At 42.7% G+C, this 60,948-nt stretch overlaps 1 protein-coding gene and 2 long non-coding RNA genes across 5 annotated transcripts; 1 reads left to right on the top strand and 2 right to left on the bottom strand.

Moving 5' to 3' along the window:
• Positions 1-10,891: 10,891 nt before the first annotated feature.
• Positions 10,892-38,799, bottom strand: YWHAZ (tyrosine 3-monooxygenase/tryptophan 5-monooxygenase activation protein zeta). 2 transcript variants are annotated; one of them, XM_037380305.1, is made up of 6 exons: positions 38,656-38,789; positions 35,822-36,125; positions 19,375-19,498; positions 15,497-15,671; positions 15,306-15,405; positions 10,892-11,951 (listed from the first exon to the last, which is right to left on the bottom strand). In XM_037380305.1, the coding sequence occupies exons 2-4, from the start codon at positions 36,113-36,115 to the stop codon at positions 15,628-15,630; spliced, it is 462 nt and encodes a 153-aa protein (XP_037236202.1). In that variant the 5' UTR covers positions 36,116-36,125; positions 38,656-38,789; the 3' UTR covers positions 10,892-11,951; positions 15,306-15,405; positions 15,497-15,627. The 2 variants fall into 2 exon arrangements, with proteins under 2 accessions (XP_037236202.1, XP_037236200.1); XM_037380303.1 differs by lacking the exons at positions 10,892-11,951; positions 15,306-15,405; positions 15,497-15,671; positions 19,375-19,498 and adding an exon at positions 32,571-32,984 and having other exon boundaries at positions 38,656-38,799.
• A 1,456-nt stretch (positions 38,800-40,255) lies between these two features.
• Positions 40,256-42,176, bottom strand: LOC119145460. The gene is made up of 2 exons (XR_005103416.1): positions 41,925-42,176; positions 40,256-40,595 (listed from the first exon to the last, which is right to left on the bottom strand). It is a non-coding gene; the product is annotated as an uncharacterized LOC119145460 (long non-coding RNA).
• Positions 40,455-50,095, top strand: LOC119145461. 2 transcript variants are annotated; one of them, XR_005103418.1, is made up of 4 exons: positions 40,455-40,534; positions 40,932-41,084; positions 44,735-48,177; positions 48,307-50,095. It is a non-coding gene; the product is annotated as an uncharacterized LOC119145461 (long non-coding RNA). The 2 variants fall into 2 exon arrangements; XR_005103417.1 differs by having other exon boundaries at positions 44,735-50,095.
• The last annotated feature ends 10,853 nt before the right edge of the window (positions 50,096-60,948 follow it).

The raw sequence follows: 60,948 nt of genomic DNA, 5'->3' as shown, positions 1-60,948 counted from the left end.
GGTGCAGCTGCCCCTCTCCGGCTACATAAGCACAGAAGTGAGAGAAACCTGGAGGGTTCTGCAGCAGCTCCCTGCTGCTTTCCCTGCCGCTTGGCAGCGAGGGAACCGGTTATAAAAACACTGGGGTTTGCAATCTCCCTGCTCCTCAAGCCATCGTCTCCAGCCATGCAGAGGGTGCCCTTTCTGGGAGCTGCTCGCACGTGTCAGCTCGGCAGCGCTGCTGCAGCTGCCCGCTCCCCGGGACACAGGTTTTTAAGCATATGCAGCCTGGTGTTGGTGTTGGGGAAAAGGACAGTGGGCAAGGCCATGTACGAGCACAAAGGGCTCGTACACAAAGGGGCAGCTCCTCCGCTTCCAGCCATCAAAACCAGGGACTCACTTGCCCACCAGGGAGGGGCATCTCCAGGGGATCCAATTCACCCTGCATCTGTTACAGCGGCCAGTCAGTCACCTGAGTAAAGGGTCCCTTTCTTTTCTGTTGGCTTTAGAGGGGGGGCACAGGGATTACTACCTGTATCTGCACCCTGCACATTGACGCCTGCTCCTGGAGGCAGGTGGAGGCAGCACTGCCACTCTGCCACCTCCATCTACAGTACCTAGTCCAAAGGTGAGACACTCTGGAGTTCAACACTTTGGCCCGTTTTATGGCTTGGTGCTGAGGAATACCATCCAGGGGCCTTTCTGATCAAAATGCTCCATTAGGCTGGATGCAGCGTTGAAACTGGGGAGCCTGACATCTTTCTTCTGCTACGTGACCTGGCACACCAGATGCTTGCTGTCATGAGACAGACAACGATGCTGTCCTACAAGCTAGGCAAAAAGAACAATTACAGGTACCTCTGGGCAGAAAACACATGTGTTGCCACTCTACTAAGAGAGCTCGAGTTCATTACTTACTACAGAAAATGGAGTTTCAGCATGGATTGCCCATAGCACTTACGTGCAGGCACCACGGCTTTAGTATTTAGGTCTCCGGACAGTTCTCCACTGAGTTACCTAGCAGATGGAGCTGCCAGGCAGTCACAGGCAGAGATGTGAACTCCAGCATCGCGTCCAGCCTCTGGAGGAATCCTGCAGATGCACCAGACAATGGCTGAGAGCATAAGCTCCCCCAGGGCATGTGTTCTGTTTGCCTCTGTAGAGCCCAGCCCAGCATTTGCTGCCATTATCAACAGCACAAACATCTCCTAAGAGATTTCCCTCTTCTCTCAGATAATTCTGCATTTTCTGGCAATTCTGAGAAGCAACAGACCCTTCTCTTGTTGCACCTTCCTCAGCTACAGAAGAGCCCAACGTCTACATAGCATCCTCAGGCTCTCCATCAGAGATGCAGCTAAAGGTGGGTGTCAGATAATTCCAAGCAGTAGCTCTTAAGTAACTACAAATGGTTTTCCATCAACGGCACAAACATTTATCATTTTTTGCAAGGTAGATTTTACTTCTTGCTGTAATATGCTAATAACATTGCATTAGGGTATCTGATAGCTTCTCCATCTGGGTTTTTTTTCTTTCTCTTTTTTTTCTTTTTTTTTTTTTTTTTTTCCAGTTTTATCTTCAGCTGCATATGGTCTTAGCATAAGGAGTTTAAGTCTATGACACAACTGGAAGCCTTAGCACATGCCACATGAAAGACAAGACATAATTAAAGAGGATCCAATATCACAAAAAATAAAATTACACTCCATTCTGTAGGGCTAACAACTAAAAGAAAAATGTATCATCAGAATGTAACAGACATTTCTTGAATCAAGAAAGGGTCATCTGACTCACCCCTCTTGGACATCTTATTTCCTCATAAAAGATACTTAATTGATTCTTTAATTTGTCCCAGGAACCTTGTTAGGGAGAATGTGACATAGCTTTTGCTCAGTATGTGGCATTAAGTCTGCTCCAAATTCAGCTTACATTTCCTCAAAAATATCTGTGATTTTCTGTAAGGTTTAAATAACGTCTTGAAGTTTCTCGCTTGCATAATAAATACTTTAATCAAACATTTCAATTAACAGATCTCTTATATGAATTTAAGTCAAACCTGGCAGCCCTGCAGACTGAAGTCCATGCTTTAGCCAGGGAGCAGGAGCAGGAGCAAGGCAAGCAGCCACTTTGAATGTCTCTGCCAATGTCTCAGCTGTGACCCTTAGGGACAGCTTTTAAGGACCGAGAAGAGTTTAGGCTTCCTCATTATCCTTCCAAGAAAATGTAATTTCCTGTTGTCACACCACAAAACCGAGAGAGCACCAGTGACAGATGGTGTGACTGCAGATGAGAAAGAGCTGGGCTGTTTGGTCAGCCTTTGACAGATGAACTTTGTCATCACCAGTCTGCACCGGACCCCTGTGGGGAATCCATCCAGCTCCCTGGGGGTTCATCACTTGCGCAATGCCTTCTCAAGCAGAGGAGGAGCTGACAGGAGGCAGGTGAAGCAGGTTGGTCACATCACCTTCCCAAGTTCAAAAGAACTTCTCAGGGAACCATTTTGGAATATTGCATCAGCGATGATGGGGATGGCCATAAATAGATGCTCTCCTGATGGCTCAGAACCAGCTCTCCATTTCACTGATTGACTTGTCATTCATATCATCAGCCTTGGATGGGATTTTCGTGTTCCAAAGCTTTAATGACCATAATGCGTTAACTGACTAATCTGAAAAAATTACTCGGGTGTCCACCGTATCAGCCTGCGGGGAGGAGATCTGCGTGGCTTTGTCTTTCAAGTTATTTTGTTCGGTGTTTCAGAGAAGCAAGTCACAGGTGGGCATTCAGCCCTCAGCGCGCTCCTATGTTCAGCAACAGCTGCTAAACACACAGAGCCCGGTCAGGATGCTCACGGGGCCAGGAGAGCAGCACGGCCTGAAAGGCAGGTGCAGCACAGGACAGAGACACCAAGCTCTTGAACTTCTTTGGGGAGGAAGAAAATTCCCTTTCATTTTGCAACACAACACCGTGTATGCAGTATTACCAGAAGAAAGTGAACAAACAACTCAGTAATTGGCTACCTTGTTTCATCCGTTTGATAGGGTAAAGGAAATAAAGAAGTATCTTGAAATTCAGAGACAGAAAATCCATGGTTTTTTTCGTCTGAGTAAAGTTTCTTAAGAAACCTTACTGGCTGGAACCAGCACGGCAACTTCTTCTTTACTTCCCTTTGTTGTCAGTCCTAAGGTATTCCTTGGATAAAGGAGAAGGCGACTCATGAATCACCGTGGCTCTTTGGAGGTACGAGGCCCATCCTGGTGAGGCTGCAAACTCATCACAAACTGCATGACGGTGATCACTGATAGCCACCCTCCCCCGCTGCACATACATTTTCTGCCACCACCAAACGTCCATCGAGGCATCAGTTTTAGCCTTTGACTTGACTTTCAGGTGGTATCCCTAATTAAATCCATTTTGACTGAAAGGCACCTTGGATCCATCCTTTACATTTCCATGAGTCTGGCACATGAGGTAATGCCGAAATATTTAACATGGGATTTCTTCAGAGATTTCTTCCCCATTATAACATCACTTATCCCACCATAGACTCCCCACCGCATCCCAACCATCAGAGCTACTTCTTTCCCCTCCCTGAAAACCCACCAGTCCTTTCACTTTCTGCTTGCCTCATTCCATACCTCTTTCCCCAGCTGCTTAACAGCCCTGGGAAGCCCCAGGGCCTCCTTAGGCAGTTTGTCTGTCCCGGCTGACGGGAGCAGTGGTGGAAGGCAACGCATTGCCTCTGCTCTGCCGCCGGGTGGGTGGCAGGCAGGCACGGCTGGGGATTGTCCTTGGCTCATACACACGGCAACTGGGAATGTCAGGTCTGGTTCTGATTTTGCTTTGCAAGCATATTCAAAACCTTGGGCCGGGTATATACGGCAGATTCAAAAGCAAGTAAGGTTTAGTTCTGGTGCATATTATATCACTGTTCGAGTCACTGAGGCAAGAACTCCCTTCGCTGACCAACCCCTCGGGATAATCATTCTGAGCTCCTGCAGTAATGGAAAAGGAAAGACTGTTGAGTCTGTGATGATGTGCCCCAGGGCTCATCAGGCACTGGCAGGTTTTTTAGTGAAGAAAAAGCAAAATTAATTAGGCACTTCCTTAGAACCCCTATGTGTGCAGCATTTGATTATTTGATATCTTTAATGGTGATGATGATGATGTCATTTTACAGGTTCCCCTATGACCTTAATTGCGACCTGAATTTCTACTGGGGATAACAGTACAACCAAACTCAAATGTTAATCAAAATCTCATCACAGTTTTGTAAGTAACACAGGCCTGACATACGCTTAACATACAAATTCTTGATTTAGAAAAAGGCAGGGAAAGAAGAAAAAAGATACAAGTCAACTCTGCTTTCTCTGAAGGTCACATTTATGCAATGATCCCATTTTGCAAAAGTCCAAACCATTTTTCTAGGTCACGTTCTGTCTAAAAATCCTCATTTATCAAGTCCACGTGTGAACAGCTTGCAAAACACCTCTCAGTCCTACAAAATGGCAGGGTCCCACAAACGCGCTACTCTCATCATCCTCACCGAAACGCTGAGGGCTGGCTCGGAAGCTGGGTCGTGTAATCTCCTATGTGCTTTGAGGTTAGAGTCTTGCTGCCTCACTTCCCTATCTCTCTCAACATGTCTTCTCACTTCCTTTTGCTGTAGTCTTGTTGTTAGCCTTTCCTTTGCTCACCTCCCCAAAGTATCTGTTTGCATTCTTTGTAAAATAATTATCTTCCAGAACACATAATGCCACAGACTTATTTGTCTTCCAGAATATGTAATGCCACAGACTTACCTTCCCTAATGTTTAAAAGTAAGCTATTTCTACATCCTTAGCTGTGCAACCTTGTTTTGTTGGGAGTTCAGCTCACAAGGCGTTTCAAACCTGGTAACATAGACTGGGAAAAGATGGACAGCACACAACATTTGCTGTGCAAAAGTTAGACTTCTTTAATACTACGGATGGGTAGCAGGAAGTAAAACCCATCCTTGTGCCTTGGCAGGTCAGGAGTAAAGTTCAAGCTATGCTAGAACTGCAGACTGGCCATCAACCTGCTTCATCCTGGAGGATATCCAAGCAACTGCATCCCATTCACATTGCAGATGTTCGCTGCTTTAGGTAATAGACTTACATGTCTGTTTTCCTGCTATTAAAAGGGAAGCACTTCAGTAACTGAGTAATGTTTGGTCTAGTCTAAGAGCCTGTCACCCCATCATGGCCATTGCTCGTGGATACACGGAATGATGAGAACACAGGAATCCATGAATGGTCTGGATTCACACTGAAATGCCTTACGTCATCCAGCTTGGGTGAAACCTCAGCTATAAGTGTTAAAGAGAAAATCTTTCTCTACTTTGAACAAAACTGTGAAACCAAGTACAGAAATTCTGTCAGGTCTCAAAACATGCATACAGATGTTTTGGTGAAGTTTAGTGTTTTCTCTACAAAGCCTACAGCCCGTCACCTTTGGTCATCCCAGGACACATTAACCAACCGAGGCCACGGTACATCCTTACCTTTAGTCATAAAAATTCTCCTTCATGAAATGCCACTTGCTGGAAAACCAGAGACAACCTCACTGACCTGGAAGGTTCTCCAGTTCCTTTTGGCAGTAGGTGCTCAAATTCGATATGCTGATGCTAAATGGCCTAGCATTAGCAGCAAAATAACTTAACTGCCTGCCCCAGAAGGTTAAACTATAAGAAGCCTCTTAAAAAACGCTCAGTGCAATGGATGAGCACTAGGTTCTGTGGCACAAGGTTGGGGATCAGCCTTCCTCTGTACTCGGCGTGTGGCTGTACAGCAGCAGGGAGCATCAGTGCAGGTGAGAACGTTTGTAAGTATTACCTTTGAAATGTAAAGAAATAAAATTATCAGGTTTAGATGGAAAGAAATAACCTGATGGAATTACATTTGACATTCATCTACGAATAAAGATATTCTACCACGATAAGGATTTATACTTAAGCAATTCTTTCCCCTTTAAGGAACTTAAAAAATTCAGCAGCTTGGGAATTGGTGTTGCAGATTCACACGTGTTGACAAGCTGTTATGCCCGCCTTACAAGTCACCTGGGGTCCATGGATGCTTGCCAGCCTGCCCGGGATGGTCTGCTGTGATGGCAGCTCAGGTGTATGGTATTTAGGTTTTATGTAGCTGGCACTAACGTACAGCAATAATGGCATTGTGAATGAATGCTTCCAATATGCAGATACCACTTTGCTCACCACAAATACATAGATTCCTGACTAAACGCTCCAGCTTTAAAGCGCTGCAGCACAGTTTATACAACGGACTAGGATTAAAAGCAAGTAGAAGAAAGAACATGGAGCAAAAGAGAAACAGTGAGGAGTAACTCCTCCCACCAAAATCAATGTTTCTTGTCAGGCAAAAAATGGCTGGTCAACAGAAATAAATTGCTAAGTTGCTTCAGGGAAGCACATTTCTAGTTAGAAAAAAAAAACCACAAAAAACAACCACCACCCCCACCCCCCAAAAAAAGAAAGAAAAAAAGCAAAAGAAAGAAAGGTAGCCTGTGGTTAAAAAGACTTATTTTCTCCAACTGTTTTCCAAGCCCTTTTAAAGACAAGCCCCAGACGTAATCCAGGGCATGACTTAAAGTTCTGTCCTTGAAATATTTTCTTTTTGTCCTCTCCCAGTCAGGAGTTACATGAAGTCATGCATCTGCAACAAATTACAGCATTCCAGATCTGCATCTAGCAGTTGAGTCTGGGGGCCCCGTACGTTTCAGCGTCCTTCAAGGCTCCTTTCAGCCACTACGATCTGACAATGTCTGGATGTCTTGCCAGGGCTAAGCATCCATCTAAGGAGCTGTGTTAGAAGTAGTTTCCTTAAAAAAAAAAATAAAAAAAAAATCTGCAGAACAGCTCTACCAGAAAGTTCTCCAAACATGTCTAAAACTGCCCTGCTCACTGCAGGAACCTTAGATGTTCCAAAAATGTGGGTTCCTGAGGGGCCAAGCAAAACTGCACGGCTTGCACAGTGAACCTCCAAAGCCGTTAGAAACTCCTACTTCCAAGCCATAATTGTTGCTGTATTTTGCCTAGGAACAGAATCTGAAATTGCTGTTTTAGAACTAGAGAGAAAATGGCCATTTGGTATGTAGCATGACTGACCTGGCTCTACCCCGCACGCGTTTCACTGCTGGTAACTGTTATCCCACTGGAAAACCAGCAGATGCATCCCTCATCTAAACCGTGGAGATAAGGGATGTGTAGCTGCAGCCACACCCCATGGTCCAGTTCTCCCGCACCACCCAGTGCTAAGGAGTGACTGATACACCTGATGCCCCCGCTCATCCGCAAAGCACTTCTACAGCTCTAGAACAGTTTATTCTGCTTCAAGCACCCATTTAGAGACTGCTGTGCCTTGCACCTGCTGAAGCTCCCCGTCAGCCTTGCTGAGGAGAGGGTAGAAAGTAATCTGACCCACAACTCAAGAAATTAGTAATAATGTGAAGTGCTGACTCCCATAAAGCCACACCAGCCCAAGGCGGATCTCCCATCCCGAGACCAGACCAGGGCAGCAGCCTCAGCTTTTTTGTGTTTTCAGCTGGAAAGTGAGTTACACAGGACAAAGTCTTTGGAGCGCTTTCCTGTCACTCATCTGCCAAAAGCAGAGCCTGAGGTGAGAGGGCCACAATGCAAAGGACACTGAATTGAGCTTCATTTTCTGGATTCACGTTGTGTCTCATCATTCATGTTCCTGAATTTTTTAAAAAGCAGGTAGTTGTTATGGCAATTAGCGCTCGGTGGGTTTAACTTTTTTGTTGTTGTTTCAGACTAGGCCACAAGAAGATAGAAACAAAAAAAAAAAAAGGAGAAGAATCCTGAAGGCAAATGATTTTGTTACATAAAACAGCAGAATAAATGAGTCAAGCATCCTTTAAGCTAACCTCAAGAGTGGAAATGCATGCCTGGGACTCGTATCAACTAGCAGCCCCTACTACTACAGCTAGTGGGCAATACTCTTTTTTTCTGAGGGTGGGGTAGGCAAAAGAATTATTTGCTATTATAGCTGCAACATTAATGCAAAGCCTTTGAATACACCTCAAAGGCTACAGTGGTTGTTTAGAATAGTTCTCGCTTTCCATGGGTTCCTTACATGAGTATCGAGGCACCTTAATGCCAAATCCGTAGCAAGCAACTTCCCCGCTTCGAAACGGTACTTTGAGCAGCCCTTTTCAGAAAGGCTGGGGGTCCCTATCTTCCAACAACTTTTAAGTGCACCTTGGAAGAAAATAAAGCTACTTACCATAAAGAAAAAAACCGAGAGAGAGTTGGGAATAGAAGCCAAATCTTGACTTCCAATACATTTTCTTATCGATAGGGCTGTCCTTCCTTCCCTCCTCCGCTCAGAACCTGGAAATATCAGCCTGCCCGCACCGTGCTGGGATGCGAGTTACTGGAAATAAGGCAGCAGACCCAGTCACAAAGGTGGCTTACCAACAGAAGGCGCAGCAAATTTAGCTACCTGCCTTCCAACAGGACCCGAAGCAAAAGGCAGGACAACAGGCAGGTGGTAACTGGGCTGTCAGAGGCCGCTTCTGCAGCATTTTGAACTCACATCTCTGAAGTTTCTGCACTGTTCCGGAAACCTTCCCCGTCAGGAGCACACGGCTGGAGGGGGATGCTAGGCTGCCCTCAGCAACAGGTGCTTCGATTTAAACACCCCCAACCTCTTGTGTTGTTTTGCCTGTTCAACCTGTGCTGTCTACTCGACAGTTTGCAAGCATGATGCAGTTCCCACAAAAACATTCTGTATCACAGACGTGTGCCGTGCTCATGCTGCACTGAAAGCTCCAAGAATTCCAGGCCCCTGAAAGTCTTTTCTGCTCAATGAAGCAGGAGGCTACCTTGCCACACTGGGTATGCACCGCATGGAAAGCAACGCTGCCACGTTTTAGCAGGGTTACTGATGTCAGAACAGAGACCAAAAATACACAAAAATATCCTTGTAATAAAAGGAGGCTGATCATTCCGTACAGGAAATTTTTTTCATGATCAAGTAGTGCAGATGAGGAGTGGAAGACTGAAGGAAATGAAGGAAGACTCAGAGGGTGAACCTTCTGTGATATTTAACAGATCAGCTTAGGTACTGAAATAAAAAGGTGGCTTCCTTAAGAAAACCAACCACCACCACACACACAAAAAATTCAAGGACCTCCTATGCAAAGATACCTTCATATTTTGTGTTTAAAGGCACAAGAGTAAAATATTTCTTCTACTGTTCCACTGGTCCTCATTTGATTATGTGCTTTTTAATTTTCAGTGATTACCTTGATTTCTCCAGGTACATGGAATAAATTTACATGACCCTATTAACTCAAATCTTAAACAGTTGGATTTAAAAAAAAAACCAAACCACAAGCATTTCCAGGTCACGTTATTTCACATAGCTTACATTTCAATGTTTAGAGCAAAGTAGTTTACCATGCAAAAGTTGAAAGTCAAATCCTTTCAGTACAGGAAGTAGGCAACATCTTCATTAAAGCTTTTCTAAGTGTCACAGCTCACATTTGCTATGGAATAAGCTATGGTCTTCCCTTTCTGAAAGTGGATCCAACATCCCCAAAGGAATTTTTTAGTCATGGTCTGCCAATTTGCAACACTTCCAGACTGGAATGCAGCCCTTTGTTTTGTACATGTATTTGATTACTGCTTTTTCCTTTTGAAAAGTCCTTCTCGTATTAAAGAAGTCACTGTTACTTTTTTTCAGTGGTAATTGAGGGATATACTAAGGTCTCCCTTAGGAAGCCTCATTAACCTTTGCCCTCCATATTCTTCCCGTTCTTAATCAGATTCTAATTTTTATTACCTATTATAATGTATTATTACCTTTCCATTCTAGGAATAACTACTGTCCCTAAACGCTTTTTTTTTTTTAGGATTAAGATCATCCTACCCACCTTTTCTATCAATCCCAATCCTTAAATTCTGGGACAAAGGGCTCAGATGCTTCTAGAAACGTAACATAATTTCACTCGGAATGTGATGTATTTTAACCTTTTAATACTGAATTTCTGAAAATTCAGACCTGTAACTTAAGTCCACTGCACACGCAAAAAGGTAAGGCAATGGAGTTCATGTTCAGTGACTCGATCCATCTTACTGTTCCAGGTATCAGATTAACCTGGTGACACCCAGGATAACTTTTATGCCCAAATAAACAGTATCTAAACCCAGAAAATACTTGCACTGTGCTTAAAGGTGCAGCTCAATCAGGAAAAAGGCCACTCAAGCTTCCCTCATGTTAACTACATAAATATAAGAATATTTCAATACAGTTCAATTATTTTCCGAGAGTCTCTGTTCTTGACAGAGATGCGATACTGTTTGGAAGCAAGTCTCAGTTTCCCTGTGATCATTTCAGTTTCAAACCACATACCTACAAGTGCCAGAGTCGTTCTGTGGATACCACCAGTGCAGACCTCACTAGGCATGAGGAAAGGAAGAGCATCGTTACTCTGGGGAGCCTTTCCACAAACCCAGATGCGGTCTGTGAACCCCCTGAACTCTAAAACGCCTGCTCAGTTCTCTTTTACAGAGCCAAAAGCAGCAAGCCTGGGGTTTCCATGTAAGTCTGCTCTTCGAGAACTTCATATGCCTTTTGCCATAAGTGTGGGGACCGTATGTTTGTTAAGGTATCTCCACTGGTCCAGCCGGACATTCAGAAAGCTGCAGGCATCTAAAAGTTGTAAACTAATTAATTAGAGCAATCTTAACAGATACGAAGTATTAAATCTTGACTTCCCTGAAATTAACTAAATGCCTAAATGTGTAATAATATTTTCCGTAATAAAAATACTTCCCTGTTGAATTTGAGTATAACACTGCTATTCCTCTAAAAGATGTGGGAAGACAGATGACATGAAATCTACACCAAAGGTAGTTGAAAACTCCATTCATAAAACTTTTATTCCACTTACATCAACTTAATACACATGTTCTGAACAGTTATGCTTGGATTGTTCATGAAAATTTCATAAGACATTAAACAAAGCTAGCCATCATCTCAAGTTATTTCCCTGTTAACTATTTTTACAGCACATGCATGTTAGGCAAGTATCAAAAAAAAATAATCACAAAAGCAAAAAACCTAAAAAAGTTAAATACATGGGTTTTTGTTTTACTGCTGTGCTCGATATACAGTGTCATTATGGATATCAAGCGATTCGTTTTTTACTGCATCTTTACTTGTACATTGTTCTTAGGTTGCTTAAACCATTTAAATACAAATAAAATGTGTAGCAAAAATAATGAAAGCAACAGCAGGTAACTTTACAAATAATGGAATGTGAACCGTTTCTCTGTCCTTCTCTAGAGAAAATTGCCTGGGTTATCAAACTGTCTTAAGGAACACTTCAGCTGCAATCAAAGATGTACACTTGATCGGTATATTCCACAGATTTCACATGTTGACTTGACATGCAATATCTATAGGACATCAGTTTATTCACAGCCATGCGTGCTCCAGCTTGAATACTCATGCTAACTACACCTGTGGCTGCAACTGATTATCCCTTTTTTCCATCATGACAGACCAATATGCAAGCAGTCATCTTTGCTTGACATAGAAAGCTGTTTTAACACTGGCCTTGTGGGAAGCCACAATGTACCAAAAGTACTATGCCAAACATGTAAAACTTGTATAAAAATTTCACAACCCTATATTGGCCACCTCAGATGAAAACAGGTAAATTCCCCAAATGTTAACTGGCTCTATTCCCCTAATATTAAACAAAACCACATGGGAAATATAGAAATCCAAATAGAAGTAACATAAACCTGTCAAATCGTAAACAAAAACTATTTGTGGGACAGCATGGATGACAAATGGTCTACTGTGTAAATTTCAGAATGAGGCAGACGGAAGTTGGAAGGCTGGTTAATTCTCCCCTCCTTCTCCTGCTTCGGCTTCATCTCCTTGGGTATCCGATGTCCACAACTGTTTGGGAAAGAAAAACAGAATAAAGTGTGTAAGACACTAACATTTATGACTACTAATTAGTAAAGTGATTATTAGAAAGAGAGCCGCCTACTAAAATAATTTTGTAAGAGGTCCCACCATGGAGGGAGGGGAGAAAAAAAAACCAAAAGGGGGGTGGGGGAAAGAGGCACATTAACTAATATATTTCTTGGCTACTACAAAATGGAAATCTAGTTCTAGGTGACCCAACTCTGCATGGCATTTAATGAGGAAGTTCATCAACAGTCAAAACCAAAGTCTCATATCCACAAGGCTCACTAAAATATGATCACAAGCAGGCAAGAACCAGACCCACAGGACAGATACATGAGAATTGGGAACTAACAGTACTTGGTTTCCTGTGGATTTCTACCATCTCCTCAAGTGAACTTTCTTCACCCTTCTGAAGGAACATCTTCAGCAAAGGTCTCTTTCCACATCCAGCATTATAGTGAATGCTCCCTTCAGAACAGGCATCTGAGTATTTTTGCGTTTTCTTTTTAAAACAGAAAACATGTCGCTGAAATCTCCATCCCTTGGCTCTGTTCAGTCGGTTGTGCCCTCATTTAGCAACTGTTGGAACGCAGAGCTTCCTTCCTTGCCCTGCCCTCTAAGTTTGGAAGAAAATCAGGCTAAACATGCAGTATGCACAAAATCTTATTTTCAGCTCCATAAAATAATACTAAGGAGCCATATCTCAAGATTAAGTACCACCTAAGGAAACTAAGCATCAGTTCCAGAGCAAGACCCAGGGCAAAGAAATTATTTTGTGAACCGAGTATTTTGCCACGCTGACTGCTTCCAAACTATTACCAGCCCAGTATGATTTGTAATCTCTCACTTTATGAAGTTATAGCAGTATTAACTGAAATCCTTCACGCTCTATAGCGTAAGGTGATAAAACCTAAGAACAACTAATTCTCTACCTACCCACAGCATTACACCATGAAGGTTTCACGAGATGCTTTGAAAAAAAATTTAAAAAAAATATAATCCAACAGAAACATTTATCCATCCCAGGAGTACAAGACAATAGAGAAACCTCTGCAAGACCAGTAGCCTCGTTCTTGCTCTGAACAGGATGCACAGGATCTGCGCTAAGCGTTCTTTGCTGAAGGCATTAAGCAACAAGTTATTTTACTAGAGACAACAGCATACTAACTAGTCTGTTTCTAACCCCTGCACTAGATTTCATGCTGCATTATTATAGTACTACATTACTCTCAATTTCAGTGCTATTCTTATTAAGCAACAGTTAGTAAGAACAGTTTTATCAGAATTTTATCAGAGGCTTCTACCCTAAATCCTCACCTCTGGAATATCTACAGATAGGTACATATACATATATTTATTCATTAAATATCATGGGGCTGACTGCTATGAAAGGAAGATTATCAGTTGAGAGCACAGTTTAACAAATCTGCTGGGAAAAAAACCCCAACCCTTAGGCGGAAGGGATGCCTTTTGTTTTTAATTAAACAAAACAATTTTACAACAGAGCAAAAGAAGGAATTACCTAGCAATCCCAGTAAAACAGATTTTGACTTGATACATTAAAGAACCCTCTAAATACTTCTCTGCCTTCAGTCCCCGCTGCGAACAAACACAGACTCTTCTTCAGCCATACAAGCCTCAATGCAAAAAGAATCGACAACTGAGGAAACTGCTCCTGCACATAACCGATCAATGTGCTGAATCACTGTCAAAAACCTACCTCACAGACTGTAACAGACTTGCATAACTAGCAAACCAGACCTTTTTTACATTTATGAAATTCATTGCAGTCTTTGTCAGTCACACATACATCGTAAGTTATTTTTGCCTCAACAAGTTGTGGAAAAACATGGAATCAATGCACTCGTACAGGTCACACTAAACATTTAAGGCAAGACACAATTCATTCAAGAATATGGAACCCCACAGCTGCCTACAGCTTCTCCCTTGTAACTGAAAGCTCGCAATTATCAGGCCTGCTACTGTAACCCTCACGCTATGGCAGCTGAATCCAACTTTTGCTCTTGTATGAAACTATTTGCTTTCCAATTGCCATGACAAGCTTTACATTATTTTTGCTGGGAAGCTAGCAATTAAAAGCTTCTATTCTCTATTTCAATACCACTCATTCAGAGGACGGCTCTTGAGCAATCTCACTCAAGGGGACAGTACACAGACATTGAGAGCGATGGCAACCCTTCATCTGTCTCTATTACAGAGATTGAGAAATCTCTTCCATTTGTTTTGTAACCAACAGCTGGAACAATCACAAGTAGTTTTTTCAGTAGTATAAAGTTGTGATTCTAGTAGAAAAGGTTCCAAGGAACTGGGAAATAAAGTGTTAGAAACCAAAAGCAGAAAAATATGGCAAGTCCAATTTTATGCAACTACACACTTTACTTCTAGTTCTGTTAAAAGAAGCCCGGCTATTTTGTAAAGGTCTCCAATATCAGATGCAGAGAGCATGAGCAAGGGGCTACATCTGGCAATAAAATGGTCTTATTTTTTCAGTTCTTGCTTGCCAAACTTCCCCACATGAAGACTGGGAAGCGAACTATGCCATTAATTACACTACTGCATATTTGCTTACATTTTACTGTATCGTTTGCTTTAGATGTTTATCTTTGCCAGTTTTAAAGTTCAAAGTAGATAAAAAACCCCAAACAAAACAACCACCCACACGAAGATTTTGATTACTGTGACAGAGCAACACAGTCTTCATCCATAACTTACACCACAGACAGCCGTGAGTCCCCAGGAAAAAAAAAACAAAACCAAGGACAGTTGTTTTACAACTGCCGTGGAAATAGCCTGGCTAACACCAGCTTCAATTTCAGCTTTACCAAAATAAACACCAAACAAAAAGATCCCCCATCAACAGGTCCTTAAATGGACTGGCTAGCTTTGTTTGCAGGTTTTCACACAGGATCTAGTTCTGTGGCATTGTGTGTGCAAGGAAAAGCTATATGAAACCTGACATAAGTTTTGAACGAGGCAAACTACGACTGTATTCTCAAATGCTGTTATTAACAAAAGGTAATAGCTTTGCTAGTCAGTCCAAATTACATCGCTTAAACATGTTAAAGCCCTTGAATAAAAAAAAAAAAAATAATGAAAAATTTGGTCAATTTGTCATCTGTCAGCTGTGTTAATTAACATGCAGACAAAAAAAGCCTAGGCAGGAGAAAAAGAATTAGCTCAGAAACATGATGTACTGCAAACTCCTCTAAGTAAATGACAGACACAGCTCCACAGCCAAGAATGACAGGGGAACCTCCGTGGTGCCACAAAGACCAAAGATCGCCTCATCAACAATATGCAACCTTTAATGATACTCACGGTCAAGTTGTCTCTCAGTATACTGGCATTATTAGCGGGCTGTCTTGTATGACGTCTTCACCTTAATGTATCAAGTTCAGCAATTGCTTCTATCAAAAGCCTAGGGTTATAAAAAACAAACACCCATTGGCCATGTGACAAAGGTTATGCAATAATTTAAAATGGAATTTTCCCCCACTTTTAGATCTTACCGTTTTTGCAAGGGAACAGGCTTTCTCCGGGGAATTGAGAATCTCAGTAATAAACACCAGAGCAGAAAAGTATAGAGCACAGACCTAATCTGATCAGGATGTGTTGGTCGCGTGCATCTCCTTGTACTGATTCACAAGCTTCTTGATATGCTGGTGATGATTGCTTCCACTATCCCCTGTTGAGGAATAAAATACACACAAAACCACACGTAATTCACATATTGTATTCAGACTACTATCAGGACTGTGTTCACACCTGCATGAACAAAGTAAGTTAAGAGTGAATGCCTGTGAATGAGCACTTTACCCAACAAGTCACTACTTTATGAAGATTTTATATATCACATTTTTAAATTAATTTTTAAAAAAAGAAGTTGTCATTGACCAAATCACAGGTTTGAGTCTCTCCTGTCCACTCGGTTGACTACTTGTATTACAAATGTTTGCAGCAGTTCTGTAGCACTTAAGGAATATAAAACCCACCACCCACATGAAAAGGCACAAAAATGAAATTTTAATTACACACAGGTTGATACAGTACCACAATTTCACGTCTTTAACAGTGCAAAGCACACAGATCCACATTTTAGTCCCAGAAAACACTGACGATCTTTGCCTATCATGCTGAATCCTTTCAGGAACAGTTACCTACGTATTTCCATTCAAATTGCTTGGTAAAGATAGTTGCGGCATACCTCAACCAGAATTCATTATGTATTTTTAAACACTTCCAACATAGTTCCATTCCCAATGCAGCAGGGGAAAGCACTTGTTACGTACTTAAAAAAGTTCTAGTACTTACGAACTTCGAAGTAAGGGAGAAAAATAATTGTACAAGTATATATTTGTACAAGTTATAAATGCTTGGCAGAAAAAAGAACCAACTATAATGTGTATACTAAGACTGAAGAGCTCAAGAGCTTCCATTCTCACTGAATGCACTTGAACTTATGAGGAGACCATGCCTGCACAGGTCAGAGATCATGGCCCAACGCAGCCCACAAGCTGGACTACATCCTTGATGACTGCAGAAGGCAACTGAGGCACTAGACCCTGAGCACAAAGGGACCACTGTTCCTGTGCTCTCCAAGAACACTAACAGCATCTGAAAAAAAGGTGGGCAGGAAGTCATTGAAATTCAGATGCAAAAGGACTCCAGTCTTAAACATTTCTGGATCAAACCAGAAATGCATCCAGCATGATCTCTGCTAGAGCACCAGTCCATGTATAAAAAATAAAGAAAGGAATTTTAGGCTAAGGACTCAAAAATACATCTAGTATTTAAGTCAGAAGTACTCAAAGACTGAATCTGAATACCAGTATTCAGATGTCTATGCAATCTCTGTTTGTTCCCCTTTATGTATTCACAAAAATTAAAGCATCATATTGTCCTCTTCAGCGTGGAAAAGGGAGAACACTCACTGCACAATTATTCAACATTCTGTCCTCTCTATACTAATCACTAATAATGGCATGCTTTAGAAAAACCAGGCAACTGCCATAATACCTTGAAAGTGACCAGAAGTTGGTATGTTACAGTTGAAAAGAGCCAGGTTTACTGTAAATTAAATTCAGAAGTAGTGAGAAGTGTTTTACTCTTCTCATAATGGAAAAGCCTTAGAACTGTTTATGAAAGGCAAAACATGCAGCATGAAAAAAACACGTAACTTCAGGGCATGAGACTAAGCGTTTTATTTTGTAATAATGTTATTTATGTTAAAGAAAAATTAACAAAAGCATATTTTTTCTCCTTATTTGAGAAAACACAGTTACCTTTTGAACAGTGATTTGGGAAACTCAGTGCAACATTTGATGTATTCCATTGCTTTTTGTATCAGTCACCCAGTACAAAAAAAGTTGTAAGATTTTTAACCTTGAATTCTTTACAAAGTGTTGTACACTTCCAAAGTTCAAGGCTAAAATAGTAGGGTGAGGTACATGCTTGACATTCCTGTCCATTAGACTGCTGTAAGAAAACGCCAGTCGATAAAATAATGACCCTGGTTTATGAAGATAAAAATATCTTCATAATAAAACTCCCTAGAGTTGGGAGCTTTATACTGTTGCTCTATTTACTGCAAAAAGCTGAAAGAATACACTCCAACTAAGCAGATGTTACTTCCTAAGCAATAATTATCAACTGTTCTTCTTCAAAGTCACAGGCAGCATACAGGAAAAACCCGCGATATTAAACACTTCGGGGGGGACACACGAGATAAATAAATCTTCAGTTTAGGAGCCATAGCAACTCAAGCTAGATAGGCTTTCAAACATTTTTCTTCAGCTGTAAACCCAACAAAAACTGCTCAGCCAGGAGACTGGGTTAAACAAAAATGAACTTTAAAACCACTTGAAACAAAGATTTTCACAGTCTTGATTTTAGAGCCTGCAACTTAATCCTCAACAGGAAAAGAAGCTTTGGGACTCAAAATATTTTAACTTCTATGCATGTGAACAGAGATTACAAAAAGGAAGACACAATTACTCTCTGTACAGTACCAGATCTAAAGTGCTGGTTACATATGTAGTTCTGTAGTCACCAAGACTGGGTTGGTTTGCATGCAGTAAGCATCAGAAGTCAAATCAAGCCCTATTACACTAAGTCTTAGTAGCTTTGTGCAACTCCCCATTACCCAGCATAGTGGGGAAACCGAGCTACCCTATGTAGTGTTGATACAACACACGCCACAAAGCTAAAGCAGACACATCTCTGCCCTTGAAACTATTCCAAGTCTATTTCACTTCCATACCAAACTCAATCTAGTTTGAAGTCACGCAGACACCTTTCTGTATCATACTGGGAAAGCTTATTAGCTTGAGAGCAGCACATGGCTACAGGGGTGTCACATGTTCAACAGCACCGCAAGGAACCTAGCAAGTCCTACAGAAGGGCAGAATGCTACCAAGCATCAGCTGCACAGCCCAGATAACCCCCAAGGGTCCTAAGTCCACGCACTGAGATTGTCTGCACAGTCCCAAGCATCCCGTATTTCTGCAGACTGAGTGCAGACTAAGCTGAGTCTGCAAGAAAACAGCTCAGGACTAGCAGAAGTTACCAGACTGGGCTCTGTGCTGAAGTGCATTGCTCTTCAGGGCACCCTGCCACCAGTCCTAAACTGGCTCCAGGAAGCAGGTTCGCACTGTTTGCACTGAGCTGTATCTAAACATAATGTATCGTTCTGAATTGAAGGTGACTCTGCACCGAGTCAGCATGTTCTTAGGGTGTCTCTTCAACTACAGCAGTTAAGCAACCTTAAATATATTAAACGCCTCATATTAACTTTTCTAACTAAATCTAGGTGAAAGCAACTCACCTGCAATTATGACAATCTGCTTACACGAAGGTATTGAGAAACTTGAGGAAATAAACATTTGGATATTAAACTACCATGGTTACGGAAGAAATTTTCCCAACAGTAAGATTACTTTTATTAATCCTTTTCTTCTCTAGGTTGTTTCTAGTCTCTTTGCTCACTGAACCTATGCAGGCTTCTGTGTTCTGCAGAAATGGCACAAATAAAACTTCAAAAAGCTACAAGACTTTGTCCCCCTACAAAGAGGTAAAAACCCAATACTCGGCCAGACAGAAGATGCACAAACCTGCACTTCAGTGATAAACCAGATGCATGCATGCCTAAAGCTGGGGCCGATTTCAAGATTTCGTGACTGAACATCTGTTCCCTGCTTCAAACAGCAGGTACACCGAAAAGTCCATAACTCATTTGAAAGCCAATGAACTAGATTTTTCTTCAGAAAACAGGCAATATATTACTAAAGAAACTTCCGTCCAAATCAGAATTATTCTAAAACTAAGAGTCACATCACCACCCCACCAAAAGCAATCTAATTTGGCAATATTTAGCCACAAGATGACATACCTTTCTTGTCATCTCCAGCAGCAACCTCAGCCAAGTAACGGTAGTAGTCTCCTTTCATCTTCAAATAGAAAACTTTACTTTCTGCTTGCGAAGCATTAGGGATCAAGAACTTTTCCAACAGAGACTAAAAAAGAAACAAAGAACACAGTGTTTTGTACATACTTACTTTTACAGTGTGCTGAACCAACAATTCAATTATATTACAATTTATTTCAAAGTCAAGACAGCTTTAGCTTTATTCTTTGCCTATTGTCTTCACATCCTACACAGCATGTTCAGTTAAGGACAACGTGTTCTGGATCACAATTCTAGGTACAAAAAGGAACGCTGCATGCTGTAACTGGATGGAGAGATGGTGGCTGTGTTAATTTAGCAGATGAGTCTCGTATGACCAAAGGAAGAGTTTCGCTAAGCCACTATATACTACCCTGACAAAAATAAGGTAATGCCTAGAGTCTGGGCAAAGGGTAAACAATGGAAGAAAGCCTGCATCCACAGAAGATAAAAGGATCCAAAGTATCAGCTGACAAATCAAAGACCCAAGTATCTTACATACACAGGCAATAAATAAGCCTCATTAACCTAGTTCCCATTAACTACAATGCTGTACTGGCACTGCCACCAAGAAAGTGTAAGGTGAACCTGGATTCTTGCATTTCCAGACAGCTGACAATTTGATAGTCAGCTAGTTCTGTATCATTGAAAAGGATCCTCTATCCGAGTTCATGTGCTGCTCTAACAGGTGTTTCCTGTATCTTCCAAACCAAAAGGTAGCTCTCCAGAGTCTCTCTACCAAATCTTCCCTGTGGGCTGCCAGTTAAGACCAGGTTTTTCTAGATGATGCCGACTGATTATTAGATTAACATAGCAAGTTCCCAGCTGAGGCAATCATGTCATTTAGCAAGAGTTCTATTATGATGAAAAGAAAAAAGAAAAAAAAAAAAAATCACTAGCTCCAACACATTTAGTCAAATTAAGGTACAAGCTTGTCAAATTTCTTGGTATTGAGCGCTTAAAGTCAGACTTTGAAAGAAAAGCCAGTTATCTGAAAGCCTGAAAAAGTACAGAAATGCTTCTGAATACTCAAAACTGAATCAGCTTTCACATATATACTTTGCAAAGGCCATGTAGCAATCAAATTTTTAAGAGGTTTTAGTAAGGATTTTTAGGTGTCCTTTTTTTCCCTGTAAATTAATGACTGACATCTCAGTTTTGCCTCACTTTTTAGCTCATTTCCAGTGACACCACAGAAATGGACAATCTAATTCAGCTCCAACTCACAGAATGATGGCTACTTTACTATCTGCTATCTTACCCAACATACTCCTGGGACAGACATACCCTGAATACAGTAGGCTGTAACCCCTGTACTGTGACACAGACACCCTTGGCACCTGCTTTGCATACTAGGCCAACTGACATAAAGCTACAGAAAACTGTAATTCACAGAAAGAGCAAGAGTCAACAAGTTCAGTTGGGGTTTTTTTTTGTTTGTTTTGGGGTTTTTCTGTTTTGCTTTGTCCATTTACATAAATCACAAATATTTAGCCTGGTAGATTCAAGCTGGTGTGAAACTCCTGAAAATGAAGTGAGCTGTTATGGCAGCTCTCTCTTATTTCTGTCTCAGCAGACTGGGTAATGAAGAAGTCTGACTGACAGAAAGCAGAGTCAGACAACGTTCAGCTATGCCTATGCTCCGACAAGATAAAAACCTGTTAGTGGACACTCTTTATTGGTTTCAACATAACGGAAAGCATTTATTCTTTCACCTTTAATATTAGGTATTTCCAGTATTGTGGGGGTTAGTATATAGCTTCATTTCATAACCACGCAGGGAGACATAAAAAAATACTGCATGTCCTTGCTTCCCATCTGAATGACAATCCTTTGGCAACAAAGGGAACACAACACAAGCAAGTCGTCAGCAGAAGTATTTTTATGGAACCAGTCAAATGGGCTGCCAATCTGCCTCATGCCAAAGGCACCCTTCTGGAGGGCATACCACTATGTGAGGAGAAGGATTCAAAACCACCTCTGCCCTGGTGTGACTGGAACAAAGCCGAAGGCTGTAAGGTATACGGGTCACACATTTCAGCTCACTAACTACTTACGTGCTCTGTTCACACCATTAGAGAGCTTCAAGATTCACAGCTATGAGATTTTTCATGAGTGCCAAGAAACTCCAACTTCAGTGACAACTGAAGGTTACCAGAGACTGAGAATAAGGCTCCTTATTGGTTTTTCTCTGTAGGACTGCAATTAAGTCAGGTGTGTCAGTCTGCACCTACCATTCTGGCACCATGGGGAGCTGCCCTCCTTGTGTAGCCTCCATTAATTAGTCAGACCAAAATATTTTCAGTGATTCTAGAAACAGAAATTATCCACCATCCATATAGAAGGTTGTTCAATTAAGAAGTACAGCTCTGCTCACTCCCATAAGCAGCAACCAAACTTGCAGACTTAAAACACCACTTAGGTCACAAATGAGGTAAATTTTTTGCAAACACCTAACTGAATGGGTGAATTGCACCAACAGACAAAGACAACTGAGAAAGTCTCCCTGATTGGGTAAGATACTAGGAGGGCAGGAACAGCTTGGACAGTGCATAAACCTTCTACTGAAAGAAGATTTTTCAACCCATGTGTAACTTTGAAGACCGATGCATTAAGAAAATCTCTTTGAATAGCTATTCGTAACATACAGCCTACGCAAAGAGGCTCCGTCTCTGAGAATGCACTGGTAGCTTGCTCATACCTGGATGAAACCCTCTGTTCTATACAAACAATACACAGGACTGGTAGGCAACATATCTTTGGGAGAGTTTTATTTATGCCAAATACTTCACAAACAGCAATAACAAAACCTGAAAGCAAATTAACACTTAAAAGCTATCATGCAAAATTACTGAAAGGAAATCTCTCCCTTATTATTTATCTAGCACAATATATTCAGTTTCTCCTGTCCATACCAGTCTTTTTATTTCAGGATATATTTTCTTTTACTGGCATAAGTAACCACAAAACACTCCTTTAAAGTTAGCCTCAAGATTCAGAGCAGTCTGAATTACCCTAGACATTTATCATAGTGACTTATCCTAGACAGTGGCTGTGAAAGCCACAATCTGCATGGAGATGGTGTGGCTACAGAAAGCCATACAGATGAGATCAGTGAGCCTACTGACCTTCTGAAGTTCCATTACAGAAGATAACGTATATGTTAGGCATAACAAAAGGCATAACTAATCTAAAAGTTTGTTGTCTGCTAATACATCTGTTTATGGGGAATACTGCTTATCTTTCTCCTTTTTTTTTTTTTTTCCAACAGCTTTAACAGCAAGGCTTCTCTAGAGCATAGGTTTTTTTCCCCCTACAAGGAGGAATATATTGATATTTAAGTCCTATTGATGGGTTCTGTTTGTTCAAAGCAGAAGAAACAGGAAGAACTGTTTCGATAGGGCTACCACCGCATGCCTACCTCCTCTCTCCTTTACCAGTTCACATGACAATGTTTAGCAGTACAGAGCTGATTGCCATACGGGCCACTGAAGTGCTAACAGCTAGTTCAACACCGGACCAATAAGCTGATCTGTGATTACTGAGTTTGTTAGGTGATCCACATAACTGTAATGCATACAACACCCTGACAACTGAAGTCCATACAGCACAGGCATATTATAGCTACATGGTATGTAACTGAGCCCTCACGCTCATTCACGACATTCCTGCCATCACGTGAAAATCCCATCCATTTTTGATATATACTAATTCACACTAACTACAGCTCTACAGGCAGTTAATTACAGTGCCTCGATCAGAATCTGGTAGAAATAGCTTTTGAAACAAAACCAAAACACTACTCCTTGTCCCCTAAACCCCACAACTACTCAGCCATAGTCATTAGAACTTTTAATTTGGCAGCAAGAAACTAACTGCTGTGAAACAAACCATAGCATTGTAATCAATTAGGCAGATGCAGCAGCATCTTAGAGCACTTTTCAGCCAAAACCTGTAACAGCTTGTACAAGCACTTCTAATACTTTTCATAGCAAAGTCATACACAAATCTTTTCAAAAAGAATCAGTGGAAAATTCTTAAACAAATAAATAAATAAATGTGTGTACTAAATTTGAATGTCAAAACTTACTAATATGCTGGCCATAGAAAAAAAAAAACAAAACAACCAACCACCACCTAAAAGTAGGCTTCAACACTTCACATCTGCAATTGTGATTATGACTAAGTTAACAGCTTTCTGGTACTCTGGACTAGGAGACACAGCACATTCAAACTCAGATGTCAGCTATGTTCACACATACCATAGATAAGAAATCACATAAATTTGGTACGTACCCCTAGACCCAGCAAGTATGCACTAGAGCGTGTCTAGTCTTTGTCTCCAAAGAGGCTGCATGTACACAACTTAATTATTCTACTAGAAAACTTCAATCCTGGCTTATTTTAGACAGTAAACTGGAAAGAGATTAACCTTCTTCATTCTTACACATATTCTTTTGCCAGAGCAGGACACAGTCAACAGATGGTAGGCAACATGAAGCACAATGTGTTTTGAGCCCATTTTGATGAAATGCCCTATGGATTTGTTCCTTTGTTTTTGCAAGATGAAGTCTGAAGGTAAGAGTTAGCAGACTCAGTTAAGAGCGTGAAGGAAGCATGATGAGTAGTCATTCTGTGTAACAAAAAACCCCAACACCCAACCCTCTACAAAAAAGTCTGCTTCCTACTGCAAGCAGACATGCTTCAGTTTGTCAAGCTGCGGTGAGAACTGCAGTTGAAGACAGGAAGCCAGCCCATAAAGTCTTGAGCAGTCCTTTCCGACACTTGAAGCCTAAAACTATCCTACTTTTTAAAAGAATTTGCTTACATCTTTGGGAAATGACCTGTGTGGGCCAGAAGACTATTCCCAAATTTATTGTAAGAGAATTAAACTCAAGGCCTTAGTTTTGCCTTGTTGCTTATAGTTCTGTGCCTATTTTCCTTTATTAAAGGCTCCATCTTAGTACACGTTACTGCCTGGGAACTTTAGTAATTATTAATGCATTTGAGGATTGCATGAACAGCTCAATTTTCTATTTAAGATATTTCCCTCCTGACAAACAGGAGAAAAAGAATAAAATCACCAGGTTCTAGAAAACTGTAGTTGTAAATGAGCAGCTAATACAAAGTCAGAGAGAACCAAAACCTTTGATTTAAAATACCAGTAATTATTAAGATCCATCATTGAGTAAAAACCCTAGAACTACTGGAGAAACAAAGATACAGTTCTTGCACTAAAGAACCAAGCTGCAGAATGGCAGAAATCCAAAACAATACACTGATAAAAAGTTAGGTAACTTAAACAGTATCAGTTTTGCTTAGACCTGACAAGCAGGCCTTTTGTCTCCATGCAGTATAAAAAGATATCTGGCCTAGTTATGACATTATTTCTAGTTCTGGAGATAAGTTACACAGGAGTATTAGGTGAAGTTTAATTCACTTATCATCCATCTGTGGTATACGGCATAGGCATGAAGATGACACGGAAGAACTGTGGGTTTTAAATTCATGGAAGACATTAAAGGAACCGTGTTGGTGGTTTTTTTTTTTTTTTAAGCTCAGCCTGAAACCTGTTTCACACTGACAATGGTCTAATATTTTCATGATGTAAGCAGCATGCCACTATCTTTCTCCCAAGAGATCACAAGAACAAAGGAGGGATTGCACTGGCTGACAGGACTCTTCCGTTTGCTAACCTACTTGTAACACTGCCCAAAAGAGGATGCCATTAGAAAAATACGTAAAGAAAGCAAAAAAGTGCCATGCTTCTGTTAGCCTCCATCAATGCCTAGGGACTTCTTGAGCCAGATGTGGTTTCTTTGAATGTAGTAACCTTCAGCAGGCTTCCTGTCCGCATTCCACACATTGTCCAAACTCCTCTTACATCAACATAAACTTAACACCCACAATTCACTATAGAGAAGCAGCTGCAGATACATGACTACCTGCACATGAGGAAGTATTACTTTTGCTCTAAATCTACTTCTCAGTTTCATTAAAAACAATAATATATGTTTAGCTTAAAAAGCACTGGTACTCGAATCTGCATTTCTTTTAGAAGACTACCACATAACTTCAGATTATTTGACCGGTTTCAGTACCATTTCCAAACATCAATCAAGAGCCTCCACTTCCACTTTCATAGCATCCAGATAGCCATTTACTTTGTTCTCTACAAAGGAAGAAAGTGAGCAGCAGAAGACGGAAAGAAAAATAAGAAAGATGTAATGGATATTAAGAGGGACATCCAGCATCATGTTAGAACCAGCAATAAAATTACAGTCTATTGAATCTTAAGATTCAGCTTTCCAGATGCACTTACCAACTGCAACCCAGACAGAGAGTACCAAGCTCCTCTCATGTCCCAATGCTTCTAGGGCAACAAGCCTTCCTTTGCAGCAGGAGACACAAACCTACTCAGACTACTGTGACAATGTTGACTTGCTGTTTCCTGACTACCTGCACAGCTGTGCATGAGTATTTGAAAGAATTACACATATAAAGTATGAGGTAGACATTCAAAATATTGATTCAGATCAGTGCTTTCAGGTACACTGGGGGAAGAGCTACATGTACCTGGTTTCTAGTGGAACCCACTAACCAACCAACACAGTAACTGCAGCACAGTTTTGTTAAGCAATTCTTTTACAGACTTCTATTTTGATGACGAAGTTATTAAAGTAGGCCACCTGTGTTGGACAAGTTCAAGACACCTATCATTCCTATAAAATGCTAGCAAGTGATTTTCCATGCATGTGTTTTCTGCCTGAGCACCAGTTAGGAAAGTTATGGGGGCTATAAAGCAACACATGCAGTTAGCTGCGCTGCACAGATTGGCACATGCACTCAAACCATTTGTGGCCAGTAGAAATTTTATTTACACACATCTATCTCAACTGTTGGAGGAAAATGACAAATATTTGTATTTTAAAGGGGAATATTTTCAAACAATCCCTTCCCAAACCCAGGCTGTTTTGAGACAGGCTCATTATGCTACTTCTGATTACAGCTCTTGCCAGAGTTTGGGACAAGGGCTCTGCAACTGCTGCCTCATGGGTGACCTCCAACCCTCTTGAGGGAAAACCAAAAGGACTGCTCTGCTGCCAGCCTTCTACTTCAGCTGAAAGCCTCTTGTTTAAATTAGCCACAGATTTCTATCTACTCATTTGTTCACTTGAACAGGAATACAAGAAAATCTATCAAATACTAGCGGCTGTTGTGGCACTGGAGATCCCTCTGGTAAAACATCTGCTGAAGGAGGAAACAAACCTACTGCCCATTCTCAGTACCAGTTACTCTTTCCTCCCATCAAACTGGCTGCCCACACAAACAGGCAGCTGCAGAAATTTGAAAAAGGTGGTAAGGAAAAGCTGGCTGGAAGAGATGAGGTGAGAACAATGAGCCTTAGCAAGGGAAGAGATCAGAATTTGGGACAAAAGACCTTCAGAGAGCAGGGAGGACTTTTATTGCAGAGTTTATGCAACGGTGGAAGGTGTGACAAGCATAGACACATCTAGAGTTAAGAGCACGAAAACACATACACTTGATTAGCAGTTTTGCTGTAGTCAATCTGGTGAAGATCTAGAAAGGAAAAAATGGCAGAAATGAGGCCTGAGTAATAAGAGGGTAACTGAAAAAAGAACTAAAGCACTAACAGAGAAAAGGGATAACAGAGAGAATGGCAAGAAATTTCAGGTTATGCAAAAGAAATACTAAGTCTAAACGTGTTTCTTTAAAAAAAAAAAGAAAAAAATGCAGCATCACATATGGACAAGCAGAGGAAAACATGGAAGAGGTAGGATACCCTGAAAAATCATCTTCATGATGATGCGTATGCTGGGGGACTAGAACTCAGTAAAAGTAGGTGTATGCAGTAAAACGCCTACAGGGTGCTCAGAGGTAAGATATGGCACAACTACACACCACCAGTTTGCATCAGAAAAAGGTGGTAACTGAGGCAATGAGGAGCAGCATCTCGGTTCATACTTTCACAGCCATACACGTAGCTATCCTTGCAGATCTACCTCACCAGCTTAGGCTATCATGCCCTTTACTAGCTTGTTCCTTCTACCACTTTGCTTTCCAATTAGTATTTATGCAAGGGAAGCAGATGTGCTTGATATCAGGATATACTCTTTGAGATATTCAAAAGACTTCTGAAGTCCTTCATGCCAGTCATTACAGGTTTTTTACCAAAGTATGCTTAACAAACATGTGACAATGAAGGAACCAAATTCTGATCCACAGGCAAAAATACCTCTCCAGTTTAGCAACCAACTCTTGAGAAAACTCATGCGAAAGGCAGCAGCCAGGAGGAAAAATAATTAGGATTAAAGTATTTAATTTGCTGAGGCATTGCTGTAGACATTAATAGACAACACAGTCTCTGCTGAGGATCAAAGCCAATATGCAATTTTTACCTTTTTTTTTTTTTAATTGCATCGCCTCAATCTATTTCTTGAATATTGGGAACTTGCAACAAAATACAATGGTGCCAAACCCATCAAAGATCATCACTGTATGAAGAAACAGAACAACTTCTAAGAAACATGAGATAAAACAGAACTGAAACCAATTGAGTTGGATGAGAATTTCTGCTTAGACAGGTAGTCTAAGCGATAGCTATTCTAGCTGTACTCCAAATCAGAACATGCTCTACTTGTCTTAAGGCTTTACAGTTTTGGACTTTGAAGAATTACTACTAAAAACCCCCACAAAAATGATGTAACTTTTTTTTATCCTTGACAAGAAACAGAAGTAGGAGCTATATATCTTTAGCAGCTTGCATTCCAAGCAGGGCTGAAACTTCCTGAAGTAGACTATGTATCTATTAGGAGTCCATTAGAGCATGCAGTGTTAATAATAAAGCATTTTATTAACCAAAATGCCATTTTAGCCATGTAAGCCTACTCTGCACTAGGAGAATCTGATCAGTTAGAGATCAGATTCCCATTGCTAAGTGTTTTGTTACCTGCATAATCACAAAGGGTAACAACATAAGACAAAAAAACCCGCAAACAAAACACAACAGCTCTCTACCCCATTTGAACTGTATTAAATCTGATGTTAAAAAAATAAAAATCAGGAATTTACTGTTCATCTAGCAGCAGCATGGCTTATTATTACTTCTCATTAGAAGAGGCATTGCCAATCTTCTGTCAGATTTCAAGAAAAATAAGCAACTACACAAGAGCTGACATTTAGTAAAAAACAAGTTTAAGAAATAATCAGTCTTAATGCTCTTCAATCAATTTTAACAGCACAAGCTTTCTCAAACTATTTCAAAATGGTAGTCAACTTCCACCTGAACGGACAACCAACTTCAGGTTCAGAGCCAGCAGCCGCCATGTCTGCCTACAGCAAAGAACAAATAAAGTGTTTGAGAACCTGTTTCAGAAACACGTACTTCTGTCAAGTGCATGTAACAACAGTAGTTACCAGATAAAACCAGAGATAGTATGGCATCTCTTTATACAGATGTACAGAGATAATGCACCAACTCTGCTCATATTCTAGATTTTGTGTTTCTTCCACTTAGGGCTTTCACAAGCACAGTAAATCTGGTATCTTAACAATGCAGCGTATCTACTCTTAGCCTTCTAAGTAACCAACCACTGCAACAAACACAGCAGAGCTTCACAGAATTACAAGTACACACAATGAAGTTCTTGCTTGAACATCCTGGAAGGAGGAGAATACCCGTCATAGGTGACTAAACGGATCAACTTTATTTTGCTGCTCAGAAGTGCATATCAGCAGTAAGCACATACGGTACTTGAACACTAAAGGTTGCGGTCAAAGCAAGTTTTTACTGGGGTGCTTTTGAAATGTGTAAGCACTATGTATTTTTTTTAAATCAAAGCCAATTATTAAACATTCATGTCAAGTGCAATTAATACAGCTGACTACTAGTTATAGTAAAGATTTGTCCTGTTTCCAATAAATGCAAGAGGATATACATCCAGGTATGTATGTGTATACACACGTGTGTGCATAGCTAATATAAGTACCAAAGGTAACTGCTTGTTTAAATGGTTTTTTTGCATTTATGCAGAACACCTTAGCTGATTTTATGATGAATGGGTGCATTAAACACACATATCAACATTATGGATGCACTTCTTGCTAAGATTAATAAGTAGTAGTTCACATTTGCTCATGCAGCCCAACCACTGGTAAATTACTTCTATGTGCTGGAATCTAAAATCCTTTCAAATACGAAGTTTCATGCATTTACAAACAATTAATGAACAATCTAGGATAAATAAAAACCAACGTCAGTCATCTCATTTTTTAACTGATCCATGAAAGATGTTTAATTCTCCAAGATTCAACAGTTCTTCAATAATTTAATTTGCTTAAAAAAAATAAAGGTAATTGCTTTAGTTTAGGCAGTGCTTTCACTGCAATAAAACAAAAAAAACAAACAAAAGAAGAAACCAAACCAAAAACCCAACAGCCAAAAAAAAAAAAAAAAAAATTATCAAGAAAACTTGAAGGGGTGTAGCTACAATCAAGGAAGTGATTAAAGGATTAACAAAGTGAAATCATGAGGCTGATGCAAATTGCCTCAGCTTCCTACCTTCAATATATGTGAGGAATTATACCAGACAAACCCTAACTGAAAAAGCTAGACTTGGAAAGTTAATGAAAAGCTTAAAATTACAACCGCCCTGGGAAGTCAGTAAACCCTGACTACATTTTACCCTGCAATATTTAAAAGTTCATTCAGAGAAGCATTTGTGAACCCGAGGTACTCTCATATTTTCACACACACCACTAGCATATTACCAATTACCATCTTTTAACATAAATTTTAACAACTTGAGAAGACATCTTGAGTTCTATGTCTAGGTTTGGGATCCACAGTACAAGACAGATTGAAGCGAGTCCAACGGAGGCCACCAGCATGATTATGGGGCTAGAGCACATGACGTACAAGGTAAGGCTAACAGAGCTGGGCTTCTTCAGCCTGGAGAAGACCAGCAGATCTTACTGCTGTGTACAGCTGCCTAGAGAAGATTGAGCCAGATTCTTCCTGAAGGTCTACAGTGAAATGATGAGAAGCACCAGCAAAACTGGAATATGAGGAATTTTGATTACATATAAGTTATTTTTGTTGGGTTTTTTTTAACCATAAGTAAGACCAAATATTATGACAGGCTGTCCAGAGAGGTTATGGAATCTCCATCCTTGAAGATATTCAGAATTTGACTGACAAGGCAACGTGATCTAACTGGATCCGTTCTCAGCACAGATGAACTAAATGACCTTCCTTCCACCCTAAATTATTCAATCAAAACAGCTTAAAACAAGGACGAAGTTTTTCAAAACAAAGCTTAACTCCTAGATTTCAACAAATCAAATGCCCCTCCGTGATCAACATTCTGCAAATAGAATATTCTACAAACACCTCCCCTTCTTTTCTGAAAAGATCAAATGAAGGACACTGATCTCAAAAACAGAAACAAAATGCTGTCAAAAATAAAAAACTAAGCATGAAGGACACAGATCTCAAAAACAGAAACAAAATGCTGTCAAAAATAAAAAACTAAGCAAGACTGAAAGAGTCACAGATCTAGAGGTAGCAGGTTTCAGTCAGAACACTGAATTTTCTGTTAGATCACAGCACAGAAGGGCTATGGTGTAAGTCACTCGAGCTCATAAGCTATTTATCTGCTAGTTAGCACCACTCTATAGGTTAGCTGTACTGACTGTCAGGAAGGACACAATGAGTGTACGGTGGTTGACTTTAAAAAAACCTCACACATGTGCATGGCAAAAAGCATATGGCTGCCTGTATGAGAGAGGACTAAACTTTCTAACTCTGTCATTAAGAATCAGTGCAGAAATGGGTTTTATAGATGTTAAAATAGTAACCTATTAGATGTTTGCAGGCAACTAGAAAATAGCCCCACAGTAATTAGAGTATGACGGCAATAGGCATTAATTCTGTGGCATGTTCTTTAAAAGCCATTTAAATGCATCTGAATGGAATTACGCTCCCTTCCCCCCAGTGAACTCCAGCCCCATAACAGGTTACTAAACCTCCTCCTCCTCCTCCCTGCACCCTCCCCAACCGACATACATATGAAAGAATCGCAAACCTGAAGTCACTTGGTTGAGATTTAACTGCACCTTTTCTTCTTACAATTACCACTTCTAAAAAGTTAAGTATCTTTAACAAGTGCAAAGAGATCTAAATAGTACAAGCACACAAGAAGTATCATTTTTAGTTTCTGAGCACAAAGTTGGGAGGAAATAACGTGGCAAAGAAAGCAAATAATTAATCTTATTGAGAGCACTGTCAACCTACACCCTGTCTGACAAGAAGGCAGTGGGGAAAAAGTGCTGCAGAGCACCTATGTTGTAACAGTAACTCTAGAACACTGAAGGGCAGCCAACGTTTCAGGAAGCTCTCTAGACCTTAAGGGGAATAACCAAAAGGGAAAAGAAACAGTGAAACAGCGCTTGGGCACTGCATGCAAAGAAATTTACTTAAGGTACGACTGGGGGGGAATTTGGAGGAGGAAGAGACATCACCCAGAAGACTGGGCACGGCGGAAGAACATAGAACTGTCACATATGGTACACTCTGGAGGACATGCGGGGACTACTGCTGTATGTGCCTGCCTAGGAAAGAGTGTAACTGTCTAGAATTACATTCACACTGAAGTGAAGATAGCCAGTTGTCTTTTAAATTTTTAGTTTACATTTAGCTCATGCCAGAAACTGCCTGAAAGCTACTAGTAGTTTAAAGCACCTGAAAACTTCTAACATGCAAGCAGCATCAGATGTTAACTATTCAAAAAGCTTCCCACAGAATGAAGTACATTATCTGTACTTCAAATTAAATCTCTAGTAAGAGGAATATTTCAGCTAATGAGGATTCTGAACTACTTCAGTTACAACTCCGTTTCCTATTAACTGCAAAAAGCATGTTGAAGAAAATCCAAGCCTGTTAGATTAATAACAATTTTTATTATGGAAATGACAAATAAAAGATCATTATACTGGTATTTTAGACAGAACCTCCCTTTCACTATAGAAAGTGAAACAAAATGTGAAGCACACACTTCGCTAACATGAGGAAAAGTACTCAACAAAAAGCTTAATTTCCTGTATCAATATGAAACTTCTGAGGCTGGAAATTTTCTGTAATACTCAAGTACATTTAAGATGCTAGGGTATGGCAATGTACTTCCTTACACACACACTGTATTATTCTTGAAGAATTTGGAAATTCAGTCTTCAGTAAAAGTTCCTTTCACTGTAACAATATGTACAATGTATCACAATTATTTGCAGTTTATCAGCACTACCAGACCAACTCCAAATTAAGAGTCAGTTATACTACACCTGAATATACTCCAGTGTATATCTGAAACAACTGGTGCTGCACCATGACATTTTAGGTGTCTCTGCTTTATACAGCAGCACTCTGAGGCTGCAGCAAACAAGAGAAGTAGTTCAGCTGTCTGTAGAGGTACTCCACGGCAGGTGTAAGTGAGGGAAGATTTAGGATGTGACAAGGCCGTAGATGTTGGCTTTTCCTGCTGCAATATCAGTGTAAAGGAGAAAAGTAAACAGTCAGATCTGAGCACATAACTGCTAACATTTTTATCGAGTCTAATAGTTACGAAGCAAAAAAGAAGTCCAGCATCAATTGCTCTTATTCACTCCTTAAGCTAGTGGAAGAACTAGGAACACAACCAGGCAGAACCTAGTTTGGTACACTCTGCTGTTTACTGGATTAAAGGAGCTATTTCTTTCAATCCAGTAGTAATTTGATTCCAACAAATGAGGGAAGAGACAGAAGCTGCAAAGGAGCCAGCTTTGCCTACATTCTGCTAGTCACAAACACATTCCCTTAATTGGTTTCCTCCCTTAAAAGCTGAAGTTAGGACACCAGTCACTTCCACACTCAGCTGTGATGTAACACCCCAGGGCATTAAATATTACTTAAGAGCCTAGCAGGCAACTTAAGACACAACAACAGCTCAAACAGATTCACAGTCTTAATAAAAGATACAAAAGTTTCTGAACTGCTTTTGTACTGTAATTGATAGGGCTCCGGACTGAGAGCTTTGAAAGTTTGTTAACACTTCAAGTCTTATTAACAGCATACTTCACACCAATCAAGATGTGTTAAGCCTTGTTTTTCACTTCCATGAACAGTTACAGACTACATATTGCTGTGCAAAAGTTACAGAGGATCTTCTGAAAAGCAAACAATCACCCTAGTTCTATGTTTGCATGTAGCATTGTGCATGCTCCTGTTCATAAAAACCAACCAAGTATGTTACCATAATTCTTTTTTCCTCTGGTAAAACAAAGTGAATGTCAAATAAAGCAATACGGTCAGTCACATTTCCAGGTGAGTAAGAATGTATGTAAATAAGGATATTCCAATGAAAATGAGAAAAGGTTTTTAAATGTAAATCTAGTTCCTCAATGCAGTTAGGAATGTCAAAGGTAGAGCGTGCCACTTGAAAGCATTTTAAAATCCTATCCCTTGAATTAAAAAAAAAGTTTTATTTTTTAAACCTAAGCAAAAAAAAAAATAGTTTTATTACTGCTAATCACTGCCTAAGACATTGTTTCTTCTGGACAGTAATTTTTCCTTAATCTATTAAGAAAAACTCTACTGGCAACACTAAAGATTAGTAAGACATTAGCTTCCTAAAAGTAGTAACATATCAAAGAGTAGTAACTTCTTTAAATCATGTATGTATCTCATTAACACAAAGAGAAATTCAAGTTCATTTTGAGATTTGGAAGATTTAAAGAAGATTCCCTCCCTGTGTTTCCCCCTGCTCCTAGATGCTGCAGCTGCCGCAGCGAACTCAAAAGCTGGGCTTTTGTTTTAGTTTTATTTATTTAGCATGCACAGTAAAAGCTAGTTTCACCTTTGGTTTCCATTATCAGAAAAAAATTAATTGTAAACACTAAATTCTTCTGAAAGGGGGTTTCTAAGCCCAATGACTCAAAATGATTTCTTAAACCCAAACATAGCCTACAGGAGAACTTCAGATCACTGTGAACTGAAAGCATCCACCTCCAAGGGCTTTCCCATTAATAAAATAATTTTAAAAAGAAGTAACAGGAAATTAGAACACCACATTTGGAGTCCTTATTTCCCTGGCTTAAATAGATGAGCCACCACTTAACAACACAAGAACTAGGAAATCAGTTATTTTCAAAGTTTGGCATTTCCTTTTTCATAGTGGAAGTTTAGAAGTTATCCTTACATAAGATAACAAAGCATATGAAACTGGGTGTGTTACAATAACCATGGAAACCAGCCTACACTGGAAGCCAAGAGACTCAGTTATCCATGCTGACTTTTACACACCCTTGGGGAACCAGTCTTCTAGAAGGTATCACTGCCTGTATCATCTATCTTACACAGCAAGCAAAATTTATGCTACTCATTGATCTCAATTTTCATTTGACATCAGATCTTCAAGCACATACTTGGCTATTTAACAGTTTCTTCATATCACATGTCATTCTGTCACCTCCAGGTACGTGATCCCTTGTCACAACCTGTGGGATGACACACCAGCAGGGTCCACAGTCCAGTGGACAACTCCACTGCCGACAGTAACATCTACCTCACAAGTGGTCACAGGACTGGACATCCATCAATCGTGTGCTCTCTGAAGCACCACAAGCATATGCAATTGAAAAAATCCTGACGATCTGGAGTAAGCATTTGGAAGAGGTTCAGATTTCACAAACCAGTCTCCTAACGAAAATATAAGGTTGGTTGTTGGGTACATGCACCTTTTAAAGTAACTACAACCCACAGAAAATGCCTTTTAGAACACCATTTTAGTATGCCACTAAAAAATGTTAAGTTTAAGAGGGTATCACAGCATTTCTACTGCCTCTTCCTGCAGACAATTTTCTGCATGGCTGAGTCATAACTAACATTACATCATCTCACCCAGGGAGGGGCACAATTTCCGTAGAGTAAGAACTACCTCTTACAACTAGAGCAGCACACTGAAGTTGCAGAAATCAAAGTGACCTAGGATACAAGTACTGCACTGAGGGGGAAAAGTAGAGGAGAAAACCCCAAACTAAACCTGTATCTAGTTCATCCTCAAAGTAATATGTTGATTTTTCGTAACTATTACTTTACATACAATAATGTTTCAACATGTCTCCAAATTCATTAGCATTCGTAACTATGACGATTTGTTTATATTATTATCAATTCATTAAGAGGGAAAGAAAAGTTAGACATCTTTTAAACTTTGTCCTTCAGAAATAGCATAGGAGACCACAGCTTTACTGACAGACCAGAAGTAGTCCCAAAGGGCCCAGCACCATTTACCCTGCAACTCTTAAGCAAAAATGGATCAACAGTTTCAGTATTTCTCACCAGCACATCATTGCAGATGTCTCTTAGCTCAGTCTCGATTTTCTCTCTGTATTCTCGAGCCATCTGCTGTTTTTTCTCAGCACCTTCCGTCTTTTGTTCAATACTTGAGACGACTCTCCAAGACGACCTACGGGCTCCTACAACATTTTTATAGGCAACAGAGAGAAGATTCCTCTCTTCGTTGGACAACTCAGCTCCTTGCTCAGTCACAGACTTCATGCAACTTGCCATGTCATCATATCTTTCAGCCTGCTCAGCCAGTTTGGCCTTCTGCACCAGCTCATTTTTATCCATGCTGATATTTCTGAAGAGGAAAAATAGTGAGGCATTATTCAGACACTGATCAAGGACAAAGGTGTTCTAACTTCATATGCAGCACAACCATTCTCTTAAGTAGTTTGGAACTGTAACAGGTATGACTGAAATCCAGAACACAAGGCATACAAGCACCCAATGCTCAAATGCATCGATGCATGGATTGAAGAGTTAAAGTCACTGTTTCCTCCTGAAAAAATGTTAACTTTTAGATTTTTTTTTAATAAATGCAAAAAAGAGCATCCAAAGGCAAACTCAAACCAAATCATTCCTATCTTAAGCACGTAAATGATCTTAGCTCTTTGCCCTCACTCCCTTTTAAGACCTGCAGTATCAACTGCATCCAATTATCAATATAATAAAATCAACAAGGAAAATACTCAACAGTAAGTTTTTCCACAGAGGAAGACAAAATAAAGGCTAGACAAACAGTACCAGGCAACTCTTTGTGCCTTAATAAAAAAAAAAAAATCACAGTTACATGCAGAAAGACTTGGCAAAGAGATCTGCAAATCAAATCCCACACTGGATGTTAAGAGAGTCAGAATGCACCAGACAGGTATCTAAATTTCAAGGCACACACCCTTCAACAATGTTAACTTCCTTCCACAAAATGGGATATGGCAGACGCTCTGAGCCAGGCAGGGCTGCTCAGCCTGAGAGGCTACCTTTCAGGGACAAAAGGAAATTTTACTGTTTAAAAATACTACTTCAACGTCAGTATTTGAGATAGCACGATTCAGCCGAGATGCCCGATAACCCGCATCTCATCAGCGCTTTTTAAAAAAGTTAAACTAAAAAAAATAATCAAGCTCTGCTGAACAGAAAGAGTTATCAGGTAATTTTTTTTTTGGCACATCAGAAAAGACTAATCCTCCCTCAACCCCCGTGCTTTCACATATCTTGACTCGATCACTTTGAGACCCTGACAAATGTGCCTTGGGACACACCATCCTTTAAAGTTTAGGCTAGATTATAAAAACAAGAACCAATTTTGGTCACGCAGAGGGTATGTATTTCTTTATGCTCCACACACAACAAGCCAGCATCTTAAATCTTTAACCATTAACCTTTTTGCCGTTTTACGTGAAGTCACCACAAACAATAGCAGCACTGTCTACCTTTTAGGAATAAATTACGCACGTTTTAAAACATTCCAGTCACCTGAAAGGGAAAGTTTTAGTAGCTCCTACCCCCAACACCGGGGTACAAGCTCAGCGGCCGTTTCGCGGCGTTTGCAAAGGCGCGTTGAAAACTTGACCGCCCCGTGAACAGCGGGGTTAAGGAGCCATTTTAAAGCAAGGTTTTGGCTACGGTTGTTTACCACCCGGCGCGACCGTGACGAGCGCGGTTAAAACGCCGGCCCCCAGCGCCAGCCTGCCGGGCTGCCCGCAGGCCGCTGCGGCAGCATCCTTCCCCGGCGGGCCGGCCGCCCGTCGCTCCCGGCGGCCCCAGGGTGGCCGCCCGCGGCGAGGCGAGGGCCGGGCGCTGCCGCCCGCGCTCCCGCCACACGCGAGGTGACAGCAGAAAATGGAGCGGCCCGGGGGAGGAGCGGCGGCGCGGCCCCCCGGGGCGAGGAGGCACGCTCCGGGCCGCCCCGCCCGCCGCCCCTCCCCGCGCTGCGGCCACCGCACCCGCCCGCCGCGGGGACACCGAGCGCCTCGCCGGCCGCCTTTGTCATGGCGGCTGGGCTCCGGAGCCCAGCCCACTTCAGCGCGCGTTAATCCCGCTCACCTCCGCCCAGCGCCGGGGGCGGCGGCGGAGGAGGATGCCGCGTCCCCGCCCTGGCAGCGGCCGGACGAGGGGACAGCCCGCGGGGGACGGGGCGCGCGGGGGAGGGGCGGTGGCACGGGGGACACTCCCCTCCTGCCCCGGGGGAGCCGCCGCTGCCGCCCGGACCCCTCGGCCGGGGCGGGGGAGGTTGGCGGGGGGGGCTGGGCGGAGGGGAGGGAAGCGAGCCCGACCGAGGGGCGGCCCCTGCGGCTCTTCCGCGCCCGGGCAGCGCTCCCGGCGGGAGACCACACCCAGCGGCACCCGCCCGCGGCCCGCGCGCCGGGCCCCTGCCCCCGCCCGGCGGAGGCGGCGCCCCCCCCCCCCTCCGCGCCCACGGGCGCCGGGTCGCCCCCGCCCGCCGCGCCACGGGCGGGGCCCTCACCTGCCGCCCCCTCCCCCCGCCCCGCCGCCCACGGCCGCTCTTCCCCTCCCCCTCCCCTCCTCGCCGGCGGGGAGGGGCAGCCGCGGCCTCACCTGCGCGGCCCCCGCCGCCCCCCGCAGCGGCCCCCGCGGGACGGGCCGCTCCCGCCGCCCTGCTCCCTCCCCGCGGAGCCACCCCGCCGGCCCCGGAGGCAGGGGGGCGGGTAGGGAGGGCTCGGCGCTGCCCGCCGGCCGGCCGATCGGCCGGCCGGTCGCCCGCCCTCGCGCGGCCCCCCCACCCCACCCCCCGGGGGCGGAGGGCGAGGTCCCGGGGCGGCCGCCCGGCGCGGGGCCCGGAGGCGGGGCGGCGCGGCGGGCCCCGTTACCTGTGCGCGGCGGGAGCGCGGCGGCGGGTGTCTCGGGGCGGGTGGCCGGCGCGGACTGTGCCTGTCTCGCGGCTCGCTGCGCTGCAGCCTCTCTCCCAGCGCCACACACGGCGTCTCCGCCAATCACCGCGCCGCAGCGCACGGGCAGCGCACCGCCCGTGACGTCAAGCGGGGCCATGGCAACGGCGAGGGCGCGAGCACGAGCCCGCGCCTCCCCCGGCGCGCCACAGGGTGGAGGCCTCGCCAACAGCCGCGGGCGCCGGCGGCGCGCGGGCCGGCGGGACACGCCTAGAGGTGGCGGCCCCGCCCGCGGGCGCGCGCCTTCCCCTTCCCCCGCCCCTCCCTGACTGCGGAGCTGGGGGGGGGGAGGGGGGGGGTCGTTTGTGTTGCGGGGCTGCCGCAAGGCCGGGCCGGGGCGAGGCGGCGTCCCGCCCACACAGCTGCGGCCTCTGACTCCCCGCCAGCCGCCTCGCCCCGCCTGGCCCGGCCCGGCCCGGCCCGCTCCGGCCGCCGCCCGGCGCAGAGGCCCCTTCACCCGCGCCCCCCCCGCCTTCGCCGCTGATGGGCTGAGGAGATCGGCGGTGGCGGAGCTGCCGCCGCGCCTGTGGAAACGGGGCTCGGGGGGTGGCACCACGTAACGCGGTCGTGGGTTGTGTTGGTGCCACCCCCGCCCCGCGCCCCCCATATGACATACCCCACTCTCCGGGCTTTGTGTTTTCCAGGAGGGCCGAGTTTTCCCAGTTAACCCCCCCTTGCCAAGCCCCCGCAGGGCAGGCAGGCCGAGCTCCGGCACCATGCCCGTGGCAGGGCCGAAGCGTGCGGTCCCCCTGAGGGAGGCGGGCTGGCGGGTGATCTCCCGGGGTACTGAAGGGACAGGGTCTTTCCCGGCACAGCCTGCATGTGCCCAGCAAAGACTGGAACCGCGGGCCGGGTACCTAATCCTGAATCAGGAGTGGGAAGGAGGTTGTGGGTTGGAAAGGCCCAGAGGAGTTCAGCGCAAGGAGCCTGGGGGGGAGCCCGAGGAGTGGTGACCCGGCCCTGAGAGACCCTGCCTGGGATGGTGGGGTGGACATGCGGGCGGGCTCTGCAGATACAGTCCTGCGAGCCTCTCCTTTGAAAGGCAAAGGGGTATTTCTGCCAGCACCACCCAGATGTTGATGAGGCATCTCTCATATGCTTTCTCCTGCGCTCTGGGGATCAGTACCCTCTCACAGAATTAGAAGATGGAAAGTAATATGATGGAGAAGGCACCTCGATACATCTTTTGAAAAGGGCCAGGCAGAATAGAGGCGGTAGAGACATTTTTTTCATGCAGACACAGGTTGTATCTGGCAGTGCCACAGAACAGGAGCATCTCTAGCAGGAGAGAGCGATTCCTTCCCCAGGGGCTTGCTCCAGGCTCTCCTGCCTGCGGGAGACCCCCGCGAGCACACCACCCTATTCCATTTCAATGCAAGGTCTCATGTAAAACCTCAGGCTCTGGTCACATGGTCAGTTACTGTATCCCAGCTGTGGAGCCATAACTGGAAATCAAGCATTACCAGCTTTCTGAGTGACTCCTGCTCGGATAATCATTCAACACAACTCATGCAGAAATAGCCACAGTGCAGGACAGGCATGTATTTCTGTAGACAGAATCATAAAAATCTGTTGGTAGGGCCGTATGATGAAATAGCATAGGAAGAATGAGGTGCTTGCTTCTCAGAAAGCAAGAGGAAATTAGGAATCTGTTAGTGCTCTTGACAAATGACTGGCCGGGACCAGGTTGATAGGCTACCAGAGAAAACAGCGTCAACGGTTTCCCCTGCAGATGTGCTGCCTTCTGCCTCACGCTTTCCTAGTTTTGCCTGCATGCCTGTCTTTTCCAGGCGCTTCTGAGGTAGGTTCTCTGCACGCTCCCTGTCTTCCTTCCACCTTGCAGCGCTCAAGTGACTGTAGACCTGAGAGAAAGTGACCAGAACAGAGGTTTATTTCTAAATCTTCAAAATAATGATCTTGCCTTTTGACTAAGTATCAGAAAGGTGCTATTTTAAGCTCTGTTAAGAATAGGGCTTTTTTTTTTCATTTACCCTTAAAATTGTACCATATAAAGAACCATTAGGTTTTCTGTGGTGGCATTTTACCTATAGGATTTGTTTATGGATCCCTTACTACCCTTTCTCATGGCCTAAGATGTATGTTGGAGTTTGTCGTACTTATTTTGTCCATCTAAACTTCTGTTATCTTAGACATTGATTTAACAGTGGGGTATATTTTTTTCTTTGATTTCTTGTCAGTTCTAGTGCCTTCCATTTACTCCAAGGTTTAATGAATTTCACCTGCATTACTGTGGAATATTGCTGGAACAGTTGTGAAGAGAGAAGAAAAAAAAAGCAAAGTGGGCAATGCTGGGTAAATAAAAGCTCACTGGAATTTACTAGCTGTGTCAGGTGAGAACATCACTGTTTAATTTAAATGTTAAGAATATAACCTTCCTTTTACTTCCCCAATGATGCTTTGTTGGGATATTCAGATACAGCAGAGTTAATTTTTGAAACAAGTGTTGTAAGGCTCAGGATCATTATGTATTCCAATACACAATGCTTCTTCATCTTATGTTTTTATTTTTTACCATTATTTTCCACTTTAGGAAGCAATAGGAGGAGAGCTTGAGAACTGTACTTGAACACAGATGGTATGATGGCACAGCATTTGCTGCAACTTGCTTCAAGTTATGTTACAGAGTTCATTTTTAACATAAGCTTTAAACCTTTAGTTTGTAGAAAAGTCTCATTGAAATGGCAACCGCCCAAACATAGGCTATACATTTTCAGAGGTACTTGAATATTTTGCAGTAACATGATGAAAAATTAACTGATACAGGAGAAATTGTAATTCTTAGAAGTGCATGAAGAATCCAGACTGGGAGCATACGTTAGATGAAGCGCAAGTATGTATCGCGTTTTGGTATCTCCAGGAAATATAGGGGAACCCCTTGTGAAGTAGGCTGCAATGCTGTAGGCAGTGTTAATAGTTTTGTGGAAGGAAAACATCAGCCTTTCCATTCAGTCCTTTCCATTATTTCTGGTTTTGACGTGAATGGAACGTCTCCTGCAATAACCCTAATTGCCACTAACCATGTTTTTTGTTTGCTAACAGCCCCATATGTCAATAGACACTGAACTAATTCCTCTTTAAGTGGGGTATTTTTGCCAAACACCATTTCCACTCCTCTGGATTTCATGAACACTGCCATTTGAAACGGATCCATGGAATGAGACTTTACTCACCTTTGCATATGTCGTTTCTTGAACAGATACTCTCCTGCTGTCTTCTATTCTTACATTTCCTGCACTTTCCCCCCAGTGTGGAATGTTTTATTTTGTCTTGCTTATTGCAGTTTTGACCAGGGAACTTGGTCTCTTAAAAAGATAGGCTTTAAGCAGTTTCCCTTTTCTTCAAATGCATTTTCTCTGCTGCTCTCCACACAGCTTTTTGTTCGATGACTTGCACTTTCACTATCTCAGACTGTCAGGCGTACTTGTCAGCAGCTAGGAGCAAAAACTCATTTGTAGAGTTAGACACATTTGCATATGAAAGTACATATATGTATGTTTATTTACAGTCATTCTTACTTTACTTTCTTATATGAGAGGAAGAAATGGGAGGAGGGAGAGCAAGAAAATGATCCCAGATACCTTTTATTCTCCTTCTAACACATTATATAGTTCTTTCTTCTTCCCTCCCATCCTTTCTCTCGTAAGTGTTTAGTTATTCTTCCCTGTGCTTAACCATATTCAATTAACAGTGGATGGGTAGCAAGGCAGGGTTATGGAAGAGGATGGCAGGGGTTTTGGGGGATCACCCTCACACAGGCCAGGGAATGCAGTCCAGGAAGTCTGTAGGAATAGCTCTTAAAAGTCAGAGAATGCTGTCAGGACTGGAAGGCACAGTGGTGGTTACTCGTGGTGCTAACCAGGCTGCTGCTAGCAAATGGAGATGTTCTGATTGATTGGTTTTTTTCCTGGGAACAGGAAAATGAGGAAAGGCAGCCTAGCAAAGGGCGCTTCTCTGGAGACCAGGAGATGATTCTGCAAATCTACAGCCTGCAAGGGAAAAAAATGAGTTGGCAGCTCTGCTGTGTGCTCTCCTGCTGTCAGGAGCTACTCTTGCGAAAGCTGCTTGCCCAAAATCCTGACTGTGGTGACTTTGTTACATACCTTTCTGTGCTGATTTTCAAGGCAACATGATTATACTGTATATAGGAGTATTCTTACGCAGCCTCTGTGTGCTTCTGGGGGGCTTTGAGATTCTTGACCCCACTTAGCAAAAGCAAGAGTGTTGGAGTATTACCACCTTTCTGGAATAAACCCTTCATTAACATTTTTAGGAATATGTCCTAGCTATCTTTATTTCTTTGCTTGGCCACAGCCTGTGATTTACAAGCCAAACTTCAAGCTTTGCACAAGGGAATGAGATCTTTTATTCCTCTTCTTTGTAGCCTGATCGTGCTTTTGGATCAACTGACACCCTTCCTCCTCAGGACACTCTTAAAGGTTGACCCAACTGAGGCACTTTAGTGAGGGATAGATGCATTTTACACTTGAGACTTGACTTTTCTTTTTGTCGTCGTTCCCCACCCCCCTAGTAGTCTAAAATGAATCAGAATCTGACTTTCTGTTAGGTGCCAGTGATAAAACATGTAAGTTGTGGATAAGGCTGCTGTTTTCCGTTGCTGAGTGGAAACTAGTTAGAGCTGCTGGATCTCACATGGCCTTTCTCTTTGCCTTGTTGAAGATGTCCTCAGAATCTTTTCTAACCTGCTCACCTGCCTGTCCGTAGTCTAGTTTTACAAAAAATGATGCATTTAGCTGAAGAATCAAAGTACCAGTGCATCCTCCATAAGTAATCCTGTACCTTGGATTAAAATTCTCAAATGATTTTGTGTATGGACTGGTTTAAGTACACGTATTAGAGAGTTAATGCATGGCTGGAAGAGTCCCCACAGGTGATTCCTCACATTCAACTGTCAGTAAAATGCAAAGGTCATTTTCACAAAAATAATTTTAAAATGTTTGCATACATCTTGTCACCGAAATGACAAATGTCCAAGAAGGATGTCAGGATACCCATCAAATAAATGGCATAGAAGTGATGAATTGTAAGTTAGCACGTTCCCTGATGCTGGAAAAAAAAGTAAGGTAAAATGGCAACTTTTTTCACAGGACTTGTCACCAAATGATGAAGATAAATTGGCATTGCTCTTTACTTCCTACTGATCTTTCTCAGAAAGGAAGCTAGATGCTGTTCTTCCTTGTTTAGAAAAAGCTCTTGAAAGGTATGAAAGACTGTAAGTTTACACAGGGGTCACCAAGAGCTGAATTTAATCTAAAGAACTTTTATTTCTGACATTTAGCATATGAGATGGGGGAGAACATCAGGACCTGGCTGCACTTGAAGGGCTGTAATAACTTCCTGCAACCAATTAGCTGAAAAGAGGATTTGAGAGGTCTGGGTGGCAAGGCTGTCACATATATATAGGTCCATATACGCATCTCATTTGGTTCCTTTCATTGTAATGTTTAAGAGCATTAGTGACATACTGAATGTACAAGTGCACAACTTCTTGAATTGCTGAGAGCTTATTTTGAAATCAGGCACCTTGGCATTGCTTTGGGTGTATCTACTTTCCCAGGAAAAATTCAGTTTGTTTCTGTACCTGAGTTGATTTTACAATATTAGATGCAAACTCAAAAGATGCACGGAAGAACAAAGTTCATCACTCTTGAATATGGTTGATTAATCAGGCTATTTTGAGATACAGGTAAGGAGCATTTTAGAGATGCTGCTGCAGTCATCAGAACCGTGAAGAAATCAAATGAAATATCCCCAGCATCAGCAATAAAAAGGAGATTTAACATGAGCGTTTGAAAACACTTGGCCAGACAGAGGTCTGCAAGTGAAATATATATGGTTTATATACTATGATTTTATTATATTTGCATTCTTAACCGATTGTCCAATGCTGAGGTATTTGCTGTCTTCCAAAGACACGTGGGAAGAGCCTATCACATGTTCTCTTCTCCATTTCTCCCTACAGGAAGGATGGATGGTGCCAAAATGGGCATGCTTTGCCGTGGGATGCATGGAGGCGGTTGGCCACCCACTCCGCTGGGAGCACTGACTGCACATGGGTCCTCCGGGGCTGGAAGTACAAGTTTGAGTGAATTTAATATGGTATTGCTAAAGTAAATGTGCATTGGTCTTATTCTGATCCTCCACACAGGGCTGAATTACTGAATCCAAAGTAATTCTGTTGGTTTATAGATGAAAACAGTTCTTTTATTTTTGCAAACAATAGCCACTGGGATTTGGGAACTTGGAACTCTTTTTAGCTTGTATTCATTTCCGTTATGTGTAACTGCTCTTGAGTAAGCAACATAATAGTTAAAAAGTGTTACCAGAAGAGACAGGATGTCTTGAAGCAAACTTCAGACTAACATTATTCTATTATACCTACTTTGATTTATTTTTGCACTTATTTTTTATTTATTTGTGCTTACTAGCTAATGTTATTTTAATGTTGACTGTCAGGAAAAAGGCTCCATAATGTCTTGTTTCAAATCAGTTCTGCCACTTAATTTCAGAGCTTCTTGTCTTGTATGCATTTATCCTGAGTTTGTCTCTTGTTTTTTAAATGACAGATTATTTATTTTCTGTACATTCTTTAGAAATGCACTATTTAGAAATAGCTGTTAAAGTTGAAGGCATCAGAAAAAATGCTAGGGTGCATGTTACCCATCTCACAGGGTACTCCCTGAGGACTTCTGGAGAACCTCAGAAATGAAATAGTGTAGCTGCTATAGGATACATGCAAACTCTTGCTATAAACATTTGCCGTTAAAAGGATCAATAAGTAATATACCAAGCCTATATTTTCATAAGGTAATCCAAATAATTACTAATACATTGCATGGTGTGTTAGATGATCCTTTGAAGTTAAAAATGGAATGACACAGCACTTCAAAGTCATTTTATGAGGTGGTCTAAAACCCGACAATTTCTAGGAAGAAAAATCTCCTTAATGTCCTACTGATACCTGAATGGTTCAATAGAGGTATGGATGAAGGTGAACTTACTAATATATTTTATTTAGATTTTCACAAGCCCTTGGCAGAATTATCACAACAGGCTACTAAAGAAATTGAAGATGTAGTTTTAGAAGGCCAACTTAGCCCCCTAAATACATATTTAATTAACTGTATTCAAGTTATAGGCATTAATAGCATTTCTAATCTTGAAGGTTTGTAATGCAGTAGGAACTTATATTTTCCACTGGTAGAATCACTCGGTTCTCTTGTTTTTGCTGCTGAGCATGTGCAAAACTGTCTTGACAGCTCCAGGCTGCTAAGCCCCAAAGAAATACATAAAATAAGCATTTTCTTGCAAGTTTCCTCACAACTGCCTGTCAACTTCAGTTTTGCATCCCAGCAACCAATTTCAACTCATTTTATTTTATACTGACTACATTTATCACAATTTATTTTATATTCTTGATAGGATTGAAAGAGGCTCTCAGGGCCACAGATTGCTGCTGAAATATTAGACAACATTTGGCATGAACAGGATCAGAAATTAAAACCTGGCATTTTTCAGCCTGGTTGCCTTTGAAAGGAGGTTTATGAGATTGTGTTGTTTATCTCTCTGTACATTCAGCAATTCCCCTTAAAAACTTTGGGACCCAATTTCAACCAAATTTGAAAGATGAGCTGAAATCTCAAGATAAATAAGGTCTGTGAAAAACTGCAGCTGTACAGAGGACAAAGCGCGTAATTAAATGCCTGCGCTGTGGAAAAGGCAGGTGGAAGCCAGCCTTTATATAGTGGTTGAGAGCTGCCAGCCTGCCCGAGTATGCTCAAAGAGTTTTGATTGAGCATAGCAAGTGCCCTATACAGAGAACGGGTTTCTGAAGAGAACCTGAGGTTGTTACGGCAGAGGAAATTTTAGGAGGCAAAGAATGCAAGTCCTTCAAAACAATGAATCAAACCCCACCTTGTTTGTTTTATTTCTTGCAGAGCAACTTGATTCTCATGCCCTGCCTCTTCTTCCTCCTTCCCACCCTCAACACCGTTTTTCCTCCAAGGATCTCCAGAGTCTGTTACTATCTTTGTATTCCCCTTGGTCTCCTGGCACAGCATCAATTCCTGTAACTTAACCAGCCTAAGAATTCTGTCTGATTTAGTAATGAGGTCTCAGATATACCCTGGTGGGAGCCAGTTAATGGCTGTTTCTTCATCCAAAAAGTTCAACCAGGCTGTTAGGATGTGCTCGTGTCAATAGCTGGAACAAAACTATTTGGTACTGACCCCTTTCCATCCTGACTGGAGAATCTCCTGCTTCAATATTTATACTCATCAAACATTTGTGGATTCTTACTGTGCCCCCCTGACAGCTACCTGACATTTTAAAGACCCAGCGTTGTGTGGTGGGACTAGTGAATCTAGTTTAAAAAAAGATAATTATTTAATTTTTTTTCATCTATACACACATTTCAAGTAGTATATCCAACCCAACGTCGCAATGTTTTGAGAATACTCCTATAAGGTATGGAGACTTACAGCTGTCCCACAGGGTCTGTATTACTCTAAAAAAAGCATGTGAGAGTTGTATATTTTACAAATAAGCTCAGCTGAAGAAACAAAGAAAAATGCCTTGCCTCCTTTTTGTCTTTTCTGTCAGGTTCTTCCTCAAGATGGATACTTTATGTAGCAAGGAAAGTTTTTGTAGTTCTTCTCTGGTCAATTATCTAAACGGGACACGATTGAGCTGATGTCAAAACAAAGAATACGCACATGCATAGTGGGCTGTGATAAAAGCTGCTCTTCTGTACAACTTCTCAGTTTGTGAAACCTGTCTGGTTTTGTATAATAGATAAGCCCCAGGAAGTATAAAATTAGTGGGAGTGCTTGTAGTGTGGCCAAGTTACAGTTTTATAGTCGTTTAAAGGTCAGTAGCAAATTGACATCTACACCCAGTCAGTCCTGCAGGGTGAGGCTCTGTAGGGACAAAGCTCTCAGGCAAACACCCACAAGATTTGCCTGTGGCCATATGGAAGAACTGAGGCTGAAGAAGGGGCTGAGATCCCATGCTGCCACTTGCATGCCAGGGCCAGAGTTACCAAGCCAATCTTTCTCGTCATTTATCGAGGGCAGACTTTGAAACCCAAGCCTCCAGGAAAGATTTTTGAAGCAAAACCTCCAGCTCTAAGGTCCCACGGTGCAGGTACTCTTCCCTGTGCCGCCCTCACCCCCCGCCCCCAACTTCTGGCTTCTCTTTTTCTTGTTACGTAACCTGAAAATGAGGTTTCAATGAGAAGAAAGTTAAACTACTGAAGGAGACTACCAAGTTTATGGATGTTACTATCTTTCAAATATTTAATGTCTTACTTCTAAGTTAAATTTTTTTTCTTCCAAACTTGTCAGGCTCCTGACTAGCCTCATTAAGAGTGCAACTAGACTGTAACCAAATGATCTCTGTGATACAGTAAGTGGCACGTGAGCAGCTGTAATAGCAGTAGACTTAGCTTCAGAATGCTCTGAGTTCCTCTGAGCTTCACCAACAGATTTGTTGATCAGCTCTAGATTTTACAATGTCATTTTTCTTCTTTAACAGAAAAACTGTCACCAAGACTGGTTACAGCTCACGCCTACAAATACAAAAAGTTGTATAGAGATAACAGCACACAGGAAGACTTGCTAGGCCATGGATTAAGATGTGTACCACTGCCAATTTTCAGAGAAGATGGTTTGCACAATGAAAGCTCAGAACTCAAAAGCAAAGATTGGGTGCTTTTCTAAGGAGAATAGGTGGAGGGACAAGATCTGGGGGAAAACCCTAAACCCCAAAAACCTGCTGTAGAAAATGTTCCACCTGCTGTGAAAACGAAAAGGAAGGTGGGTAATAAAAGAAGTATGAAGAGTATCTGTTTTCAGAATGTGGCTGAAGAAAAAGAGGTAGTGGAAATCACTACTACAGATGAAATCTTCAGATGGTCTTAAAGCATGGAAAGATCTGTGCTGCATCCCACAACTAGGGGAAAGCGCATGGGGTGGGAGGGTGTTAATAAGCAGGTCATAAGACAAGGTGGAGATTTGGAAGTGTCCAGCTAGAGCTATGGTTGATGTTCAGGCAGGAAGTTCCTAAAATGTCCTGAACTCCACAGAGCATGCTTAAATCCATGAGTCAGTGCAGTATACAGAATCACAGAAGATCTCAAGTTGGAAGTGACACAGAACAGATCATCCGGTCCAGCTCCCTGTGCCCTGCAGGACTTACGCTAAACCAAATCAGCACACTGCCTGCTGTCCTCAGGCTCAGGTGCTTTGGGCTACAGCTGCCAGTTTATACTGGGACAGGGACTGGGGTTCCAGTTTCTACTGGGACAGGGTGCAGCCTGTACTGGGAGGGGGTCAGGGGATTCTGTTTGTACTAGAAGGTAAATACATATATATACGCACACGTGCACGCACATGTGCACGCACACACACGCACGCACGCACGCCACAGCTACTCACCACTGACCAAGAAGCTCTCTGAACTACTTGTTTTCCCCATGTCACAGATAGCTGGTGATGAGGCCGACACGGTTCGGAGTTCTCTTTCTAACCAAAGTTTTAAGCTCGGTGCACAGCCACCTGATCTGCAATACCAAACCTACCCCTCCAGCAGCTGGACGCAAACTCAGGGAAGTTCCCTGCACGTTCTTGGGTCACAAGCCAGGCTGACGTACCTGTACCTCAGCTGTAAATGAAGCCTCCTCTGACACTTGTGCAGCATGCCACTCCCAGGAAGATTTAGGAGTGCTAGCCATGCCCTGCCTCTGGCTCATGCGGTCCCTGGCACCACTCTGACATTCACAGAAGAATGTACATCGCCTGCGTATCTCTCCAAGTAAACAAGGCTTAGCAGCTCAAACGGTGTTCAGATGGCTCTTCGATACATTCATTTGGGTACATGTGGCTCGAAAGTGCTCTTTTTCTATGCCTTGGTGCTTTGCCACCAACCAAAAATCACCCCCCCCCCCCCCCTTCTTCCCACAGACCAGCCTTGCTGGTGATTTTGGCCTGCTCCTCCCTTCCCCAGCGAGCTTCTTGCTCTGACAAATTCTCCCTTGGCAACAATAGCTCCTGCTGGGTTCCTCCCAGTCTGTGGTCATGGCTACTGGGGTGTGAAGTGTTCTGCCCACCTGAGTCAGAAATGCTCGGCAGCTCGACTGACAGCGTAACAAAGGGCAAGTCATCAGCTGAATTGTACCCAGCGCCGGGACTGGCTCGGTGGAAAGGGCTGGATGTGAGAATACCTGGCCAAAACGCTGCAGTTTCTCAAATTATTTTTTCAGCTCCAACAGCCTGCAAACTGCTTCAAATTTATGAATCCATTCTGCATGTAATTTAAAAGTGCATTTTCTTCAGAGAAAAGATAAATTGCAAAAATAAAAATGTTTCTCTACCTACAAACAAGGCTGTGTTACGTTTTGGGAGTGGAAAAGAATCCCCAAACTAGATTACAACAATACACAGTATATTATTTTGATTACAGTTGTTCTAACTGAATATTTTTACAGATCTAAAAACGTTCAAAAGGATTTAAAAATAAAGGAAGCACATATTTTTTATTTGATCCTAGGGCTTTAAAATCTCAATTCTATCTCCATGTTTGCTGGAGATCCTTTCCTCTGCTTCTTTTATACTGAGCAGTATGTATCTTACTGAACAGTAAGGTACTGTTTTTCTTAGTCTTTTTGGGGGAGGGTCTTAATCTTAATTAATCTGAATTAGACACTTTGAGGGAAGGCTGGCTGCTGAGCCCGCAAAACCAGCGATACTCCAAACCCAGTGTTTGTGAGAGGTGCAGTACCAGTGGGGGCTTGTTCTGTAGCCTAGTGGGGGGCATCTTTGCTGGGCCAAGTGCATGTGCTCTTTTTGTGTCACACCTGTTGTTGTCTTCCTTTGAGCATATGTTCATTGCTGTCAAGTTAGCAACCCCGCACAGTTGGCTGGCTGCAATGCCGAAGGGAAAGTCTTTTATCAGGCTGGGGGGCATTAACATGTGGTTTCCTTGGGGAGATGAAAATGGCAGGTTTCTGCATATGTTTGTTTCTTCCCATCTTTTTTTATGATGAAGGAAGCCAAGGTCTGATTTGTTATCTATAGTGTGGTTTCGGTGTTTCACCATGCTGCTTACCGCTGCAAGGAAGGTGCTAGGGAACCCTGATACTCCTCAGAAAGGTAATCTGAGTTTATTTATTTTACACAGTAATAATCACCAGATAACACACAGAAATAGTTCTAGAGCACGGAGCAGAACCACATTTCCTCACCTTTGGCTGTGAGCTCTGGCCAGCAGACCAACAGGATGTGATTGCTTTCAGGATCAATGTTCTGTCATTAATTTTTGTACAAATATAACACATATTTAGTAGGAGCTAAAGGTCCCCTTGTGAAGCCTGACAGCGAGAAGCATACCCTGACGGACTTGTCTTCTCTCAGGTGGAGGAATGAATTGAATCTGGGTCCACTGTGTCCAGGGTGCTCTTCCCACTGAAGTACTGGGTTACAGTGATGGGGAAGAGGAGGTAGGCAGCTTTGCTCACTGTTTGAAAGGAAGACATGGTACCTGCTTGCTCGTTTCTCAGCTCCATCTTCGGAAGAAGCAATCGGCTCTTAGCTCCCCGGCAAAGAGAGTTCCTTCCCTGCAACCTGGGTGCAGGCAGAATGAAGATGCGCTGCTGGAGAGGAGGTGCAGGGGATCCGGAGGCCAGGCCGGCGTTTTCAGGAGATGACTGGCATGGCTGCAACGGGCCTGCATCGTGCACAGCAAGTAGGAGGTACCTCTCTACGTAGGCAGAGAGCCTGTCCTCCGGGAAGTACCAAAATCTTGCCAGAACTTGATATGAGGTGGGTGGGGAGGAAAGGGAGGTTTCCATGTTTTACGCTGAAAAGACATGCATATTTACAAGCCTCTGTGTTCGCGGTCTTTCTTCCTGTGCTCCGTATAAACAGGAGTCAGTCCCAGTTAGAAGGCAGTTGAGTATGGGATGGGCTGTGGGTTATTATTTCCATAACACTTGCGTGTAAAGATGTCAACCAGTGCTGAGACCCCGTTAGGCTATAAACACAGCAAACTGGAATCCCTTGGAGAAACAGAAAGGTAGATGACTTGCCTGCAGTCAAACATAAGTCAGTGGCAAAAATAGTACCTGGCCCCTGGACTAAAAAACTGGCGTGGAATCAGCGTGGTTTGTCTTGTGCTTCCCGCAGCTTGCAGACAGATGTGAATATGTTGGGCTAAACTGGAATCTGTTAGATCTAATTGAGCCTTAATTATAATACATTAAACAATTAAAATAATGAAGATCAGGCACAATCAAATTTCAAAACAAAGAGATTTAGCAAGATTAGACTGTTAAAACTGTACGGATGATGCCATTAATCTTGGAGGAGGTCCAACACAAACGATACAGTATCTAGCCAGCTGGGAAGACGGCAAACTGGAGGCAATATCAGGTTTCCAACATAAAGTGTAAGGGAGTAAATGGATTTTCCCCTTTCATTTTACAGCTTTATTTTTAGACAAGAGCAAAATACCGAACATATCAAAACACGTATATGCATGAACATATAACATAGGTGTGATGGCTGTGAGTCATATAAATTTGTGGACTGCAAGGAGGCAGGGAGTTCACAGCTTGAAACACTTGGTGAATTATATATACTACTGCACTTCCCGTTTATGTTTTTAAGAGTTATCCTGTAGTAACTTTAGCACTGAGGAAGCTGGCTTTGACTGACAGCTCCGGGAGCAGAAGTTGTTCTTTGTCCATAAGACAGGTACAGCACTTCAGGAGATGAGAGGGGACTTCGGGCCCCACACTCGTGCCTTTCCTGGCCTCTCCAGGGATCTCATCATCACTGTTGTCAACAGTAATGCATTTATGACACGCTGTCACTTCTGAGAAGCACCCGCTGTGCTGCTCGCATGAAGCCAGGCTTCCTCCAGGAAACCCGGAGCTGGTGGAAGGTCCTGGAGCCCAGGCACAAAGCCACGGGGAGGGAGTGCTGCGAAACACCCCAGAGCCGTTTGTTGGAGGCAGAGGGTGGGGAAGAACAATATGTAACAGTTGATAATGGAAAAGGAGGTAAATGTGACCAAAAGCCTGGCCTGCAGTTCACAGGTAAAATGATTTTACCAGAAAAGGAAATTCTTTTTAAAAAGCCAAAGAAAAAATACATTATGAGGCCTCCTCTGGGAAATAAGGATGAGCAATCTAAACTGTGGGTTTTCTTTGTATAATCGAACATTGCATTCCTGCAGGGATCTTTTTACTTGGTTCTTTGCTGTCTCTGACTCCTCTCGACAATGTATACAAGCTGCAGTACAGAAAATAGAGAGAGTGAACGCTGTATGGAGAGAATTTAATTTGTAAGCCCTTGTGGGACTGTGGGTAACTATGGAAAGAACGGAGGAAGATGAGTGAAAAGAAATCCTCCTAATGTCTGAATGTATTAAATATTTAATTGAAAGAAAGCAAAAGAGGCACCAGAAGGAGTTTATAATTCTTGGAAAACCTAAAAAAGAATATTAGGCAATGTATTCTCTTTTCTTCTTCAGTTTTGCTTTACACAAACTTAGTACTGTGCCACTTCCAAGGAGGAGAATTTGGGCCAAGGATTTAGCAAGAGACATCTGAAGACCTCAGAAAAAGCAAGGGACTGGGGAAACAGAACAAAAGAAGAGACTCACTCTCTTTTTCAACAACCATGATCTTTTCCAGTTCTTCAGGAGACACGTGTGAAGTCCTGCATGGGTGGATGCCACGCACACCGAGATGCAAATGCTAGACACTCATTGCTCCACAGCAGGCAGCAGACGGACAATAGCAATGCTGCTTAATTTCAGGCTGACTCAGGAATGAAAGATTTTTGGCATACTGATCTTGACCTCTCTCTTCTGTCCTGTCAGCTGTTACTTCCCAGTGCCCTTGGGCTGGCTGAATTTGTTCTTGCTGATGGCCCTTACATAGTTCCCCTGTCCTGGTACTCATGTTGAAGCTGGGCTTTTAGGTCTTTGGGTAGATCTTGGAACTGCAGATTAAAATCACATACTCCTGCTTTTATTAGATTTGCTGAGGTTCAGAAGTTGCTGGTAGCCTGATACACTCCACCATTTACTGGCTGTGAATTATGTAGATACTCGTATTTTTAATTTCCTTTCATTTAGCTGTGTGTGCAGGACCTCTGTCATGACCAGCAGGGAACTCTCCCCTGGGTACAGAGAGGCAATTCAGTGTCTGTGCCAACCCTGGCTTGTAAAAGCCTGGCAGCTCTTGACAAACAAAGCCTAGAAATGCTGCTATTAAAAGCATTTATTGAATAAATCCATATGTGACAAAATGATAGCTGCAAAAAGCAGTGGAATTGTTTTTTAATGGATAAATTTTATTTGAAAGGTAAAGCTGAGCTGCTAAGGCTCAGAGAACAGTCACCTGAGGATAGAGCTTTGAGCAACGTGGGAAAAATTAGAACCACTATGAACAATATAGGGGATAATAGATTTGAGAACATGTCTGCTTTGAGTGGGAGCTTTTATGTAAAGAAAGGAGAGGATAAGCCTGGATTTAACTTTGGTATTTGAACGCTCTCACAGATAGAGGTAGAACAAACCCTCATTCCCTTCAGCAAGCCTGCAGCAGTTAGAAACAAGAGGACCCCTGTTCCTCGATGCAGGGGTCAGCAGATGGTGAAGGGGTACAGTGCGCAGGCTCTGACCTCCTGGTGAGCTGCACAACTGAGCTGCCAGGGCCCCCAGTCTGCCTTGGCACCTGGGCTGCATGTCACACCAGCCCGTCAGCCTGTGCTCAGCCGTCGTGTTCAAGGGACGCAGGGAGCTGAGCTCTGTTGGTTGAAACCTCCCTACGCAGAGGAGCAAAGGAGCAGCTATTGTGTAAAGGCTGTTGTAACAACTGAGGAGCAGCTCCGCTGGAAATACAAAATTGCCATGGGAGAGGATCCTATTTTTATGTCTCTCTGCTTAAAATGTCTTTGCTTTGGCCTTGCTTGGGTGATCAGAACTTGCTCTAGACACCAAAAAAGAAGGGAAAAAAAAGCAGCCATTATTTAAAAAGAGGCACGTGGGCAGTATTTAGCCACAAATGTAAACCAACATTGGCTATCCGAATTGTTTCTTAGGATGCTGAAAAGAATCTGTCATGATGAGCTTTGGACAGGTGATTGCTGGGGGTGGATATGGATATTTCCTGGTGAGGGATGAGGAACCCTTTACTGGAACTGGCAGAGGCAGATGTGGTGACCTAGAGGTGCAAAATAGCCTCTCTGGGAATGAGAGGTCTCTAGTGAGGACAGACAGCCGTGACTGCTGCTGACATACTTGAATGCAGTACGGCAACACTCAAACTTCAAATTCAGGAATTTCTTGGCACATATAATGTCCACGTTAGGGAAATGCTTTACTTATTTGAGGGATGGTCTAGCTTGTCCAGTCTCTTCAAAGAGCTAATTAGTGAAACTATGAAAACAGCATATCAGGATTATAAAGGTTTATTGGTACATCAGATAGAAATTAAAGGGAGGACAGAAAATTGTTATGGAACAATGAAAACAAATAACATCCAAAAACATAACATCAAAACTGATCCTGCAGAGAACACCGGGGTAAATATCACATGAAAACTTGCATTTAAGAAGATATTTGGGAAGTAATGAATTCAATCTAGCAAGGAACATATTTTTTGAAATCAGACATAAGAAAACAGTCAGAAGCACCTACTATGTTTGGAATATTACACATGCAGGTGCAAGTGCCCAATTTAGAAATGAGTCTCTGACATTCCTGCTCACAGTCTAGGAGCAAGTGAATGTTTGTGTGCACATATTTCTGTAAATCAGTCTCATCACCTATGAATATCTTGCTTTTGGAAATGTCACTATTTTCTGGGGGGAAAAAAAAAAGTCCTTTATTCAGTCTTCCCAAAATAGGATGCCTAATGTTGGTAGAATTGTAGATGTTTTATTTCAAGATAGATATACATTGGCTTTTCTATAATAGCAGTTTTCTCATCTGCTGCTTCCCAAAGTGGTTGTGGTAGAGCTGTGATATATCATCAAAGAATGTCACGTGCTCAATGCTTGCAAACCATCTTTTGGTTAGAAAACATCTTAGTGAAAAAGAACCGTTTTCCAAAATTGGGGCTATTTAAACTTTCAGAAGTGTCTAGGATCCTTACTTTCTACTTTACTCTTAAAAAAAAAAAAAGATGGGTAAAAGAAAAAAACCTCAGTTCAACACCTTATCCAGGGGAGAACAGCTAGAAAATGGAGAACAGAAGCACATTGCATTTAATTCACATGTAAAATCCCCCTTGCATTACAAGTGAGCCAGGGTACCAGTGCTTTATTCCAGTCCCCAACTAAATTTACTGGGATCTCATGTAAGTAAAGCCCAGCTCTGCTGTCTTGTCTTCTTTCCTCCTTTGCCCAGTGGTTCTGTTATTTCAGGGATGAACGCGGGATGCTCTGCTCACTGCAGATTCTCTTTTTGATTTGAAACATGATGGTTTCTCTGTTTGGAGGAGAGGCCTTAATACCAGACATCTTGCAAAATGCCTGCTGTATGGGATCCCACCACTGGGTAGAGTAAGATGGCTCTGTGAGGAATAGAACAGAATAAAATAGAACAGAATATAATAGAATAGAGTAGAATAGAACAGAACAGAACAGAACAGCGTAGAATAGTTCAATTGGAAGGGACCTACAATGATCATCTAGATAGTTGATATTACCCAAGCCTTCTGCAGGGACTGGATGGTGTTTTGCCACCAAGTGCAGATGTGCTGCAGATGGAGATCCACAGCTCCCCAGGGGAACGTACGCTGCCACACTGCCACGTGGGGCAAGTGCTGGGCATGGGCACAGGATGGCGGCTGTCACAGCAACATGATGCATCAGCCTTGGGAAACCAGGCTTACGGCTGTGGTGGCCGGCTGAGGGGCGCAGGCAGGTAGGGCAGCAGTTGCCGTTAGGGGTAGGTGGAGGGCCCCATCCTGCAACAGCGCTTCTGTCTTCACCCTTCCTATCTCTGCAGTAGAGGCAGTGGTAACAAGCCTGGGTTTCTGTCACAGTGCTGCCCTTCCTTCCCCTTTCCTGTGGCAGGAGCAACCCAGCCCTGGCCCCTTGTCCTCGGGATGGCAATGCTCAGTGCCGCCAGCTGTTCTGAGGAGCCTTTGGCTGGCTCTGCCCTGAATTCCCTGTAGCAGAGGGCTGCAGCTGAAGCTGGGGACTCACAGCAGCCCGTGGTCCTAAGGCAGCCCACAGGAAAGGTATGAATGTGTCCCTCATCTGAGTTTTTAGGGAAAAGCCAGATGCTTCAGCTAAACTAGGATTCAGAGCGTGCAATCAAGTTTTGCACCAGCAGAATAACCTCACAGCTGAGGCAAGGTCAGTGAAATCAGGGAGCTTGGCCCGTCTCAGCCTGCAGGGATATGAAGGCACAAATCCTTTGGGAATATCATAACCCCCAAAGTGCTCCGCCACCCATCTAACAAAACCAGACCCCTTCAACACGGGACCGGCTGAGGACCTGCCGCCTCATCCCCCGGCCCTTTGCTGCCTCTTTCTGAGGGAATTTAGGCTATCTGCTCCAGCCTGGAACCTGTGCTGTGAACTAAAGAAAGCACCGGACTCGGATGCCTTTGAAATCACTTTGAGCCTTGCATTGCTCTATTTCTCCCAACAATTCCCATTTGTATACTGTGACATTTAAGTCTCCCAGACCCTCGAAGCAGAACGGCTGGGCAATTATAAACTGCATTTGTTGTTCAGCTTGTGCCCCCCTCCCGTGAACTGGACCGTGAAAACGGAGCTCAGGCCAGCTCGGTGCTCGCGACCAGGCAGCACCATTTATAAAGCTCCAGGACGAGGCTTTATGGCCCGTCCACAGTGATGGATGCAGAACTCCTGCAGGTGCGCAAGGCTGGATACTCAATCTGATCTCCAGATTCTTCCTTCCACAAGGCTGAAAAAGCTTCTCAACAGAGAAGAGCTGAACTAAATTTCCCATACAAAAATCCTGGTTGGGTCCCTGTTTGCAGACTCCCTTTCTTCTTGGTCTCTTCACAATGGAGGGTGCTGTATAAATGTTATTTATTATCAACCTCCCTGGGAATGAAGTGTGACTACTTATAATAATCCCTTGTATTTCTTAAACACCCTACAGCTGATTTCTAGCCCTTGGCAAATGTTTAGGACTTCAGCCTTGCAGTGTCTGGTCAGGAAGGTCAGCACTGTTTTCCATGGATTACAGGTGGGAAACTGAGGCACAAAGGTTGTAAATGGCCACTCTGACTGCTGTGTGAAGTGGATCCAGGTGCAAGGCATCCCAGCCTCAGGCCTGTGCCAGCCCTCTAATAACAGGGCCAGAAAATAATAAGCAGAAAAAGACGAGTGTGAAGGATTCTACTGTCCCAACACTAGCACAATTTGCCAGCTTTTGCACAGATACAGGATGCTCTAAACAGGACTGATGGGTCACAGGGGCTGGGGCCTGTGTCACCTTCCATTGCTGTTGCTCTGGGGCAGCGGCTTAAACTGGGTGCTCAGGTAGGGACAAACACACAAACATCGCAGAATTGCCTGGTTGTCTGTCAGGAGACATCAACATGATCTAGAAGATAAGTTTCTAACAAAGTCAATTCCTTTTCAGCCACAAAAGCATCCTTCCTTCCCGGTGCCTCTCTGTCACTTGTTTTGATAGCTGTGGTATTTTTCCAAAAAGAAATAAACAAAAGTAATTAATTTTTTCCCCTCCAGCTCTCAAATGCCAGCCTCAAAATCATAATTTTTTAAAGTTGGGTGAAAAATTAAAACAAAAATAGATTTTTAAATTTAAAAGAGGCTGAAAAAGTTCTGTTGGAACTTGGAGGAGTTTCAAATGTTATTTTTAACCATAGATATTTAGCTCTTATGGGAAACAAAACTTAGAAGGACAGATATAATTAGGTCAGATATTGAGAAACTTATTACGCTCTGCTACAGATGATCCCAAGAGAATGTAACTTAAGCCCTTTTTTTGTATTAAGATTCAGTCATGGTTCTTCACTTTTTTATGTAAAATAAAGTAGGATAGAAATATACTTTGTATTACTAACTGCTTCAGCATGTGAAGCAGTGAACATTTGACAAGAAATCTGAGGACAGAAGGCAAGATTTTTATTTCATTTTGCACCAAAATACATAACATTATGTTAGCATCTGTGCTTGCTTTTTTTTTCACTGTGTAGATACAATTGATTTAGTGACAATACTGGTATCTCCTGGGATTATCTTGGCATCTCCAAAGCACCACCATGCAAGTATTAACTATGCCTTGCAGCGTGATTACAACACAGACATTATTAATATTACAAGTGAGGAAACTGAGGCAAAAAGCACCAGTTGTTTGATCAGTTGATCAGCACCGAGTCTGTTTCACAGCCGCAGTCAAGACTCAAGAACTTCTGCCTTCTGCTCCCACTGCTTCTGCACAGAGATCCACCTTCACACAAGAAGTTTGCTTTTCATACATAACCAGAGGAGAAAAGCTTTTATCAAAAGAAGAAATGAGCCAGTAGGTGGCTGATAGAGTACTGTTAACACATGGATCTGTCATTACTCATAGCATTTATCATGTCTGTTACTGTGAGGCACGCTGTTCTTTAAAGTAGGTGTCTTAATTTGAGGGATACTGGTTTTCTTAGCAGCTACAGCAATCTGGGGAGGGAGACTGGGTGAGTTGCCCGAAGTGAGATACTGCACATCATTCATTGTAAAGTCTGCTCGGAGAGAGGTGGAAGTGGACTGGAGTCATGCTAGGCAGGTCCTGGATACCAAGTTTTCCTGGCACAGCCCCACTGGCTCTGGAGAAGGAAAAACAATATTCTCACTGACAAAGATTTGCCGGCACTTCTCCTGGAACCCACAGCCAAAGCAGACACAACACATACAGACGAAAGAGCCTTTTGGCTAGATAGCTTGAATTTTTCAGGGAGATGGTTTAACTGTATCAGCAGCAGGTCTCCATCACTAGTATAAAATGTTTCTCCAGCCAGCAGGGGATTTGTGTGTATGGTTATTAGCAAAACTTCTGTAGTGTAGGATCAAAATGCAAATATCTACAATGACAGGAGTGTGTGGATTCAGAGTTTGGGTCAGACCCTTCATTATAGGTGAATGAAACAGAAGGAGTCTCCTCTTGCTGCTAGACTGTGCTCAGCTGGGAGTGGCGGCAAATCTGAAAAAGAGATTTATTTGGAATCCATCTTGAATCTGAAGTGAAGAACAGCCAGATGCAGTGGCAGGACCATCTAGACCTAAGCATGTTCAAGGTAAGTTGATCCAGCTGGTGTTAACATGGAGCAAGATCTCATACTTGCTGTAGCACTGGAGGAACATAAGATAACCAGGAAACAGAATACATTAATTTTTCTTGCAGTATTTTTGAAAAGCGTAAATGAAAGGAAAGGACTTAAGTTCTAATGGTAAGTAAAAATCTCGTGCTTGGCCTATGAAAAATCTCGATCAAGACAAAGGGAAAGGTAACTGACTCCTGTGCTGCATTACAAAGCATATATTTGTGGCAATGTGGAAGTGTCATCCACCCATTGTTGCCAGTATTCAGTTTACTTGCTTTCTATCTTTGTAGATGGTAGAGATTGCAAAGTTTCCCTGTCTGCCACAGGAGGTATTAAGGTTGATAAGCTGTTCATAATTATTGCTAATGACTACAAGGTAGTGATATTGTTCTTCACCTTCAAGGTAATAAGTGGCATTAAGCTATGGCAATAATTTCCTGGAATAAACACTGTACTCTTACTTTCTAATGTAAATTGCACTCTTATTGATGCAATAAACTGCAACCATTTCTTGAGGCTGTGGAAGACTTCCAGTAAGTGATAAAAGCTTCAGTCATGTAATTCTGTTGTGTGCTAGTTCCTCACAGTGCTTTGCTGGGCTTGCGATAGGGGCCATACAAAAGAAACATTCCCTACATGCAGCGTATGAACTGTACAGCAAGTTTGTCTTTTTCTGTGTGGCCCAAGCAGAGCCCGATTGTTGTCTCTCAAACAAGCCACTTCCTACGTGCAGTCACAGAACGTCACTGCCGTGAGAAACTCACATCGGCTGAGTCGTAACTCAAAAGCTCAGAAGTAACCGTTCCAAGGTAGTGAACTATCCTGGATAACCTGTCAGGATAACACTTCTT

This window comes from Falco rusticolus, chromosome 3 (assembly GCF_015220075.1).
Source record: "Falco rusticolus isolate bFalRus1 chromosome 3, bFalRus1.pri, whole genome shotgun sequence".
Classification (NCBI taxonomy): domain Eukaryota; kingdom Metazoa; phylum Chordata; class Aves; order Falconiformes; family Falconidae; genus Falco; species Falco rusticolus.
This window is presented reverse-complemented; position numbering and strand designations above follow the sequence as displayed.

Coding starts and splice junctions, on each gene's coding strand:
- YWHAZ (XM_037380303.1), bottom strand. CDS start 36,115: ATGGATAAAAATGAGCTGGTGCAGAAGGCCAAACTGGCTGAGCAGGCT. Junction 32,985..35,821: donor ACATCTGCAATGATGTGCTG/GTGAGAAATACT, acceptor CTGATATTGCAG/CAGGAAAAGCCAACATCTAC.